Source organism: Dama dama, chromosome 20, assembly GCF_033118175.1.
Source record: "Dama dama isolate Ldn47 chromosome 20, ASM3311817v1, whole genome shotgun sequence".
Classification (NCBI taxonomy): Eukaryota; Metazoa; Chordata; class Mammalia; order Artiodactyla; family Cervidae; genus Dama; species Dama dama.
In genome coordinates, this window is record NC_083700.1 from 116,875,378 (window position 1) to 116,942,545 (window position 67,168).

Genomic DNA, 67,168 nt, shown 5'->3' on the forward strand with positions numbered 1-67,168 from the left:
GAGCTGCAGGGAGGTTGGGAGAACCCCTGCCCACAGCCCAGAGAAGTGGGGGGCGGCTCGTGCAGAAACTGGGTAGACAGTCTGCTGCTGAAGCCTCCTGAGTGCAGAGGTCCTGGGGCTGGGTGTTTGAGGAACAGGAGGAAGTGGAATGGCTGGAGGGTAGGGGTGGAGCTGGGGCCTGGGGACCGGCTGGAAAGACTTGCACTCTCCTGAAGGGTTTAGCACAGGAGGCTCTTCAATTATGGGATTTAATCAAGGGTTTGGGCTTGTTGAAAGAAAATGGAAGCGTTAGTCACCCAGTTGTGTCCAACTCTTTGAGACCCAATGGACTGTAGCCCGCCAGGCTCCTCTGTCCATGGGATTCTCCAGGGAAGAACACTGGAGTGGGTTGCCATGCCCTCCTCCAGGGGATCTTCCTGAGCCCAGGACCGAAACTGCATTGCAGGCCGATTCTTTACCGTCTGAGCCACCACAGAAACTTTGAGCACTTCGGATGTTTTAATAAAAGGGTCTTTTGGACTGCTGAGGGGGAATGAACCACGGGGCAGGGACACAGGAGGGGGTAGCCAGGCCACTAGGGTTCGGGAATAGCGTGGATCAGGACAGAAGGTGGCGGGGGGGCGGGAGGGGGCGCAAATGGACCAGAGCAGGTGAAGGAGCTGCTCTCCCTGGGGGTAGGCTGGGTTTGGAGGGCAGAGTTGGAGCCAGTCTGGACCTTGGAGGCTGCGATGCCTCTGCACACCCCAGTGGGGGTTCAGGGCGAGCACAGGCTGGGGTGTAAGTCTGGGGAGGCCTGCAGATGGTGAGCAGAGCTGAGACTGGCTGGGCCTCCCCCTTCTCAGTACAAAGTGGCCCTCCGGGTGGTGCGGCGCAAGGAGCCCCTCACGGCTGAGCCACTGCAGCTTCTTCATCCCGCCAGGAGATGGTAGGACAGGGAGTCCCTGCCTGTCTCTCCTCATCTGCTCACTGCCTCTCCCTGTGAGTTCTGGCCCAGGACCCCTGCCTACACCACCTTCAGCTCCTGCACCCAGGCAGGCCCCCCCTGCCCTCACGGGCCCTAGGCTGGAACTCAGGGCTCTCAGTCAGGCCCGTCTCTCAGGGTGCCCTGCTCAGGGTTGAGGGTCCCCAGACCTGTTTTCACCTCTGACTGCCCCCGCCCCCCCCAGGGAGTAGGTCCCCCTCTTGGCTTCTCCCAGCTTCTGAGCAGTGGACAGTGCAGGGAGTGAAGTGGGGGTGGTGTCTGATGACTCAGGCCCATCCTGGGCTTCGCCCCCACCCCAGGGCCCCCACGGGCCAGCGCACAGTAGGTGCTGGACACAAGCTATTACACGGGCGCTGGGGAGGTGGAGCGGGTAGGGAAGGGGGTAGGCAGCAGAGGCTCCTTCCGGGCCCTGTACTCAGTGCTAAGGGGTCCTCTGCCCACAGGTGCTTCTGGGCCGTGCTCCTCCTCCTGGCCCTGGCTGTGCTCTTGCTCGCCGGTGTCATGCATGTGGACGTCAGGCTGCTGATGCCGTGAGTCCTCCACTGGGTGGCCTGAGATCTGGGCACTGCCCGCTCCCCGAGCAGTACTGGGATGGGACCCCAGCATGCCCCACTCCAAGTGGCACCCAGCCCTGCCTGTGACTGTGGCAGGCCACGCCTCCCTTCCAGGCCTCAGCCTCCCCTCTGCAATGGAGGAGGGGCTCTTCCTGTGGTCACCCAGCCTGGGGGCCTCCTAGTATCTCCCATGGGCTGTAAGCTGCCCAGAACTCCGGGGAGGGATATGGGAGGGTTGAATCTGGGCCAGGTTGGGGGTGCCCTGGGCAGAGCTGCTGTGTGCAGAGGGTAACCGGGAGGCAGGGCTGGGGTGGTTAGAACCCCCTAGTGGTCGGGGAGTCAGGACCCCTGCCCCCCTGCTGGTTGGTGGTATGGCCTCTGTGAAGCCCAGGGTCCTCCCGATGGCTACCCAGCCCCAGTGCCGTAGCCTGGCTGCTGGGATGGCCCTCCAGCCCTGGGCCTGGCTGATCTCCACAGAAGAGGGGAAGTGCTAAAGTTCCTGGGTATCCTTGCCTACCCCCTAGGCCTGGCACTAGCCTCGGGACCCTGTCTCCACCATCCTGGGTCACTCTCACCAGCCCTGTTTTGGGGTCCTATGTTGGGGCAGGGTGGGCACCTGTAGCTCCAGGCTGGTGTCCACAACTGGGTGGGTGCCACCCTGAGATCACGGGAGTGGGCATCAGCGTCCAGTCTTGCCCGGCGGTGAGTCAGCCCGCTCAGCATGAGGGGCCAGCCAAGCACCGCTGGTCATATGGCCTGGGTCACAGGGCAGAGCCATGCTGGGCGCCCTCAGAGCCAGGCAGGAGGTTGGGAAGCAGAGGGCTGCAGGGCCTGGGAGAGCAGCCTGCAGTATGTGGGAGCGGGTGGTGCAACCACTGGAAGGGCACAGCTAGGGCGGGGTCTCAGGTGAGGGGGCACAGTGGCGGGGCTGGGCTGGGGTGTTTCCAGCTCAGGGAGTGTGGGTCAGGGAAGCGTGGATGGTGGAGCAGCTTTGCGGGCCTCCAGGTTCAGGGGTCTCGGGGCTGGGATCTCTCCGGCTGGGCAAGCGCGAGGATCCCCGGCCCACGGCGCTGCACTCTTCCCCCAGCCAACTCGGGGACCAAGTTGACGGGCCCCCCGTCACCAACGTCATGTTTCTTAAGACGCACAAGACGGCCAGCAGCACGGTGCTCAACATCCTTTTCCGCTTCGCCGAGACGCACAACCTGTCGGCGGCGCTGCCTGCTGGCGGCCGCTTCCACCTCGGTTACCCCTGGCTCTTCCTGGCGCGCTACGTGGAGGGCGCGGAGCAGGGCGGCCCCAGGCGGCGCTTCAACATCATGTGCAACCACCTGAGGTTCAACCCGCCAGAGGTGCGCGGGGGCGGGGCTTTCCGGGGCGGGTCTCCCGGGGCTGGGCTCCATGGGGGCGGGGCTAATGGGGGCGGGGCTTAATAAGGGCGGGGCTTCCCAGAGGGCAGAGCTTCCAGGGGCGGTGCTCCTGGAGGGCGGGGCTCCGGGGGCGGGGCTCCTGGAGGGCGTGGCTCCCGGGCGGGGTCCCGGGGCTCCCGGGGGCGTTGCTCTCTGAGTCAGCAGCGGGAACCGGCGTCTGCCGCCTTCTCCCCTCTTCTCCCCCTCCTCCTGGGTCCAGACTCACCAGCTCGTCCCTCCGCAGGCCCTTTTCACGTGTTCACGGCTCCTTCTCTGGGTCATTCGGGTCTTAGCTTAGAGGGCATCTCCTCCTGGGGGCTTCTCTGACCTCCTCCTCAAAGGCTTAGCAGGGGTGACGAGGAAGGTAGTGGGGGCCGGGGCGTAGCCAGACTCAGGGGTTTTCAGGTCGTTCTGGATGCTGGTGAAGGGTGGCAGGCAGAGGAGCCAGGTGGCCTGGACTGGATGCAGGGGACTGGGTGGGGGGCCGGGGGCAGGCTCAGGTGTGCTGCAGGGTGGGGTCAAGGGAGGAGGCACCACCTGCCCCCGGGACCACCCCCGAAGGAGCCCAGAGGGTCACCAGCCCTTTCCCCTTCTGTCTCCCAACAGGTGCAGAAAGTCATGCCCAACGACACCTTCTACTTTTCCATCCTCAGAAACCCCGTCTTCCAGCTGGAGTCCTCCTTCGTCTACTACAAGAGCCACGTCCCCGCTTTTAGGAACGTCACCAGCCTGGACGCCTTCTTGGCCTCGCCGTGGACCTACTATAACCAGAGCCTGGGCCTGAGCAACGCCTACGCCCGGAACAGCATGTGGTTCGACCTGGGTTTCGACAACGACGCGCCGCCCGAGGAGGACTACGTGCGCGCGCGCCTGCTGGACGTGGAGAGGCGCTTCCAGCTGCTGCTCATCGCGGAGCACTTCGATGAGTCCATGGTGTTGCTCCGGCGCCTGCTGCGCTGGCGGCTGGACGACGTGGTGGCCTTCAAGCTCAACTCGCGCAGCCGGCACAGCGTCACCAGCTTGTCGCCCGCAGGCCAGGAGCGCGCCAAGCACTGGTGCGCCCTGGACTGGCGCCTCTACCAGCACTTCAACCGCACCTTCTGGGCCCGGCTGCGCGCAGAGCTGAGTCCGCGGCGTCTGCGCTCCGAGGTGGCGCGGCTGCGCGAGCGGCGGCGCGAGCTGGCCGCCCTGTGTCTGCAGGACAGCGAGCCCAAGAACAAGTCGCAGATCACCGATTTCCGACTGCGCCCCTACCAGTCAGGCAGGGCGGACATCCTGGGCTACAACCTCAAGCCGGGCCTGGACAACCAGACGCTGCAGACGTGTCAGCGGATGGTCATGCCCGAGCTCCAGTACATGGCCCACCTGTACACCCTGCAGTTCCCCGACAAGCCCCCCAAGAACATCGCCTTCCTGGAGGCCTAGAGGGACGGCACAGTGGACTCTGGCTGGGCCCTCTCCTATTGTCCCTGGAAGGCCCTGGGCGCTGCCTCAGGCTCCGAGGGGTCTCCTGGGGGCACCTGGGGTGCCCAGGCCCTGCCAGACCACCAGTCCTCAGGACGAAGACCACCCATGATCCATCCTCTCGGAGGTGATCTCTCCACTGAGGACCCGAAATATAGGACACCATCGCACCTGAACTGAGGATGTGAGCCTGCTCATCAGATTCACCAGATAGAAACATCTTACCAGGTGGGAAAGTGAGAGATCTTCCATCAGAAGAAAGGAATCTGGAGCTCAGAGCGGCTCCCCCTACTTTGCCAGCCATGGGGACATGACCCTGGGCACTGAGACACTGTCAGCACCCCACACTCTGGAGGCGGGCCTGGGGACCTGGGTCTGGAAGGGTCTGGAATGCTCGGTTTTCCTTCTTTGGCTGTATGAGGCTTATTTCCAACTGAAGAACGGTTTTGGATTGAGAAATGTTAGAACTGCTTACAAGGCAAATGGTTTAGCTGGAGCACAGGTTGAAGCATGTGCTGCAACTCTGAGCTGTGACAACCTCCCCAAAAGATGAATGGAGGAGGAGACCTGCCGGAGAGCTGGGAGGGGAGTGCTGTACCCTTGGTTGCCGTGGAGACAGCACTGGATGAAACCCCAGAGGAGGGTGGCTTCCAGGTCCCCTTTCTTGTGGTTTGTGTGGAGGGAGTGAAGATGCCTGCTTGGCAGAATGCAATCCCTGGCTGCTTGGGGGCCCAGTGGTTAGTGGGGTGCACACACCCAGAACCATGTGCCCTATGCCTGAGAAAAGTGGGCTACCTGGTAGCCCTTGGGCTACCCAAGAAACAGAGCTGCTCTTTCACACTCAGCTGAGAGGCTCAGCCTTGCCTGTCTGTCTGGCTCTGGGGTCCCCTTCCTTCCACGTGGGGACCTCAGCCCTGAGGACCCTGGCACCTGCTCAGGTGCTCCTGGGTTCAGACATGTCCACACTTTTCAAGAGAATCAGCACTTCAAAGAGAAGGGGAACTCTCACCCACAGAACAGGCAGCAGCTAACTTGGACACAATTGAGTGGAGGGACTTATGAAGAATAAATTTTCAGTAAGAATATGGGATATACTGCAGCAAATTTGAGAATAAGTGACAATATTTAGAAACAGAATAAAATGAACAGAGTCCATGCAGGATGGGCCAGAGATCCAGGTCAGCAGGAGATGCCCCCCTCCCTCCCCTCTTCTGCCCCCTCCCCTCCCCCGCCCCCAGGAGGTTCCTCCATCCTCCACCCAGAGGAAAATGCAAAGAGGGAAATTGCAAGGGAGAGAGGAGACAGGGACTCAGATCCCAGATGAGCCAACCTGACAGGAATCCGGGAAGGGGTGTACGGGCCATGGGTGAGAGCTGATAGCCAAACAAAAATGGGAAAAATGACCCTGATTTAAAGAAAGCCTCCAGCTTTCCTGGTGGTCCAGTGGTAAAACCTGCCAATTCAGTAGACACAGATATGATCCCTGACCCAGGAGGATCCCACATGCCACAGGACAACTAAACCCGGGCACTACAACTACTGAGCCTGTGCTCTAGAGCCTGGAGGCTGCAACTACTGACCTTGTGAGCTGCGGCTACTGAAGCTCGCCGGTCCCCGCACCTGTGCTCTGCAACAAGCAGAGCCACTGCGATGCGAAACCCGTGCACTGCAATTAGAGAGGAGCTCGTGCAGCAGTGAAGACCCAGCACAAACATAAATAAATAATAAAAATAAACATTAAAAAAGACTCAGTGCAGCCAAAAATAAATAAACTAAAATAAAAATAAAGACTCAAATCCCATCAATGCCCTGAGCCTCAGGCACATCTGCCAACCGCCAGAGAAAACAATCCCTGCTCAGCTGATGTGAACAAGCGAGTGAATCTAGGATAAGCAGGAAGTATGGAGGCCTCTTACTACCAAGCGAGCGGGCTGTCTCCGGCGAGCCGGTGTCAGACCGTCACTGCTGCCCACAGAGCCGGCACCGTGGAAGTGGGCTGTTCTCAGCTGCACGGTAACCAAGAGCATGAAACTGCCATGGAGATTCAGTGACAGTTACTTTTGTCTTTGAGGTTGGCAGGAGCATCAACCAGCACTGTCTTTTTGGAGGGAAAATTGGGGGTATTTATCACAATGTAAAGTGCATGTAGTTTGTAACAGACAACTTTGGAAACAGTCCGTCTGCTTGTCTGTCCAGAAGACTGTTTAACGTGCAGAGTCTGACGCTGCCAGTAAAGCTGGCAGCCTGGACTCTATGGTCTCCTTTCCAGAGGGGCTCTGGCTGTGTGTTGTTGGAGGCGGGGTTGGTGGGCGGGGCTGCCCACCCAGCTGCCCACCCAGCTGCCCACCCGGGGTGGGTGTGCAGGGGAAGCTGGGGAGAGAGGCTGGTTTTTCAAGGGAAGCAGGTTCTTATGCGACATCTCCATGTTTTAAAAAGCTGGCATCTAACTAAAACATTAAAATGCTTGAGAGAGTGACCAGGGCATGTGTGTGTGTGTGAGTGTGTATGTGGAGGGGGGGGCGGCCTCCTTCCATGGCCCCCAGGCGCCCTGTCCCGTGCCGCTGAACAGGCAATGCAGGGGCTTGGATGCCCGTGTCCCTGGGCCTGGGTTCTCCGAGGGAACTGGTGAACCGTGGCTGGTGGCTGGGGGCCAGGGACAGAGCTGGGCCCTCCCTTCCAGTTCGGATGGGCTCTAGAGACTCCAGGCCGTGCTAACGCTTCCTTCACACCTGTCTTCCCCTTTCTGCTCACCGCAGACCCTTGGGCTTTTATGTGGGTGCCGGCTGCCCGCTGGGGACATCCCGGGGCCCCTGGGGTGGGGAGAGTGATGTGCGCCAGGTCTCAGCCCGCTCTGCAGAGGGGGTGCCACAGTGCCGCCCCACCCCCTCAGGCCGCGGGGGCCCGGCTCTGGTTACCCGCTGTGGCCATGGTGAGGAGAAGGCAGCCCAGACTCGGGGCAGGACTGGGGCTGCAGCCCGGTGGGGGCACCCTGGGGGCCGGGGGCGGGGGGTGTGAAGGACCACAGAGCACTCACTTGCCTCTTCATGGGAGGCATCTCTGGGCCGCCACACCGAGCCCCCCAGGGAGGTCAGCCGTGGCCCTGCACGGCCTTGTTGGAGGATGAGCACCCAGGGGGAGGCCGGTCGGTCAGCAGAGGGGGACCCTGGGCGGCCCCATCCTGATGCGGCCCCTCCCGTGGGCCCTTTCACCCCCCACCCGCTCTCTGCCGCGCCAAAGCCACACAGCTGGCGGGACGGTCCTGGGCCCTGACGCAGCCCTGGGCCGTGGCCAGCGTCCGGCTCCTGGCCACACAGTGGGGTCTGTCTCTGCCCGGGAGCGGGTCAGAGAGGCAGGCTCTCCTGCGGCCACCCTGCAGCTGGTCTTCCAGCCCGGTGAGTCCCTCTCCGCTCACCCATACCCTGGCCCTGGGGCTCGGGACCTGCCCCTCTTTGGGGTGGGGGCGATGGGCTTGTGGACCCTCTTCCATGGGACGATTTCCTGAAGGGACCCAGGGTAGGTTTAGATGATGGGATAGTTGTCGACTGGGTGTCAGGGCCCAGTGGGCATTGCTGTTCACATGGCCTGGAGGTGACGCTTCAGCAGGCAGGAGTGTCTGTAATTGAGGCCTCGCCCTGGACAGGGCCCCGGACACCTGGGTTAGACTGGAGACCCATCCTGAGGGGACAGCCAGGTCTGCCTGTCTTGAGTGCAAAGGACCTGTGACCTTCTCCTGTGAGTGTGCCGTTGCCGGCCTAGAGGGTGTGGGCAGGGGGCTGGGCTGGCTCAAGCTCCAGGGTGGGGCCCAGACAGGACTGGCTGTGGGACTGCAGGGCAGGCCCTGCCTGGACACAGTGACCCCCAGGGGCTCCCAGCCCCCGGGGTCCAGGGCCAGGGGACCAGACTATCGTGGAGGTCCCTTCTCCTCCCCAGGCCTTGTCTCCCCCTCTGTGATGCATCGCCCCTGGGGAGGTCCACGCTGGGGAGGGAGGATGGGCGCTGTCTCCCCTGAACGCCGGGGCACAGCCATCCTGGTGGTGCCAGACACCTGGAGCCTGCCGCACTGGCCCAACCCGGCAGGCCTGTGAGCTGGAGGGCCTGCTCCTCAGCCTAGATTGAGCCCCCCCCCCCCCACCCCCAGACTCGCTCTGCAGGGACCCAGGGCCTGGCCCGGGTCCCCTGGCCTGCAGCACCGCCCGCTCTGTGCAGGGGGCGCACTGGCCAGCGGGCCTTTGGACCCTCCATTCCCGCTGCCTGGGCCCGCAGCGGGGGCAGGGCCTGCGCCGCCTGCTTCTGCTGGCACCGGCTCCGCGGGGACCCCAGGGGAGAGAATGTCCCCTTGTGTCCCTGCAGCCTGCGGGGCACGCGGCACCGGCACCTGCTTCCTGCTGCAGCACAATCGCCCTTTGCATGCAGAGCGGGGTGGCCCGGGGCTTCCAGGACGCAGGGAGCCCCTCCTCTGGCACCGACCCCAGGCGGAGGGTGGGCGGGCCTGGAGTGAGGCGGGGTCTTCCGGGCTCAGTGGGGCGGGGTCTGCAGGGCTCAGTGGGGGCGGGGCCGGCTGCCCGTGAGCCTCCCATGGGCAGGCGGTCCTGGGCAGAGGCGGACCCGGCTGGACGTGTATGTCTGCCTGGGGGAAGTCAGGCATGGAAGTGTGTGCGTTCGTCCTGGTCGCCCCACTCTCCATCCCGACTGTGTCCTTGGGTGCTCTGGCCTCGCTGTGCCGGGACTACCTCGCCTCAGCACCCGATCCGGTCACCACTGCGTGTCTGGCCCTCAGGCCTCCACTGCTCAGACCCCCCGCTCACGTTGCAGCCCCGGGATCCCTCTGTGCTGTGGGGAAGGGAGCGGACTCCATCCAGTCCCTGGGTGCGGCCCGAGCCCCCCAGCTCTGTGCAGGTAGCCAGATCCTGTGTGGCCCAGGGAAGCCCATCCGAGGCCCCGCCCTCGCAAGCCTCCTTCAGGTGCATCCTCCTGGGAGGGGGGGCAGCCCCCGCAAAGGCTGCCCAGGCCACTCTGTCATCCCTGCAGGAGTCTGGCCTGTGGGCGAGCAGGGCTGGGAGACCAGCCAAGGTTTAGGGATTCAGGCTTTGTGGGGCTGGGGGCCCAGAGCAGGGGCCGTTGGGGCCTGCGCTGTGGTCAGACGGCCTTGCGGAAGGGGCCCCTCTGCATGGTGGCTGAACCCAGAGGTGCTCCCTCCTGTCGGGGGCAGCCAGTGCCCCGGGTGGCAGTCTCCCCTGCGCCTCCCCTCTGGGTTTCGGCTCTGGTTTCTGGGAGAGGCCCCCCTTTCTTCACTGCACTCCCAGCCTGGCTTCTCCCCTAAGTGTGCTCCTGCTTCTGGGGGCCCGTCATGGCGGACATGGATCTTCCTCCACCCCTGTGTGGGAGCCTCTGCTTTTCAAGTTCAAAGCCCTGCCCCTGAGAGCAGACCATCGACCCCACTTCGACTCCTTTCTGCCTGGAGCGGGCAGGGCAGGGCCGCAGAGTGGTGACCTCTCTGGCCTCTTTGGGGTCCCTCTCACTACCCCCACTAGCCTGTACCACCCCTAGTTCTCTTGCGGGTACACGTGTGAGCTATTTGGGGTGCCTATTGGTAGGGGCATCTCTACTGGGCCTCCAGCATCCCCAGCCTTGCTCAGGAGCCTAAGGGGGCCCCCCGCTGGGGCCTGGAGTGTGGGACCTTTATGTGCAGGAGACCAGCTGGGGCCCCCTCTTGGGTCTGCAGGCAGCCCCTACTTCTCTTGGCCACTCTCCCGAGTCCTCTGGCCCCGCGGACCCCAGTCTGAGAACAGCAGCATGGCTGTCTTCCTCCAAAAAGCCTCGGGCCAGCGTGTGGGGCAGGTGAGCAAGCTTGGTGTCCCTTCGTGGCCTCGTCTGCATGTGGTGTCTGCACGGCTCCTGTGGTCGAGGGGCCTCTGTCTGGGGATGCTGAGCCCATCCTTATTCAAAACCCTGGGGTCTGACTGTCCCCTTAGCAGCCTCCTGCTGGGCCGGCGCTGTGATGGAGTCAAGCACATGGGTGGGCAGGGTCCAGGGGCTCTGATGCCAACCAACTCCCTCTCCCTGGGAGATGCTGAGGAGAGGAAGACATTTGAGCTGCAGTGTCCTTGGGGAGGGGCTGTCCTGGACTGGAGGGAGGGGCGGTGAGGGGGCCTGGGACAGGGCGGTCTCTGGGGTTGGCACAGGGAAGGTGGGTGGGACACCGGCACCCGCAGAGAACCAGTCTGGAGGGACCAGCGGGGAGCCTGGAGGACTCCCCCGCTGCTGACCCGCTGACCCTGGGTCCTCGCCCCTGCCCGCAGAGCATGGGGACCCCGCGCGTCCCCGCGCGGACCGTCCTCTTCCAGCGCGAGCGGACGGGCCTGACCTACCGCGTGCCCGCGCTGCTGTCTGTGCCCCCCGGGCCCACCCTGCTGGCTTTCGCGGAGCAGAGGCTCAGCCCCGACGACGCCCATGCCCACCGTCTGGTGCAGAGGACCGGCACGCTGGCCGGGGGCTCCGTGCGGGTGAGCGCGCTGGGGGGCGAGTTCAGGGGCCGCGCGGACGGACGGACGTGGGACTGAGGCTCGGCCCCACTCTGCAGTGGGGCGCCCCGCGCGTGCTGGGGACGGCGGCCCTGGACGAGCACCGCTCCATGAACCCCTGCCCCGTGCACGACGCGCGCACGGCCACCGTCTTCCTCTTCTTCATCGCCGTGCGTGGCCGCACCCCCGAGGCCGCGCAGATCGCCGCGGGCAGGAACGCCGCACGCCTCTGCTGCGTGACCAGCCGGGACGCGGGGCGCAGTTGGGGCGGCGCGCGGGACCTCACGGCGGAGGCGGTGGGCAGCGCCGAGCAGGGTAGGTGGGCGCGGCCGGGCCTCCGAAGGGGCGAGGGGCGGGGTGTCTGAGCCGGGAGGGGGCGGCGTGTGCACCCGGGGCTGGTGGGGGGTGTTGGGCTGGAGGACCCGCCTAGCCCCGCTCCCAGCCTCAGTGCCGCCCACACCGCCTGCTCCGCCGTCTGGCCCTTGTGCCTGGGACCCTCAGCCCCGTGCCCTGCGGGCTCCTGGGACCCTCAGCCCGGCGCCCCGAGGGCTCGTCGCCTTCCTGAGCCTCTGTCCCGGCGCTGAGCCTGCTGGCCCGAAGCCCCGGACGGTCACTCTCTTACTCCTTTCTCCTTGGCCTCCCCGCCCTAGGCCCCGCCCTAAGCCCCGCCCCCGCCCCTCCTTGCCAGGGCTGCAGCCGGGTAGGTTGGCTTGACCCCAGAGCTTTCCTGTGTTCTTGCTGTCGGTTCCCTGAGGGCTGACCACCCATTGCCCTCTGGAGCCACCCTGCCCCTGGCTTGTGGGTGCTGACTCAGAGGTCACTCACTCTAGCAGGTGGGAGCTCTCTGCTGGTGTGGACCCCACCCCAGAGGACTCGATCCCGTTGCTAGGAGGGGCTGCCCAGACCTTTCAGCCCTCAGCTGCCCCTCTGCCTAGACACGCTGGGTCACCTGGCACCACCAGTAGCCATACATCTGTGCTCAGGGACTGGCCACCTGCTGACCCGCTGAGAGCTCAGCCTGGGGCCGCCTAGGCTCGTAGTCCAGCCTGGGTGTGGGGGGCGGAGGAGCGGAGGGTGGGGGCTTCCTCCTGAGCAGTCCCCTAATCAGAGGCCCTGGCCCCCACCCTCCCCGTCCCCCAGGGTGGTGCTGCTGCCTGCCTGCGGCCACAGCCGTCCCCTCCTGGGGTGACCCCTGGCCCCTCCTTCCTGCAGACTGGGCCACGTTTGCCGTGGGGCCAGGCCACGGCGTCCAGCTGCGCTCTGGCCGCCTGCTGGTGCCGGCCTACACCTACCATGTGGTCCGGCGGGAGTGCTTCGGCCGGATCTGCAGGACCCGTCCCCAGTCCTTCGCCTTCTACAGCGACGACCACGGCCGCACCTGGCAGCACGGGGGCCTCGTGCCCAGCCTGCGCTCAGGCGAGTGCCAGCTGGCTGCAGTGGATGGCGGGCAGGCTGGCGGCGTTCTCTACTGCAACGCTCGGAGCCCGCTGGGCAGCCGCGTGCAGGCCCTCAGCGTGGACGAGGGCACCTCCTTCCTCCCTGGGGAGCTGGTGCCCGCCCTGGCCGAGACCGCCCGGGGCTGCCAGGGTAGCATCGTGGGCTTCCCAGCCCCGCCTGCCAGCGGGCGGGAGGATGAGGGGTGGTCGATGGGCACCAGCAACCCCCTCCGCTTTCCACACCTCTGTCCTGGGGCCCAGGATGCCCCAGAGGAGGGCACTGGAGACACCCGCGGGGGCGGGGGGCTGGGTGCTACGGAGGGCTGTGGCGACGGCCCCGGGGAGCCTGGCCCCTGGGAATCTGGTGAGAACAGGGGCTCCCGGGCCTCGGCGCTCCTGGGACCCCCTGCAGCTTTGTCGCAGAGCCCCACGTGGTTGCTGTATTCCCACCCCGTGGGGCGCAGGGCTCGGCTCCACATGGGCGTCCGCCTGAGCCGGTCCCCGCTGGACCCCCACAGCTGGACGGAGCCCTGGGTCATCCACGAGGGCCCCAGTGGCTACTCGGACCTGGCATCCATCGGGCCTGCCCCCGGGGGGATCCTCACCTTTGCCTGTCTGTTCGAGAGTGGGGCCAGGGTCTCCTACGAGGAGATCTCCTTCTGCATGTTTTCCCTGAGGGAGGTCCTGGAGAACGTGAGGTTGGGCAGGGGGCACACCGGCCCTGGAGACAAGCCTGCGGGGCACTGCCAGCCCTCCTGATGGGCCCCTGGTGCCCAGGAGGGGCAGGGAGGAGGACGGGGCGGCGGCCGCTGGGAGGCGGGGGCAGAGGTCCCATTGGCAGGGGGCTGTCCCCAGGTGACCCGCGCAGGCCTCTTCCCAAGGCTGACCGCGGGCTGGGGGCCTGGGGTGGGAGGGGGCACCGGGACCCTTAGTGGAGCACACGGGGCTCGGTTGTCGGTACGGTCTTCCTCTTTAATCTTGCTCGGCTCACGACGTTCTGGCTTATGAACGAGAAATAAAGGGATCCTGCGTATCTGTCCAGGGGCGTCTCTCCTCAGTTCTTTCTACTTCGAAGCCTGGGGAGGGTCCGCAGGGCTCTAGACACCCCCGATCCCATTTCGGGGTCTGCCTGCCTTAGCCAAACTCCCCCGGGCCGGCCAGCTGCCTGGAGGGGCGGGGAAGGGGCGGGGCGGGGGCGGGACAGCTGCCTGGAGGGGCGGGGCAGGGGCGGGGCGGGGCGGGGCAGCTGCCTGGAGGGGCGGGGCTGGGCGGGGCGGGGCAGCCGCCTGGAGAGGCGGGGCAGGGGCGGGGCAGCCGCCTGGAGGGGCGGGGCGGGGCAGCTGCCCGCCCTGGCTGGGTCCCCGCCCAGCATCTTTCGGTTTCCTCTTCTTTGCAATACTTTACTTTCTGGTTATAAAAATAAAATACACTCGTAGAAAATTTGGAAAACAAAAAAGTGATGCACACAGATTCCCTTGCTACCCCCACAACTATGATTATCTTTTTGGCATTTCTTTCTTGAAGAAATTCTTTTTGCAAAGCGTGACTTCGTTTAGCTTGCCATTCACTACCCTCCCCGTCGGCCCCGTTTCGGGCCCTGCAGGGACCTTCTGGGCTGGTCGGTTTCCCTGGTGGCCAGTCGCGCGCGGTGAGCACCTCTGGGGCGTCCTTTGCTTCCTTAGCCTGGCTTCTGGGCCAGCATGACCGTCTTGCACTCTATTCCCAACGCTGGGGGTGTCCAGGAGGCCTCGGAGCAGCGGAGGGCCCAGGGGTCCCCAGGGAACTCAGGACAGCCAGTCTCTTGGGAGCCAGAAGGGCCCCCATTGCTGCCTTCACTGTCAGCCCCCTGCAGGGGCCACCCCCTTTCTGGGGTCACCCCCGGGCTCCAGGCAGTGGTTGGATGGAGGTCTGGGGCCCCCTAGAGCCTTGAGCATGTACACCAGGTGACCCCCACCCCTGAGCAGCCTCAGTGCCCCTGGAAGGACACCCCTTCTACCTGCTGCTTTGGGGCAGTGGCTTGAGGCCACTTTTCTGTTTTCAGGTTTAAGCCCCAGAAACCAGCACAGAGGGCAGGTGGGGCTCTCTGGAGGCACACAGGTGCATGTGGCTGGTGTCCTGCACTCCCCTCTGCACTGATTCATGCCCCCAGAGCCACCCTGAACCTCAGCTTGTGACTTGTATGGCAGCAGGAGGGTGTGTGCAGACACAGCTGAAATCAGGACTGAGAGGGGGTCGGCAGGAGCGAGCATCCTCACGGGGGGGAGGGGACGGTTGGGGGAGTACCCTCACGGGGGGATAGGACGGTCGGGGGAGCACCCTTACAGGGGGAGAGGACGGTCCGGGGAGCACTCTTACAGGGGGAGAGGATGGTTGGGGGAGCACCCTCACGGGGGGAGAGGACGGTCGGGGGAGCACCCTTACAGGAGGAGAGGATGGTCAGGGGAGCACTCTTACAGGGGGAGAGGATGGTCGGGGGAGCACCCTCACGGGGGGAGAGGACGGTTGGGGGAGCACCCTTACAGGGGGAGAGGACGGTCCGGGGAGCCCTGTGGGGATGAGGCCAGGACTGCAGCAGCCTGGCACAGGTGCTCGGATGCCCGGAGCCACCAGCAGTGGAGGGGCAGGGGGACCCTCCCTGGAGCCTCGAGAGGGAGCACAGCTCTGGGCCACCTGATGGGGGGCTTCTGGCTCCAGAACTGGGGCAACTGACACCCATTGCTCATGTGAAACCGCTGCTGTCCTGCCTGGGTGCCCTGGGCCGGCCCTGACCATCACGCCTCTGAGTCCCGGTCCAGCGTCCCAGCTGGCCCCACAGGCACACGGCCACCCTCCTGCTCCTGCTTCTGGGTGAGCCCTCCACCTACTCAGGCCAGCCAGGGTGAGAGGCCTCCCAAGTGAGCAGAGCTGGCCCTTGTGACCTGGCTGTCCCGGAGCTGCGGCTCCCTTGGCTGGCCCCGTCCTGGCTCCCTGATGTCCAAGCTGTTGCTGCGGGCCTGGGTTAGGGTGTGATGCCCTTGGGTAGGGAGACAGGCCATGGGGAGAGTCCCTGGGCTCAGGATGGCTGGGCCCCCCCAAAGCTCCCTCAGCACTGAGGCCTGCCGCTGCCTGAGCCTGGTCTGTCTGGGGCCCGAGGCTCGAGGCCCTGGTCTTGGGTGGCTCATCTGGGCCAGCTCGCCCTACTCTCTGGGCCTGGGTCCCACTGTCGGCTTGCGGGGGGTCGTGCGGGTCCTCGGCCATGCTCGCAGAGCCGGGAGACTGTCCCGGGGGGAGTGCCCGCTCCCTGTTCCCCGGGGCCCCCAGTCCTCAGGAGCTGCCCCTCTGCTACCTGCCCGCTGCCCTGCACCCCAGGCTGCTCCGACCCGGGCCCTCCGGGATGGCCCTGTGCTCTGCCAGCTGCCTCCTTCCTCCCCGGACTCGATGGACCGGCCCCTGGGCCATCCCTGGCTCTGTCATGGCTGCGGCGTGGTCCCCAGGTGGGTCGGGCCTTGCTGGGCTTCTGGTTGAGACTGTCCGTTTTGTCATTTTCTCCCCGGTGTTTTTCCTTCTGTTTCCCTTTCTGGTCTCACTGGACCGGCAGGACCTCCAACCTGAAATAGGCGTAAGATCCGGCAGACAGGATCCAGGCTCCCTCAGCTGTCAGTGTCCTCAGCCTGGAACCTGTGAGCTTTGTGACAAAGGGCCCCCATGACCGAGACTAAGGGCCTTGAGATGGGGATTACCCTCGGTTGACGGGCAGGCCGGCTGTTACCCCAGGGGCTCTGAGAAGGAGGGCAGCAGGTCTGTGGTGCTGGGTTTGCAGACGGAGGCTGGCGGTGGACCCGGGGGCTGCAGTGGCCCCTGGGACCTGGGAAACACTGCGAGCAGATTTCCTCCTGGGGCCTCAAGAAGGACAGACGGAGGACGCTCTGTCTCTGCACAGCAGGACCCAGAGCTGTGTCATTGTGGGTTCATCCCAGCGGCTGCAGGAAACCCGGACAGGTGCTGGCTGGGTGCCTGGCTCCGTTGCAGCGCTTCTGGGGCCCAAGGGCCTGAACGCTGCCCTGCTTGCGGATGTGTCTGACTCTCTCCTGTGTGTTTTCCATCCTTCTCTGTCTCTGTGCTTCATTCTGGTTAGTTTCTCTTGACTTTTCTTCCAGCTCACTAGTCCTGTCTCTGCTGGGATTAACTGGCTAGAAGTTACTGCTTCCTGCCCCTTCGGTCAGGCTTCCCTGGTGGCTCAGATGATAATGAATCCGCCTGCCATGCAGGAGACCCGGGTTCGATTGCTGGCTTGGGAAGTTTCTCTGGAGAAGGGAAAGGCCACCCACTCCTGTATTCTTGCCACAGACAGAGGAGCCTGGCGGGTTGCAGAGTCGGGCCCAGCAGAACGATAACACCCTGTCTGTCCGTCTTCTCTCTGCGTCTCTGTCTCCTCCCTCCCCTCCCCTCCCCGTCTCTGTCTCTGTCTCTCTCCTTTTCTCTCTCCCTCTGTCTCTTTCTGGACTCCAGCGCTGTGCTCCTTTTTCATCTGTGCACAGAGGCGAAAGGAGAAAAGATCTGCAAGGTTTCCCGTGTGTTACATGCTTTGTATGTTCCACTCCATTTAATAAAATCAAAGCCCCTCTGAAGTGGGTATTATTTCCATTTTCCAGATATGGAAATTGAGGCTCAGCGGCTTGTGATGACCTCACAGGTTGGGGTAGAAACCAGCATGCCATCCATTTGGTGGTTCCCACATGGTTCTTTTTTGAATGTTTTCCACTGCGTGTGATTAAAACAATTTCAATGGCCACAAGTGCTTGTTTTAATCAGTCCACTCAGAGTCTCTCCCCACCCCTTTCTGCCCTTAAGATTTCGGCAGCCTGCTCCCCTCCTGAGGCTCACACAGAAGGGGGTAAACTGGAAGATCACAGAGGTGTATGTCTTTGCAGCCAACTGGAGCGGTTGCGTGCCTGTGGTCCAGTAGCTGACGGCCCTCGTGCAGTGGTGCTGGGCTGGGCTGGGCTGTGTGCCTGCGCATGGGGCCCGTCCCTGCAGCCTGGTGCTGGCATGGGGCCGCTTCCCTTGCCCCCAGACCTCCGTCCTGCGCCCGTTTCCTGTGGAGCCCAGACAGCAGCACAGACTCACATCCTGGCTGTGCGTTCTCAGTGCTGGTTCTACAGGCGCAAGAGCAGGGCCGTGCCCTGGGCCAGGCTGTTTCCTGCTGGGGGCACGCAGAGGGCTTCTGTTGTGATTATTATTGCTGCTGCAGACACAGCTGCAGTGTGCCACTTTGAACGTCTGTCTTTACAGACTCTCATTTCTGCAGGATGGCTTCTCAACTGTGGGGGTGACTGAGCAAAAATCTCCATAGTTTTTTATTTTAATAGATAATAGCAGACTATTTTCTTATAAGGAGTGGTAGTTCACATGCTGTTCCTACAAATGAGAAGGCTGTTGTCTGGCACACTCTTTTCCTTATTCCCATTTGGTGGGTACACAGTGGCCCATCCTGCCCTTCCCAGGTGACCGTGACCTTGTGCTTGCCCTTGTCCCTGCGTGGATCCGTGGGGGAGGGGAGTGTGCGCCTCTGAGTGTCTCCTCTGCAGGCCCCCCTCCACCACGCCAGGGGGAAGGCTGGGAAACAGTCTCTGGCCGGAGCCCTAGACTTTTCATCTTTCTAAACCAAGACCGTCCCCGCCGGACACCAACTCCCCCCATCTCGTCCCCACCTGTTGGCACTCCCAGTCTGCTTTCGGTCTTTACGGTTTGGCTGCTCTGAGCACTGCAGGTAAGCGGGTTGCAGGTGTCCATCCCCTTCCGTCTGGCCTATGTCACTGAGCATTGTGTTCTCAAGGTCCATCCACAGTTAGCACGTCTCAGAACTTCGTTCCTGTTTTGGCTGAATAATAGTCCGTCGTGTGGACAGGCCACACTCTGTTTATCCTTCGTCAGTTGGGACACCTGGGTTGCTTCCATCTTGTCACTACTGCAAACAACGCTGCTGTGAATGAGGGTGGACAGAATTTTAAAAATTAATTAATGTTTTAAATGACTAATTAATAGAATTTGATAGTTTGTTTTTGGAATTCAGAGTGATATAAAAACATAAAAAGAGAAGACAATTGTGGATTTTGCCACCGTGGGTTGGGGGACAGTGGGCCAGCTGTACCTAAGGCAGGGACCCCAAACGGGACCCCCTCCCACACCCAGACCACGTCCTCAGGTCAGCCACGATTTGCCCGAAGGACCAGTGGGAGCTGAGTCTAGGAGAGCTGGGACCCTGGCTGGGTTGAGTTAAGGGACCTGGGGAGGCTGGTGTGTGGCTCCCGTGGCCACCGGACAGGCCACCAGGGGCTTGCGTCTCTAGGGTGGTCGAGAGGCTGGAGGCCACATGCCTGGACGTGTGGTGAATGCCACCAGGGCCTCTTCCTGCCCGAGGAGCGGGCGGCTGAGTGCCTCCTGATGCTCAGACCACCGGGCCTGAGATGTGGGGCTGGGGGGTGACACATCAGAGGCGGCCTTGACCTGCGGTGGGTGCAGGGTGCCCCAGACCACAGTGGGGGGCTCAGGGATCACGAACACGGGCCCCCCGTCCGTGATGGGGCAGCCCATCTGGGTCGAGGTACAGGGCCACAGGAAGGGTCCCCCACACTGCTGTGTCTGCCTTCAGGAGGGTCCCACATTCTGAAGCCTCCAAACATGTAGGAACCTCACCCAGACCGCAGGGGCCTCGCTCCATCCACACCGGACCACAGACCGCAGACACCTCGGTCCACACCAAACCGCGGACCACCGGGGCCTCCGACCACACCAGACTGCCCACCCACTACGGCTGAAGTCCCAGGCCCTGCCCCCAGGGCAGTCCCGCCTCAGCGGCCAAGGCTGGGTTCCCTTGGAGACCCTCGGCCACAGCCCTACCCTCCCCCAGCAGACCCAGCAGACCCCGGACCTGGGGCTCCTCTGCTGGCTGCCCCCGCCCCCCCAGCCCGGCAGACTGGACCAGGAGGGCGCAGGCAGCGAGGCGGGGGGAGTGTCCTGCCGGGAGGTCTCCAGCGGGGGTCGAGGGGGAGGGTGTCCTGCTGGGCAGAGGGGCTCCAGGGTGGGCTCGGCTGGCCGCGCAGGGAGGTCTCGAGCGGGGGGGGGGTGGGGAGCCCCGCGAGGCCCGCCCCGCCGCCCCCCCCCCCCACCCTCCGCAGCTCTGGAGCGTCGCAGACGCCGCTGCAGGGACAGGCCCGCTGGGCCGCGTGGGTGGGGGTGGGCGCGGTGCCGGGCGCCGGGGCGAGCGGGGACGGAAAAAGTGAGTGGGGCGCGGGGCCGCGTTACGGGAAGGCGGATGCGCAGCGCTGAGCGCCGCTCTCGGTCTCGCTGAGCTGGGCTAGGCTGCCAGGCGCCGGCTCTGCCCGCCCGCGGTCGGGCCGCTTCCGGCCCCCCGCTGCCCGCTCTTTTGTCTTTGAAATCTTTCTAGTATCAGTATGAACGCGTGGTCTTTAATCCTGCTCAGAGTGTGAACCAGGGAGATGTTCAGTGTTCACTGTGGCGTCTCTGACGCTCAGGTGGCCCCGCGGCTCCTGACCGGGCTCCAGCCTGCTCTGTACCCTGGGCTGGGTCCCCCCTGCTCACGGTGGCCCAGAGCCAGTTCGCCCAGAGTCCAGGCCTGGCCTCCCCTCCCTCCCCACCGTCTGCCCTCAGCATGTGAACCCCTGGGGCTTCCGTTCCTGCCAGCCCACCCCACCCCCCCGCCCGCCCAGGGCACACTCCACTAACTGCTGAATAGCAGCCCTTCTCCACCCTCAACACAATGGCCTCTTCCCGGCAGAGTCGCCTGGGGTGTGAGCAAGCTCTCCGCGTTGGCTGGTTCACACGTGTGCTTGTGACCTGCAGTTTTCTTATTTTGAGTGAAAATCAGCATCCTTTCCCTGTGTGCACATGTGTACATGTGACGCAGGGCTGGCGTGTGCATGTCATTTGCTCCCCTACTTTCCCCTGTATCTTTGACCTTGCTGTCTCCTGTAACTGGAGTATTAGCCTCCTGCGTGATATTCAAATACTGTCCCCAGTGTGCTGGTGAGGATGTTTCTCCCACGCGGCAGGGTTTCCCCCAGTTTACACTTGAATTTCCCCATCTTCTCTCTCCAGCACCTTGGGAAGCCATCTCCGCCCTCCCTATGAAGTTCTGGCATGCTTTCCTCCTGTGTCCAACGGGGCTGGGACTGATGGAAGCCCAGGGCGAGAGAGACCGGTCCACCTTAAAACTTCCCAGACCACCTGGAAGAGCCCGCAGTTCCCTGTGGGCCCTATTCCTGGCTTTTCACGTGCTAATACCACTGCTTTAAGGACCTGGAGTTTCAGATCTGAGAACCCTGCTCTTCTTTCACTTTCCTTTCCTGGATTTCTCGGCTGTTACTCGCCTGTTTGTTTTTCCAAGTGAACCTTACAGTTGCAGAAATGTGGGTTTTACTGGGATCGTGTTAAATTTGGAGGAACTGACGTCTCAGACAGGGCCACGCCTGTGCTCCGCGCTGCCCTTGCGGCTTTGTGCTTTTCTCGTGAAAGCTACGCCTGGGTGCTGTCGTCGACGGAATATTCTCTATCACTTTTTCTTCAGAGTGGTTCTTGCTGGGTGTATGAAAGCCCTTTATTTCTGGATGTTAAGGTCACAGCTGCCACGGACTAGGTTCTCCTGTTGCTGGAGCAGTTTTCCCACAGAACCTGCCGGGTTTTCCAGACAAAGCTTCCCAGGCAGTGTTCCCGCTGGGGTCCCAGCCGGATTTCCTTCCCCCGACCAGGAGCAGTCCGGGGGCGGCAGGCACAGGGTGTGGGCTTGAGGGGCCTCTGTGCTCTGGGCACAGGGTTGGGGGTGTCCGTCCTGTTGGTCAGGGGCATCCCCCGCCATACAGAAATGGACTGGAGCTGCCCTCTGGCTTCACGTGGGGCCTGTGAGGCTGCAGCAGGACATTCAGGCCCAGCTGCTCAGCTGGGGGCCTGCTGGGGGGCAGGCTGACGACATGGGGTTGGGGGCAAGGCCCTGGAGGCTGGAGGGGGTCCTAGGGGAGGGCTTTCAGCTCACGGGCCGCAGTGTGAGTGTGGGGGTCGGGCCCTCCAGGCCTGGTGTTTTCCTGGGTAGTGAGGTGGGGGGCACTGTGTCCTCCACCTTCCCTCCAGTCTGCAGCCCTGCCCAGCCCCTCCCCGCTCCTCCCCCAACAGCGAGCAGGGAAACTCCGGGCCTTTCCTGAGTGTTCTTACTCTTTAATTACAGTGTAACAGAGTAGGGCACCGTGTGTGGACCCCTGCATGGGACACACGCCCCCCACCCAGGCCGAGTTGACCCTGGCCACACGGGAGGGGCCCTGCCCCAGCACCCTGGGGGAAGCCTGGCTGAGACCCCTCTGAGTAGCACCGTGAATGGACATTCAGGAGACGTGGGGATGTATGGAGACCCCGCGCCCCCAGGAGGGTTTCAGCGGCTGACAGCAGCTCTGCCAACTCCCTTCATTGCCTGTTTCCTGGGCTGCGTCAAGGCCTGGCGTGTGTGTGGGCAGAGGGCCCACTGCCGCCCTGGCTCTTTCCCGGCCTGGGGGAGCCAGAGGGCCTGGGGAACCCTGACCTCGTGCACATCCCCATGCGCCCCTCGAACGACCCAAGTGCTGGGTCTACCGGCCTGCGCCACGGCAGTCTCCAGGCCCCAGGCTCCCCTGGGACAGGCAGTGGGCCTATGTAAGTGGGGCTCCAGTCAGCTCAGTCCAGGGCTGGGCCTGGGTCCTGGGCAAGGCTCCCTTCCTTGCCCTTAGTGATGCTTCCTGTCCCCGGGTCGCTGCAAGCATTGAAAGGGGAGCCAGGCAGGGCTGGTGGGCACAGGCAGGTGCTGGGAGGTCCCCTGTGGGCCGGGCTCAAGCCCTCGGTGGCCTGTCGCTCTCCTCTCCACCGCACGCTTCTCCAGGGAAGGCGGCCAGCCGTGGCTCTGGGCGGAGGGTCTGAAGGACTCTGCCCAGCCGGTGAAGCCAGTCAGAGGGGCCAAGAGCAGTGTCCATCCTCGGTCCTCAGAGGCCAGGGCCCCTGCGGGCTGTCGGCAGACGCCCTGCGGCCTGGGAAGACGATGGTGGCGTACTCCGTCTGCTCGGGGACGCAGGGAGCCGCGGGCTCCGGGGTCTTCTCCCGCCACTGGAAGTCCAGCTCCCCGTAGTCCACTGTGACGGCCGGCACAGAAGGGGAGCCCTCCTTCTAGGGGAGAGAGGGGAGAATGGTCATCGGTCTCCGAGGGCGGACACACACACACCCCTTCTGGGACTGGCACTGGTGTTGGGCGAGGGGCGTGGCTAGTCTGAGGCCGCCCCGCCCCGCCCCGAGTGCAGCTCCGCCCAGTTGACCGTGATGCAAAGGGAAGGACACTCACCGGAGGTTGGTCTTGGCTCCTGCGGGCGCAGCCCCCTGCAGAGAAGTACCCTAGTCAGGGAGCCCCAAGGCCCTGCAGTAGTGAGCTGGGGCTTCGGGGGGTCCCTGGGCCCCAAGAAAGGCACCGGGTCCTCCGGCCTCCCCCCTAGACCCTCAGGGCCCCCTTGGGACCTGAGCTGTCTGAGCCCCAGGGCCCAGCGGGCTCCCAGGCATCCCACGCGGCCCAGCCCAGAGGCCCTCCGCCAGCCCCGCGGGGCACACCGTGGGCGCGTCGTCAGTGGTCCCCGCAGGTCCCCACACACATCTGAGGGAGGGAGGTGCAGTCCCCTGACGAGACGACACCCACGCGGGCGCGTCACTGTGGCTGTCACCTTGGGTGCCCGGCGGTTAGAAGAGCTCAGTGCCCTGGCTGAGGTCCAGCCCAGGTGATGGCCGTGGTGGGGGCTGCCTTCCCTCCCCCCCTCCCCGAGAGCAGGCCCAGGGGAGGGCAGCACCGGGGCTTCCGAGGGGACCCCCGACCCTGGAAGCCCAGTCCAGCCCCTCCCTGAGGGGGGACACAGAGGGGACAGGAACGGGGCAGGAGGTGAGGGAGGGGGCAGGGGGCAGAGCCTTCGGGGACTCATCACCTCGAGTAGCCCCGAGGAAGACTGCAGCCAGGACCCAGATCAGCAGCAGCAGCAGCAGGACCCCCAGAAGGACACTAGTGACGCCGATGACCAGGCTCTGCATCTGGCCTTCAGGCTTGGGCTGGGGGCTGGGGGGCTCCGTGGGCGGCTCCAGGACCCCCTCTGCAGGAGGACAGGGGTCAGAGCCGGGCACCCAGCGCCCCGCTCCTCCAAGTCCTACACCCGCACACGCGGTCTCCAAGCCTGCCCCTGGGCAGGGCTTCCGAGCACAAGGCCACCCTCAGAGGCCCTGCCGCCAGCCCCCTTCCTCAAGGACAGTGGGCCTGGGGGTGCTTACAGCCATGGAGGGCAAGGGCGGGGGTCACCACGGTCCTGGGTGTGGGGCCGAGGTCCGGCACGGAGCCTGGCGACCCCGAGGCTACCCTGCCGTGGCGGCTCCCACCCCAGCCCGGGGGCCTGCCCCGCGCTCGGGTCTCCAGCGCCCACACCTGTCACTGTGAGCTCCGCGCGGTGGCTCTCGTTGATCTGCGTCCGGGGGGGCAGGTAGATGGCCCCGCAGAAGTAGACGCCGCTGTCGTTCCGCTGGGCGGCCACGATGCTCATGAGGAAGTGCTGCCCGTCGGGCAGCGGCGTGACGCGGAAGCGCTGGTCACGGCCGGGCTGGCTGCGGTCCTCGGGGAAGGCGGCCAGCTTGTCTGTCTGGTTGCTGGGGCTCATGCGGTACCAGTTGAGGACGAAGTGCTCTGGCTTACTGGAGAAGCTGCAGGTGAAGGTGGCGTTTGCCCCCTCGGGCACGACCAGTCGGGCAGGGGAGAAGGTGAGGGCGCTCCAGGGCCTGCTGGAGGCCTCTGTGGGGAGAGCAGGCGTGAGGTGGGAAGGGACAGCCCCTGGCCCAGGCCCCTCACCTTCCCTCAGCCCTGGGAACGAGGAGGCTCTGCCGCGTGCTTCTGCCCCCACGCCCTGCTTGCCCCCAGGGACAGAACGCACGCCCCTGGGATGGGATGCTTGCTCCTGGGACAGAACGCTCTTCCCCAGGGACAGCGCGCTCGCCCCCGGGACAGGACGCTTTTCCCCGGGGACAGGATGCTCACATCTCATGGACAGCTCCATGGTGGGACCCTGTCCTCTGACTGTACTGATCTGGGGCTGGCTCTGACCTCCAGGCCCTCATTTCTGCCCCCCCTCTCCCTTGGTGGTGGTAAGGGCCCCCACCCTCTCTCTTGCTGAAGCCCAGTTGCCAGTCCCTGCAGGTCCGACCTGCACGGTTGCAGCTCCAGTGCCCTGGGTCCTCCCTGCTCTGAGCAGGGGAGGGGTGGGTAACCGCTGGGGGCATCCCGTGGAGGGGAGCAAGCTCCATCTCAGGACAAGCTCATTGTTGGAACCCTGCTACCCCACGGCGGGCGCTGCTGACCAGGCAGTGAGTGAGAGACCCTCTGTATCTTCTGCCACAACTCGGGGGCTGGTGCTCAGAGGCCAGCAGGGCTGTCGCTCACCTGAGGATAGGTCTGAGCTCTGCCCGCACGCCCCAAAACAGGCCCGCCATGGCCTGCCAGGGCCCACTGAGGGACACCCCCAAACCACGCCAGCCACCTCCTGCCAGGACCCACCGGGGGACGACCCCAAACCACGCCAGCCACCTCCTGCCAGGACCCACCGGGGGACGACCCCAAACCACGCCAGCCACCACCTGCCAGGGCCCACCGGGGGACGACCCCAAACCACGCCAGCCACCACCTGCCAGGGCCCACCGGGGGACGCCTCACCACGTTCAGGGACTGGCTCACCAACACACGCACACACGCATGTTCCCACGCACACGCTCACAGGCTCACACCCACTCGCTGGCTCGGCGGGGGATGACGCCCCTCCTAGGAGATGTCCACCGCACCCCCCTCGGGGTCAAGGCTGACGTGGTGCCCCCTTCTCAGGGGGGCGCCCTGTGGCTGGACGGTGCAGGGTGGCTCCTGATTTGCATGTGGGACCCTGAGAACCACGGCGGGGAGCGGCGGGCCTGCGCTGCCCGCTCTGGACCCAGCTCTCCGTCTGCGGACAGCCTCCCCAGCACCGCCCTGCCCCTCCAGGCCCGGGGTCTCCCAGGCCCTGTGGAGGGCGGCTTCTTGTTTCTGTGGAGGACCCCCCACCCCACCCCGCTGCTTTAGGTACAAGTGAGCACAGATTCGGCCAAAGCTGTGTGGTGGTGCTGGTGTGCCGAGCCGAGAACACTGGTCCTCCTTCCGCTGGCCCAGCTCATCCCTGCTCTGCACGTGGCCCTTGGTTGCTGCCTCCTGACTCCCACCCGCCGCCAGCCTGAGTCTGGGGCCACACGGACACCCCAGGAGCCCCGTTCTGGGTGGCGGTCCCAGACTGTGCCCCCACCCGCCGCACCCACACCACCTCTGGTCCCACCTGCCGAGGCCTTGAGTGAGCCCGCTCCTGCATGCACCCCCAGCAGGCACCCCTGCTCTGAGCCCCTGTGTGGACATTTGCTGGCAGGCCCTGTGTCTGGGGGGACCTGGCTGCCTTCAGGTCAGGTCCTCAGTGGCACCCCCATCCTGAATCGGTGACCAGCTGTTTGCCCTTTGTGGGGCCTCATGGAGTCGGAACTGGATGAGCTGGACCCTGGGCTGCCCGGCCTTTCCTCTATACAGCTGCTCTCGTCCTGCTCGGGCCCTGGGATGGCCGGTCCCTGCTGGTGGTTGACAGGGCCCTGCTCTGTCTGGACCATGTGGACCCCCACTGCCTCTCAGCCTGTCCCCCAGCCCAGCCCTGCCTCCGCCGGGATGCCCACCCCGCCCTCACCGGGCCTCACCCTGCGGCTGGAGGCTGGGGCTGGAGGCCGCTGGGCCTGAGGCCCGGTCAAGGGTGGAGCCCGTGGGGCAGTGAGGGGGGCGGCCCGTCCCCTCTGGGTGCTCAGGACCCAGCTCCGAGGGGTTGCTCGCCTCCCAGGGCCTTGGCCGTCAGGGGCCCTGGGGGCCGGGCCAGGATGTGGGGTCACAGAGCGGACCCTCACGGGGTACCTGGCGGCCCCCAGAGGGAGAAAGATGGGCTGCTCCGAGCAGGAGTCCAGAAAAGGCCCAGAGCAGATGGAGGCCTGGGCAGGAGCCCTGGGTGGCGGACAGCCCGGCGGGCCTGGGGCCTGGGGCCTGCGGTGCGCGCGTCCCTGTTCAGCCTTGGCCTGTGAGGCGGTACCGAGCTTCCTCTCGAGTCCAGGGGGGTCTCACTTTATCCCTGAGGTAGGAACGCCTGTGAAGTCTGCTCTTATATTGTTTATGAATTGAAAATTTAAATGTTGCCTATTTCTGTAACAATGAAATGTCAATGAGGGGCCCCCAGGTCTTTTTTTTCTCTTTGAGAAGAGGGTTGAGGAGAAGGCTGAGCCCCAGCAGGGTCAGCGGGGCGGGAACCTGGGGGGGTGCGGGATGGGCTGTGAGCCTCGAGGTGGGCTCAGAGTGCCCTCAGAGACTGCATTTCACAGCTGCCCACTGATACTTGATTTGGGCAGCACCCACCAGTGGTGCTGAAAGCACTGCTTATGGGCTGCGGGGTCTCTGCCTCGGGTCTCCAGTTCATCCCAAAGGGAAAGATGCGCCTTCCTCTCCTTGGCAGTGGACCCGGAGGGAGTGACCTCATCGTGGGGTCCCCCAAAGGTGCCCCAAGAAGGGCCAGCATGTCTGTGACCTCCTACAAGTGAATGACAGTCATGCCCTACCTGGGTCCTTCAGAAATGCCAGCACAACAAATGCTACCCCTAACCTGCAGCACAACCCAAAATAGACACGCGGGGCTGCATCAGACTAAAGAGCTTCTGCTCAGCAAAGGACACCATCGAAAACTGAAGAGAGCCTAGCGAACAGGAGAAAATGCTTGCAAATCATACATCTGATAAGGGGTTAACACCCAGAGCATATAAAAAATTCTTAAAACAATAGCAAACCCCCAAACAATCTGATTAAAAAATGGGCGGAAGACCTGAGGAGACATTTTCCCCAAGAAGACGTGCAGGTGGGCCACAGGGACACGGAAAGGTGCTCAGTGTCACTGATCATTGGGAATCGGGAATACACACAGAAACCACAGTGAGCTGGCCCCTCGCACCTGCTGGAACGGCCGTCATCGAAAAGACTAGAGATAGCAAGTGGTGAAGAGGATGTGGAGAAGACTGGAAACTGGTGTGAGGTGTGAAGGCTCCTTAAAAACTAAAAATAGAACTGCCACATGATCCACCAATTTCACTTGGTTTTTATCTGAAGGAAACTGAAACACTCATTTAGGAGATACGTACACCTCGGTGTTCATAGCAGCGTCGTTTACAGTAGCCAAGACATGGAAACAAGCTAAGTGCCATCGACAGAGGAGCGGAAAGAAGATGTGGTGCATTTCTACAGTGGAATACTGCTCAGCCACAAACAAGAATGAAATCCTGTCCCTTGGGACAACATGGATGGACTTGGAGAATATTATACTCAGTGAAGTAAGTCGCACAGAGAAAGACAAATACTGTATGATTTTACTCATATGTGGAATCTGAAAAACAAAGAAACAAACAAAAAAACCCAAAACAAAGCAAGATAAAAACCGAGCTCACGGGTATAAAGAACAGACCTGCATTTGCCAGAGGTGCATGCTCAGTCACTCAGTCGTGTCTGACTCTGTGTGGCCCACGGACTGTAGCCCGCCAGGCTCCTCTGTCCATGGGATTTCCCAGGCGGAATACTGGAGCGGGTAGCCATTTCCTCCTCCAGAGGATCTTCCCCACCCAGGGATGGGACCAGCGTCTCCTGTGTTGGTAGGCGGGTCCTTTACCACTGAGCCACCGGGACAACCATTGCCAGAGGTTGAGGTGGGGGGAATGGGTGAAGGCAGTCAAAATGTAGAAACTTCCAGGTACAAATAAGTCCTTGGGATGTGATCTGCAGCTTGGGGACTAGGGTTAATAATACTGTACTGCGTATTTGAAAGTAGCTAGGAGAGTAGGTCTTGAAAATTCTCCTTACAAGAAAAAGCTGGTATCTGTATATGGTGATGATATTGGCCAGACCCACTCTGATGATCGTTTTGGAATATTTACAAGTGTCAAATCATTACATGGTATACCTGAAATGAATATGATGAGGCATGCCAATTATACCTCAAAACTTCCTAATTCTAAGGATTTCCATATCGAAAATAAAATAGAGATTTGATTAAAAAAAGAAAAGAAGAAAGCCGGGCCCGACAAAGGCAGAGAGAGGGAGTCTGCGGAGGTCGGAGGAGGCGGGGTCCTTGACTCAGCTCATCAGGGAAGGGGCCAGGCAGAGGGCAGGCTCGGGACGCAGGGCGTCTGGACGGTGGGCCTGCAGCAGGGCCACCGCCCTGGGCCTTGGGGGAGTCTGTGACCGCTGTGTGGACCGGAGGGCTGTGGGCTGTGCCGGCCCCAGATCCAGGCATTCAGCAGCCCCCCAGAATGCGGCCTCATGGGAAGCGGGGTCTTTTCTGGCAGGATCGGTCGAGATGAGGTGTTGGTCTGTGGCCCCTAACCCGCCGTGACGGTGTCCTTACTGGGGAAGAGACATGGACAGGCCTGCACACGGAGCACGCTGCGGGACACGGAGCAGAGCTGGGGTGGTGTGTCCACAGGCCGAGGGACACCCAGCACCCCTACCGCTGCCCGGGGCCGGGAGGGGCCTCGGGAGGAGGGGACCCTGCGACCCCGAGGACCCCCCGACTTCCCGCCTCCAGAGCCGCCGGCCCACAGGCTTCTGAGGTCCCCGTGGCCAGCCTGGGGCGGGGGTCACCGCAGCAGCCCCAGCACACCGACCCAGGAAGCCGAGGGGCCAGGGTCGCCGGTTGGCCACTCTGGGTGCAGGGTGTTCACTGCTGTGTTTTTGTACCTTTTCTGTATCTTTCAAATACTTTTCAAGATTGTAAGTTGAAAAAGATAAAGAATCTGACTTAGAAAAAGTATGTCATAGGCAGTGCCAGACAGTTCTTACAAGATGAAGTTCTCATGACACTATACAGTAGGCATTTTATCCCCAAACTGCAGGTGGGAAAATTTCTGCTCAGTGAGGTCAAGGAAGCTGTGCCAAACTCCCCAGCACCGACCCCTTTAATGTTTTGATCCTTCCCTTCTTTGGGAGGGGACCCTGGAGGGGAGCAGGTCACCGGCGGCAAGTCACCCCCACCCCAGCCTTGGCCCTTCTTCCCGGACGACACGCACCCCGTCCCCACCCCTCCCCGCGCCACGCCTGGACCCCCAGGGCTCCCCACGGGGCGCCTTGTGACCACAGGCTCCTGGACCACTGACCACAGCCTTGAGTTTTGCTCTGTCCACCTTGAGCAAGGCCGGGGAGGAAGGAGAGCAGGGAGGCCCGGCTGCCCCGTGCTGCTGGCCAGGCCCGGGCCAGGCACAGACGCCTGAGGGGCTCCGGGCACTGGAGTCCAGGACAAGCAGCCAGGGGGTCAGGGCCACTCCCCCTCACCGTGGCCCTTCCAAGGCCCTGGCCCCCCGAGCCCAGTGAGGTCTAGAGGACCGGCCCTAGGGCTGGCTGGGAGCCCCCTTCGCTGGTGTTCCCCTCTGGCAGGACCTGGCACTGCGGCTGAGGGCGAGGGGAGCCAGGAGGGGCGCCTCCCTGACCATGAGGCTCTGGCCATGGGCCTGCAGGGCCTCCCGGGGAACGGCCCACAGCACGCTGGGGGCAGGCCCCTTCTGGAAGCCCTGCGGACGCTCCCGGCCCCGTGCCCTGGGGCGCCTTCTCACAGACCCAGAGGGGCATGGCCCAGGCCCACGAGGCGGTGGGGACTGAATGGGCGTTACTGGAGCCCAGACCCCGCTGACATAATTGGAGAAACATCGTCAGGCCGTCCAGCCTGTGCCCTCACGGAAATGCCAGTCTGTTTTCCCACAGGAAAACACGAGTGGGCCTTGGGCCTGGGGCTCTGGCAGCCCAGCGCTGTCATCCTACAGGGAGGGCACAAGCCCCCCCCCCCCCCACCCCCCGCCGTCCCTCAGGCTTCCCAGCGAGAGCGGGGCCCTTCTGCCTGCTCCCCAGCGGGGATGGGCTCACCCCTCAGCAAGGATGGGGCCCATCCCGGGCGAGGACAGGCTCACCCCGGGCAAGGACGGCAGGTGAGCAGTTGGAGCCCAGAGAGGGCCCTTCACTGGTCCGAGGCCACACAGCGCCCTGCCAGGGGCCATGCTGGGCCTCAGGGGCCCGGTCCCACTGGCTGGAGACTGTGAAGGGGAGGCCCGGCCCTGACCCGCGCCACCCAGCCCCGGCCCACCTACCTAGAAGCCATCCTGGCCAGCAGCCCAGCTGTAGCACGGCCCAGAGGAGCGGCCACGGTGCCTGCGGGGTCCCCATGCCCAGGGCGCCCGCCCGCCCGCATGCCGCTCACAGCCTCCACTGCCGCAGGAGAGGAGAGGAAGCTGTCCCGGGCTGTCGGAGGGCCCCGCCCCCAGCCCACCCCCTCTTCCTGGTGGGAGAGACACACTCAGCACAGACGCTGAGAGAGGGGGAGAGGAACGGAGACACGGGCAGGAAGAGGAGGAGGTGGGTCGGCCCCCCAGCCCGGGGAGGCTCTCGGCTCTTTCTGGGTGGCTGCCCCTTCCTGAGGCCGGGAGCCCCCTGGGCTGGGGGAGGGTCTTCTGCCTTCCTCCCCCGGCCAGCCCTGCCCTCTCTGGGCCCAGGTCCCAGTGTCCCTGTGCCCACCGCCTGCCAGAGCCGCTCTGCTGGGGGCAGTGAGCGCGGGGGCGGCCCCGCCATGCCAGACCCCCCCCCCCCCCACCGCCCCCGGTGGCGGTGGGCAGCCTCCCCAGTGGTGGTGGGCGGCGAGGCTCCGGGGTCTTTCTTCCAGGCCCGCCTGCGACCCGTGCCTCCCACCCTACCCAGGGCGCTGGGCCCCTCCCCACCCCCTCGGTGGTCCCGCTGGCCTCGTGTGGATGGGGGGCTCCTGGGGCCGGCTCTCAGGAGGCCCCAGGTGGGGGACGGCTTCACTTCCACCTCTTTCCACCCACAGAAGCTTTCTGAGCCCCCAGTGCTGGGGGTGGTCCTGGGGTTTTCAGGAGCCAAGCCTGGCCGCCCAGCCCCGATGTTTGTTAAGTCACTGGGTCATTCACTGCATTTCGCTCTAAGCATTTTGTTCTAATGAATGGAAAACAGGAAAAACGAAACTGCTGATATTAGCGGTGCGGTGTGTAGGTCTTGTCAGCTAAGATGACAGAGACAGAAACTGCCTGACAGCTGGTGCTCAGCCCCGGCTCTGACACCCGGGGTTTGCTGTGAAGGGAAAACATTAAAGAAAACTGAAACAGTGGAAAAAGAGCATCAAAGACACTATCTCCGGCGAAGTGAGGTGCTGGGCGGAGGAGGCTCAGCGATGAAGAGAGGGCCACTCCCAGGCACCAGCCCCGGAGGAGGCCGCGGGGACAGAGTGGAGGACGGGAGTGGTCCCTGCTGACCCCGGCCCCGGGAGGCACGTGGGCGCTCACAGCGGGCCCGGGGCTGTGTGTGTGGGGCATTGTGTCCCCTGAGGACCAGGCTGCAGTGGGCTGTGTGGGGAGCACTCTGTCCTCTGAGGACCAGGCTGCAGTGGGGGTGTGAGGAGGGGGGGTGCTCTCAGACCCTGGGGCCTCCTCACCACCCCTCGCCTCCGCTCCACCTGTGAGAGCCCGGCCGGTGCCTCCATGTCCCTCTTGCCCCACTTCCCTTCCTCCCCCACTCCTGGTGGTCCCTCCCTCCCAGCCTCTTGCCCCCCACTCTCACTGACACCCCAGGGCGGTGGGCTGGGCGGGTGGCCCAGACTTGGCAGGCTGAAAAGGGCTCTTGAACTGCAGGAGGGTCGGGGAGGGAGGGGACCGAAGGATGAAGGGGGAACAGACACTGGAGGCAGGGAGGGGGTACCCAGAGCCTGGGGAGGGCAAGACCAGCAGGACAACTGGGCCAGAGCCTGGGGAGGGGCCCCGGCAAGTAAGGGAAGGGGCAGGGATCCCAGGGCCTCTGGGTGCCGTCCCCACAAGCCAGCTCCCGCTGCCTATCAACACGTTGTCCCCCCACACACCCCATCCCCCACCGTTTCCCCCACAGTGTCCACCGGTTCGGTTCCCCACACTGTCCCCACCACACACACACACAAACACATTCTCCCCACACCATCCCCACACACTGTCCCCACACACTATCCCCATACACTATCCCCACACACCGTCCACATACACTGTTCTCACACCCCATCTCCACACTGCATCCCCACACACCGTCCCCACACACTATCCCCACACACTGTCCCTACACACCGTCCCCACACCCCATCCCCACACACTGTCCCCACACACCATCCCCACACCCCATCCCCACACACCATCCCCACACACCATCCCCACACACCGTCCCCACACACTGTCCCCACACACCATCCCCACACACCATCCCCACACACCGTCCCCACACACTGTCCCCACACACTATCCCCACACACCATCCCCACACACCGTCCCCACACACTGTCCCTACACACTATCCCCACACACTGTCCCCACACACCATCCCCCCACACCGTCCCCACACACTATCCCCAGACACACTGTCCCCATACACTGTCCTCACACCCCATCCCCACACTGCATCCCCACACTGCATCCCCACACACCATCCCCACACACCGTCCCCATACACTGTCCCCACACCCCATCTCCACACACTATCCCCACACATGCTGTCCCCACACACTATCCCCACACACCGTCCACATACACTGTCCTCACACACCATCCCCCCACACCGTCCCCACACACTATCCCCACACACTGTCCCACACACCGTCCCCACACACCATCCCCCCATACAGTCCCCACACACACTGTCCCCACACACTATCCCCACACACCATCCCCCCACACCGTCCCCACACACGCTGTTCCCACACACTATCCCCACACACTGTCCCACACACCGTCCCCACACACCATCCGCCCACACCGTCCCCACACACTATCCCCACACATGCTGTTCCCACACACTATCCCCACACACTGTCCCACACACCGTCCCCACACACCATCCCCCCATACAGTCCCCACATACACCGTCCCCACACACTATCCCCTCACACTATCCCCACACACGCTGTTCCCACACACTATCCCCACACACTGTCCCTACACACCGTCCCCACACCCCATCCCCACACCCTATCCCCACACACTGTCCCCACACACCATCCCCACACCCCATCCCCACACACCATCCCCACACCTCATCCCCACACCCCATCCCCACACACCATCCCCACACACCATCCCCACACACCATCCACACACACTATCCCCACACACTATCCCCACACACCGTCCCCATACACTGTCCTCACACCCCATCCCCACACTGCATCCCCACACACCATCCCCACACACCGTCCCCACACACTGTCCCTACACACTATCCCCACACACCATCCCCACACCCCATCCCCACACCATCCCCACACACTGTCCCCATACACCGTCCCCACACACCATCCCCCCACACTGTCCCCACACACTATCCCCAGACACACTGTCCCCATACACTGTCCTCACACCCCATCCCCACACTGCATCCCCACACCCCATCCCCACACACTACCCCCACACATGTGGTCCCCACACACTATCCCCACACACCGTCCACATACACTGTCCTCACACACCATCCCCCCACACCGTCCCCACACACTATCCCCACACACCATCCCCCCATACAGTCCCCACACACCATCCCCCCATACAGTCCCCACACACTATCCCCCCATACAGTCCCCACACACTATCCCCACACACCGTCCACATACACTGTCCTCACACACCATCCCCCCATACAGTCCCCACACACCATCCCCCCATACAGTCCCCACACACTATCCCCCCATACAGTCCCCACACACTATCCCCACACACCGTCCACATACACTGTCCTCACACACCATCCCCCCATACAGTCCCCACACACTATCCCCACACACTATCCCCACACACGCTGTTCCCACACACTATCCCCACACACTGTCCCACACACCGTCCCCACACACAGCCTCCCCCCACCGTCCCCACACACTATCCCCACACACGCTGTTCCCACACACTATCCCCACACACTGTCCCACACACCGTCCCCACACACAGCCTCCCCCCACCATCCCCACTACACAGTGTGTCTGGCCTGTGCCCCCCGCCCCACCCTTCACTGGGACAGGTCAGGCTCTCCAGGTGGTGGGAGGAGAGATGGTCAGGCTCCATCTGCCTCTCCCTGAATCCTGCTGGCTGGCCTGTCCTTGTGTCCTGGTCTACCCCTTCAGGTTTGAGACATTTCAGTCACGGTCACAGCGGGGCTGACCATCCCTGACCCCACATGTGACCCTCTCACACGCCCAGGTGTGGGTGCAGTGGGGCCTCTGGGGAGGCGGTCACTGCAGGAGTGCTCCAGGCGTGACAGTAGCAGGGCTGGTCCTGCACAGGGGCCAGACCTTCTCAGGGACAGCATCTCACACGGCCGCCCGCTGGTACAACCAGGACTGCCATGGCTGCGGCCCACCGAGGGGGTGCGGAGAGTCCTGGTTTAGTTCCTGGGCCGGCGTGTGTGTTGGGTGATGTACAGTGTACCCATGACGGCCTGCCTCCCTCCCCCTGAGGTGACACCGGCTGTCATCACGGGACCCCCGTGCCTCTCAGAGCCACTCCCAGCTCTCTGCCCTCTCACCCTGCACCCACGCGTCCATCCTCTAGCATCTGCTTTGTCTCCACAAAGTACACAGTGGGGTGGCCCGTGCGGCAGGACCCTATGGACAGTGGTCCGCGCGTCCGTGTGTCCCTGCTGGGCTCCTCACTGTGCCCCGTGGCGGGTGGGCACGCTTGGCTCTTCTCTGCTGAGGCCCACCTGGGTGGATCCAGCCAGGGGTCCGGCAGGGAGGAGCCGGCGGGCAGGGCCTGGTGAGCAGCCCTGGTCCCCGAAGTCCCTGGTGCTGTGGGGTGTGTGCTGTGTTGGCAGGTCTGTCTGGCTGCCGGCTGCTTCCTGTTGGACGGACCGCAGGAGCCCACGGGCCAGCAGTGAAGGAAGCGAAAGGGCCCACAGGGTTCTCAGCGAGGCAGGCACTGGGCTCCATCTTTCAGCCTTGACAAGAGGGGACCTAGGGTTTCCAAGGTGCACCTGGCCTGGCTGAGGTGACACCAGGGGAGGAGAGGGGTGGAGAGAAAGTGGGGAAGAGGGGCTCCCTGAGCTTCTGAGAGGCCGCTGGAGCTGGAGGGACGTTTCCATCACGGGAGAAACACAGGAAGCAGGGGGGCCACCCAAAACTGCTTCTGAGGGGCCAGAGGATGGTGATGTCAGTGACCCCTGACCCACACTTGGAGGGGGAAATGATGCCCCAAACCGGGAGGGTGGTGAGTTCACAGCCAGTCTGAGGTTGGAACAGGAAATGGTTAATAGTGTTTGCAAATAAAAACCTTCTGCTCTACCCTGTTTTTGAAGCATTTCCCAGAAGTTAAAAAAGAATACTGAATTTATCCACCCAATGTAAGCATTAAATTAAAAAATGAAGATGAAATATTTTCATCATTTACTATACCCAAGACTAAAGACAGCGGGGGTATTTGCTAATGTGGTGGGGTCCCCCTCATTTCTGAATTTGCCAGAATGCTGTTAGGAGCTTAAATGAGAATTTACATTTAAAATTTCCCAAAATGTGTGTTTATGTGTACGTATTCATGTTTTTGTATGTGTGTGGGCATGCAGGTACTCACAGGCAGGTATGTGCGTGGTGTGTGTGTTTGCATGTGTACAGGTGTTCACAAGAACGCATTTTGTGTGTAGGCTTGTGCTCATACGTGGGTCAGGCTGTGTTGGTGTGTGTGGTGTGTTTGCTAGTACGTGTGCAGAGTGCAGGTATGTGTGTGCAGTGCTCACATGCGTGTGTGTGCCTGTGCCCGCACCTCTGGCCTCTCTCACTGGCCAGTCGCCCAGGCGGCTGAGGGGCAGCCCGCCAGGTTCTTGGAGGCAGACCGACCGGGGCGGACGAGGAGGCGCCACCGCCTGGACGGGCCGTCCTTGCCTCGGAGCGCTGAGGTGCTCTCACCCGGAGGTGCCTCGCCCGCCGCCCTGGGTCCCTGTCCTTCTCCTGTGTTGCTTGATGTCCTGGCTCCTGTGGGGTCTGGGGGAGGTGCCAGCCCCTCGCTTGGCAGCAGCTGGGCTGAGTGCTGAGGCTTGGCCATTGGGAAACACCGCTGGGACGGGACAGCTGGTGGGGCTGCGGTGCCTGCTGCCGGCCCAGACCCCGCCCGCTGCCTGCGGCCCCCATGTACGCACCTTGACCGTGTGCTGGGGCTTGGGCCCTCGGGCGGGCCGAAGGACCCAGGATGCAGGGAGTGCACCCCTCTGCGGAGGTCTGGGGGCAGGGGGAGCCTGGCACGCACTCGCACTGAGAGAGGCTCTGCCCCCGGCTCTCTTCTTGGTTGTCTGTCTGTCTGTCTGGCTATCCTAACCCGTCTGCTGCCCACGCCCAGGGTTGGTGGAGCAAAGTGTCAGCTGGCGGGCCTCGGGTGGACCCTGTAACCCCTGACCCTGAGCTGGCGGCCAGGCCTGTCGCCTCCCTGCTGGGCTGTCTTGCCTCCTCCGCTCCCACCCCTGCCCAAAGCGGGCTATTGTCTGGCCCAGGGTCGTGGTGGAGGCTCCAGGGAGCCAGCCAGGTCCAGGTCGGGGCAGATGGGGGCTCACCTGGACTGTGGGAGGTCTGTGTTCTCACGCTCCACCGGAGGCCCCTGTGTGGGGGCTGCCCCCGCGCCCTGGCTGGGGGGCGAGTGTAGCTGAGGAGGAGGCCAGAGCGCGTCCGCCAGGAGAGTGGCCCTCGCTGTTTCCCTTGGGGGGTGATCGTGTGGAAACGGTACCTGGTTTCCTGACGCTTCTCTCCACCCCCCCATCTGAGCTGGTCTGGAGTCGTCGGTGCCTCGAGGAGGCTGGTCCTAGGGCAGCAGGTGGAGGGCAGAAGGCAGGGGGAGTGGCCGCTGACCCTGCTGTGGGAGCCCGTCCTTCAGCAGAAGGGCCTCTCCAACCCCTCCTCCAGGGGGACTCACACAGACCCCGGCTCCAGAACATGCCTCCCATGCGGGGTGGTGCTGCGTTCTGCCTCGCCCCTTGTTTCTCTGCCAAGAGGAGGAGATGTTTATGGCTGATGGATCTGTTAGCGGACCCTGTAAGCATCTCGTGGAGGGCTGGGCTCGTGGGTTTTGGGGGCAGATAAACGGGCAGCCAGATAAAGGCATGTGAAGGCTGACCTCCCCGCCGTCTACACCTCTGGGATAGGCTGAGGGGGTCCTGAGTGATAGGTCAGAGGTGACTGGCTCCTCGCATCAGCACCCAAAGGTTATTTTTCTGGATGGGGTGGTGAGTCATGATTGCTAGACTCTCTCCCAGACTCAGAGACAGCTGGTGGTCTCTGGAGACGAGGGGCCTGTTGGTGGCCTGGGATGGTGCAGTCTTGGCAGCGTGAGGGGGCCCACACCCAGCACAGGGCAGGCACAGCCGGGGCCACTGTGCCTGGAGGGTCTACCGGGAGGGGGACAGCTCGTACACAGCACAGCCCAGACTGACCAGCAAAACTCAGGATCTTAGAATTGCAATGATGGGCTGGGTGATAACCAAAAATTTCCCGGGAAAAGCTGCCTTAAGGTAACATATACAGATGACACCACCCTAATGGCAGAGAGCAAAGAGGAACTAAAGAGCCTCTTGATGAAAGTGAAAGAAGAGTGAAGAAGCTGGCTTAAGACTCAATATTCAAAAAACTAAGATCATGGCATCCATTCCCATCACTTCATGGCAAATAGATGGGGAAAAAGTGGAAACAGTGATAGATTTTATTTTCTTAGGCTCCAAAATCACTGTGGACGGTGACTGCAGCCACGAAATTAAAAGACGTTTTCTCCTTGGAAGAAAAGCTACGACAAACCTATACCCCGTATTAAAAAGCAGACATATCACTTTGCAGACAAACGTCTGTATAATCAAAGCTTTGGTTTTTTCCAGTAGTCATGTATGGATGTGAGAGTTGGACTATGAAGAAACCTGAGTGCCAAAGAATTGATGCTTTCAAATTGTGATGTTGGAGAAGACTCTTGAGAGTCCCTTGAACTGCAAGGAGATCCGATCAGTCCTTCCTAAAGGAAATCAGTCTTGAGTGTTCATTGGAAGGACTAATGCTGAAGCTGAAACTCCAATACTTTGGTCACCTGATGCAAAGAACCAACTCACTAGAAAAGACTCTGAAGTTGGGAAAGATTGAAGGCAGGAGAAGGGGACGGCAGAGGATGAGATGGTTGGATGGCATCACCAACTTGATGGACATGAGTTTGAGCAAACTCTGGGAGATCGTGAAGGACAGGGAAGCCTGGCATGCTGCAGTCCATGGGGTCACAAAGAATTGGACATGACTTAGTGACTGAACAACAACAAAGATAACAGTGACTGCTAGAAGTTTATTTCTGTCTTAAAGAAGAAATCCGGGGGTAGGTGACCCTAAAGTGGTATCAGGACTCCAACTGCCCTCAAGGATCCAGGGTCTCTCCTTGCTGCTTCCTCAGCAGTGGCTTCTGTCTGCAAGGTCAGCTTGTCTGCAGGAGTGCCAAACATCACGTCATCATCTCTGCATTGGTGAGCAGAGAAGGTGAAAGTGGAATGGGAAACGTAGGACTTTCGCCGGTTACCTGGTCCAATATGGAACCTTCCCTCAGGCACATCCCAAGACTCTCCTGCTCTATCTCACTCTCACACTTAGCTGCTTGCCTGCAGATGAGGCTGCCCCCTTGGCTTCTGGGCGCAAGCCCCTCCCCACCCTGCCCGACCAGTGGTGGTTCCGTCCTTGAGCCCGGCCACCTGTCCCACGGTCACCAAGCCCTGACCTGCCGTGGTGAGGTCTGCACACAGCACAGGGCACAGCTACGGGCCGCGGGCCCCTCTTCCAGGAGGCTCCCGGGTGTCCCTGATGGGCTGCCCCGGCAGGAAAGGGCGGGCTCTGGTGGCTGGGGGCACACGGACACTTATCGGGGCCTGGCTCCTTCTGGTGCTGAGCTAAGAACTTAGAGGCATTTGTGAAGCTGTGCATTGACTGTGTTTAAGGTATTTTAACATAAAGGTGACTTTCTAGCCAATAAAAAGTTTGGAGAAAAGTAATGGGAAAATTTAGAGTGATATATGTCCAGTAAAGTTCCTCACGGCTTTGCTCATGATGGCAGACTTGGCACCGGGTTCAAGGATGGAGGCCGGGTAGGCGGACTGCACCCCAGCTGCAGACTGGGCGACATCAGACATTCAGAAGCACAGGTACTGCTGTGCGCTGGGTGAGAGGAGCAGGCCCGCAGGCGAGGTGCTCGGTGGGATTCCCTGCAGGCACCAGAGACGTGCGGACGTCAGCCCCACGGTGGGGACGGAGGGCGACTTTTATCATCGTCTGTGTCGTCCTTCTTATTACCTGTTTCCAATTTTTCCTAAAATGAAAACCCACTGCTTGTGTAATAAAAAATACTCAAAGGGATCAGAAAAAGAGGCCCATTTCTCATTTCTCTGAGACAAACCCGGTTGCCATGGAGACCGGGTGGTTGTCAAGGCGGCGATTGGCTAGTGCTGGAGGCGGGTGGGTGCTCGCCTGGAGCCTGAGCCAGCGCAGCCCTCAGACCGCACTGCGGACCCAGCAACAGCATGGACGGGGCGGACGTGTGGGCCAAGACCTTGGCCCAGCTGATGGCCCAGAAGAAGCCCCAGGACACCTGGGAACTGGTCCCCCAGGAGAACCTGGCCTCGGGGCACCTGGACAGCAGTGGTTTCCAGTACCGGCTTCGGGGGCTCTCGAGGTGCGGCGGGGGGCCCCTGTGGGGTCCCAGGAGGCAGGGGGTGGGGGATGGGGTGGGGTGGCAAGGTTACCTCACCTCCAGCCAGGGCCGGGTGTGGCCTGGCCCTTGAGGGAGGCAGGAGTGGGCGTGTGTCTGCCTGGCCTTGGCACCCAACAGGTGGGTGGGCGGGCCAGGAGCTCCCTGTCCCTTCCGGGTAGCGGGGGTGTTGGGGGAGCAGTGTGTCTGTTACCTGCAGTGCAGGCAGCTGAGTCCCTGCCTGCTGGGCACCTTCAGGCCAGTCGGGGGCCCTGCCCAGGGGCGGTTGGCACGGGGTGGATGGCCTTCCGCCTGTGGCAGACTTTGTTCACCGCAGCATCTCCTCGTTTCCTTGGCCGCGCTGACAGCGGGAGCAGGGTGGGTCTCTGCCCTGCCCTGCAGATGGCCTGAGCGGATGGACTGGGAGGGCTTGGGCCCAAGAGGGAGGAGGGGGTCCCGGCCGGGGCTGTGGCTGAGCGGGGGCCACGTCGGGAGCCCCGGGGACCGTGGGTCACCACGCGAACCGTGCCCTCCCTCATGAGGACAGCCAGCATCAGACAAGTAGCCACAACCCAGACCAGCCGCGGGGTCTCCCAGGGGCCAGCTGGGAGGGGGCCGGAGGGAGAGGGGGCCGTGTGGACCCCCGCGGGCAGCTGTCCTTTGACACAGATGCCCCTGCTCCCTAGCGTCTGAAGCGCCGGGGGTCAGGAGTGTGGTGAGAGGCTGGCTTTCCCAGGTGTCAGCAAGTGACGGCATCGGGGGCTCCTTGCCACCCATAACTGTCCCCCGGAGGAGCCGTCGCACACGGGCTGCACGAGCACCCTAGCATTGGTTGGATTTTGGTTTTCACAGACACAGACGCGCCAGCTGGTGGGACGGTCACTAGTGCAGACCCACGTCTCCACGTCCAGCCATGACGCGCTGCTTAATTAACAAAGGAGGAAGCTCCGTCCCAAGGACACCATGCGTGTCCAGGTGCTCCCCAGCCATGCGTAGCTGGAGGCTGCAGGTGGGGGTGTGGGGGGCGGGAAGCCCACCATCAGGGGACGTTCTGGTGGATTGGCCTGGGGGTCACTCAATTGGAGAGAGGGGGATACAGGGCCTTGGCCTCTGGAGCAGCACCCTTGCGGGTGAGGGTTGGACGCGCAGTCCCGGGAGTGCACTGGCCCAGGGCCACAGGGCCACCCAGCCTCCCGGCCGCCCCCCACACCCAGTTCTCCCTGCACCCCCCATGGCCCCTCTCCTGGGGCACAGGCTCCCCCTTTCTGCAGCCCCCCCTGCCCTGCCCCCTGGGCACCACAGACGGCCCTCACTCCCACCGGGTCCCGGTGGTGTCTCCTAGGGGCGCTGAGACCCTGGGTCGCCAGGACAGAGCAGCAGCAGACGTAGCGCTGAGCCCAGAAGGGCCCAGGCAGCATGCTTGGCCACCCGGGGCGTGTTGGGGCCAAAGGATGGAGGGCCTCTGCTTGGGCGCCTCAGGCTGGGGGGCCGCGGGGGCGTGCAAGGACAGGCTGGGGGGCCTCGGGGGCGCACACGGACAGGCTGTGGGGCCGCGGGGGCGCGCAGGGCAGGCGGGCCGAGCCCTCGCCTACCTGCCTCTCTCCTCCACAGGCTCCAGTGCGGCCGCTGCCAGTGGGGCTGGGCCTCGGCCCACGTGCACGTGCTCTTCCACCTGTGGTGGGACGAGGCCGGCCGGCGCGGGCTGGTCAAGATGCGGGTCTGGGGCCAGCGGTGCCGGTGGTGCCCGCCCGGAGGGGCCCAGTGCCGCGTCAGCCTGCTGAACGTGCGGCTCTTCCTGGGCAAGCTGGTGCGGTTCATCGCGCAAAAGTGCTACGCGGAGGGTCCCGGCTCCGACCAGGGCCCCGAGGTCTGCTTCGGTGAGCGCTGTGAGGCCTGCGACCTGGGGGTCTGCTTTTTCCAGCAGCCGCCTGACCCCGCCTGGGGGCCCGAGGGCAGGAGCGCTGGCAGCATCAAGGGCAGGTTCACCTTGTACTCCAGTGGTGACGAGGCTGCCCCCGCTGCCAGTAGGCAGCTGCGCACGCTGGGCCGCGGGCTGCTAGTCGACCACCCCGGGGGCTGCACCCCCGACGCCATCGCCGTTCCCCTGTACGTGGCCGACTTCATCAGGAGCCCCATCGCCGAGGGCAGGGACTTCTGCGGCCAGGCCGAGGAGGTCATCACCATCCCCTTCTCCCTCGGGCGCAGGGCCCGGGGGCTGGCAGGTGAGCCCGCTGGCGGGCGGCACATCATCGGCAGGGGCTCCCTCTACCTGCCCGCCAGCTCCAAGGCCACGTCCAGGGGCAGACGCTTCCCGGTGAATATCAAAGCCCCCGTCTTTCACGGCAAGGGGCTCCTGCTCAGCGGCGCGAAGGCAACCACGGGCTTCATCTACAAAGGGCTCGGCTGCGTGTCTGAACCCGACGAGGGCGAGGACGGGGATGAGGACGAGGACGAGGACGCCGACTGGGGCGCCCCGTCCAGCAGCACCAGGCTTGTCCCGGTTGGAGGCAGCCCGCGGCCCATGACCTACATCGTCGGCCTCATGGACAACGGGGAGGGCTCGGTCACCTTTCCCTCCTCCTTGACTGACGTGCTCCTGGAAGACGCCGACCCGTTCGACCTGGTCCACGGCTCCCTCACCTTCCCATTCATGTTCGCCTATGAGGGCCGGGCGGCGGCCTCCTCTGCCAGTGGCCCTGAAGGCAGAGGGCAGGTGGCTGGCGGCTGCAGCCTCCCTGCCGCGGGCTGTGAGCGCCTCCCGGGGACCGATGAGGGCAGCTGGGTGCCCCTGGGCGAGGGCTCCATCACCGTCCCCTTCTCTGTCTTCAGTGTTATCCAAAGCAAGAGCTCCGGGAGCAAGGCCAGGGGCCCTCAAGGCGATGGCCTGGTGCCCTGGGGCTCGTCCAAGAAGCCGAAGCAACCAGGGCCCCGGGAGGCCAGGTTCCGCCTCCCGCCCCCCGGGGACCAGGGCTTCTGCTGGGCTGAGGGCTTCTGCTTTGACCCCTACGAAGAGGTCTGGATCTGGGTCTCGCTGGCCGTTTGTGTCCTCTGGATAATGTACCTGTGCAAGTTCAGCCCTGACCGCTCCCCGTGGGTATGAAGGGTGGCGCCTCCTGTCAGTCCCCTGGGGGACCCCCTCCAGGGGTGCTGCCTGGGTGCCTGGCAAGCAGCGATCCCCGGCCCCGGCTGCCCCGCCCGCCTCGCTTCCGTGTTCCATCTCCGCGGTGAGTCCTGGTGTTGTGGGCGCTCACGCCGTGACCACTCCCCGAGCTGATCGTGTGTGTCCCAGGCGCTCTGAATGTGTGTTACACGCCAATAAATAAGAGTTAACAGGCAGCAGCCACATGGTCTCCCGCTGAGCTGAGGGTGTGCAGGGGAGGGCAGTGGGGCACAGGGCAGCCGACCCCCGGGACCCCGGTCCCACGGTGACCCTCTCCTGCGGTGCCACTGGATCTCTGGAGGTGATGCTTGGGCCGCTTCAGCACAAGCTGCGGGTGGGGAGACCACCACCACCTCCTCAGGAAGATGAAAGCCCCTCCAGGTGTGGTTGATGAGCCCCCCCCGCCCCCCCGCCACCCCAGGGCCCAGGAGCTGAGGAGGTACCTTCCCTGAGTGAGGGGCAGGGGCCCACTCACCACCTTACCAGATTTTGTTCATGGTTCCCGGGAACATTTTCATCCACAGCGCTTTTCAAGAAGCGCCATCCGCTTGAGGTTCCTTGTGTCTACACCCTGGATTCCCATCTTAACGGCCCAGGATCCAGTTCTAAGGGGCAGGGCTGTTGGGCCATGTGGGTCCCAGGCAGCAGGGCATGACTGCGGGCAGCTGGGCGGGGTCACCCTGTCCCTCCCCTCACACAGACTGGCCCCAGGGCCCTGGGGGGCTGCGGAATGTCTGGAGGGCCTTGGGGTCCGAGACTTGGGTCCCCGGTCGGATGGGAGGTTTGGGAAGGCCTGCCTTGTGGGGAGGGGTAGGTGGCCAGACTCTTTGCTGCAGGGCCCTCTGTCCACATGGGCCAGGGTGGATCTGGGAGATTCTGCCTTTGGGCCGATCTCCAGGTGAGGGGGAAGGTAGGGGAGGGCTTCCCACAGAGGGGCTGCCTGGACGGAGGGGAGGGGGTGGGCTTTGATGTCAGCATCCTGCCCAACGGGACCCCACATGGCACCAGAGCGCAGAAGGCTCCAGGCCACGTGGATGGCCACAAGGCACCGGACCTGAGGCTTGACACACAGCTGAGCCGAGCCTGCCAGAACACCGCGGCTAGGCCCCCGTCATCTCTGATACACTAACCACTGCAACAGGACACGACAGGTGAGACCTCACTCTTAGGGCAGGATCCACTCTCCCACACTCAGTGTTCTGTCTACACTGGGTGAGACCCCTCTCACAGGGCAGGATCCACCCTCCCACCCTGGGTGTCCTGTCTGCACTGGGTGAGACCCCTCTCACAGGGCAGGATCCACCCTCCCACCCTGGGTGTCCTGTCTGCACTGGGTGAGACCCCTCTCCCAGGGCAGGATCCACCCTCCCACCCTGGGTGTCCTGTCTGCACTGGGTGAGACCCCTCTCCCAGGGCAGGATCCACCCTCCCACCCTGGGTGTCCTGTCTGCACTGGGTGAGACCCCTCTCCCAGGGCAGGATCCACCCTCCCACCCTGGGTGTTCTGTCTGCACTGGTGAGATCTCCCCTAGGACAGGATGCACACACCCCCTCCCATCTGGAGGCTTGCGGGGGGCTGTGGTGCCCACAGCGGTGTGTCCTGTCTTCAGACCTGTGACCTCCCCGGGGGCAGCCCCCGCTGCAGTGCTGGTCACCGCATGGTTTCCAGCTTCTAGATAAATTGAAATTGTTCCTGAGATGCAAAGCTGTCCCTGGATGGCTCAGACCGGAGAGGGCAGCAGCAGACAACTTCAGGGCTGGCCACCCTCCCTGAAGATGGAAGGAGCTTCCCTCCAGGTGCCTGACTGTAGGGGCTCGAGGCCGAGTCACCCTTGGTCCTGGGGTCTGTGGCCACTGCCTCTGGACAACCCCCTCCAGGGCAGGGGGCTCACACCAGTGCCCGGCTTCCGGGGTCTCCCAATGGTCATCCAGGCCCCCCGGCCCGCAGTGACCTGCCCGCCCCCGACACCGCTGGCCCCCGCTGTCGCCGCGGTCCTGGGCCCGCTGGACCCACAGCGACGCGTGTGTCCCCTGCCCTGCGGCCGCACCGGGACCTCAGCTCTGCCCTTCCCGCGGCCGCCGCCCCGGGAATGCAGAGAGGGGGTGTGGGCCCCTTATAATCCCTGGGCCTCCAGCGCCCCTCGCCCGGGGAACCGGCCAAGAGAGGTGTCCCCTCGGGTGTGACCGCACAGGAGGACGGGAGCCGAGAGCGCGGGGACCGCAGGGCCCTCCAGCGCGGGGGGAGGGGTGGGGTGGAGGGTAGGGAGACCCAGCATCACGGGGGGCGGGGACCCAGACTGAGTCGAGCTCCTTCGCGTCCGCGGGCTCTCGGCAGCCGTCACGGGCGCCTCCGCAGCCCGGCCGCCTCTCAAGCCCCCAGCCCGGTCCGTCCCCCAGCGCCAGCCCGGCCCCTCCTCCAGCGCCAGCCCAGCCGCCGCGCGGTTCTGGGTGCCCTCGTGTGGCCGCTGGTGGGAAGTGTAGCCCTGGGAAGGTACTTCAGTCGCTCAGTCGTGTCCGACTCTGCGACCCCATGGACTGCAGCAGGCCAGGCCTCCCTGTCCATCGCCAACTCCCGGAGTTTACTCAAACTCATGTCCATTGAGTCGGTGATGCCATCCAACCATCTCATCCTCTGTCGTCCCCTTCTTCTCCTGCCCTCAATCTTTCCCAGCATCAGGGTCTTTTCAAATGAGTCAACTCTTCGCATCATGTGGCCAAAGGATTGGAGTTTCAGCTTCAGCATGAGTCCTTCCAATGCATAGTCAGGACTGATCTCCTTTAGGGTGGACTGGTTAGATCTCCTTGCAGTCCAAGGGACTCTCAAGAGTCTTCAACACCACAGTTCAAAAGCATTAATTCTTTGTGCTCAGCTTTCTTTATGGTCTAACTCACATCCATACATGACTACTGGAAAAACCATAGACTTGACTAGACACACCTTTTTTTGGCAAAGTAATGTCTCTGCTTTTTAATATGCTGTCTAGGTTGGTCATAGCTTTTCTTCTAAGGAGCAAGGGTCTTTTAATTTCATGGCTGCAGTCACCATTTGTAGTGATTTAGGAGCCCAAGAAAATAAAATCTGTCAACTGTTACCATTTCCCCCCTTCTATTTGCCATGAAGTGATGGGACCGGATGCCATGATCTTAGTTTTTTGAATGTTGAGTTTTAAGCCAGCTTTTTCATTCTCTTCTTTCAACCTCATCAAGGTGAGTTCCTTTAATCCTCTTCACTTTCTTCCATTGGAGTGGTGTCATCTGCTTATCTGAGGTTATTGATATTTCTCCTGGCAATCTTGATTCCAACTTGTGCTTCATCCAGCCTGGCATTTTGCATGATGTACTCTGCATATAAGTTAAATTAGCAGGGTGAAAATATACAGCCTTAACGTACTCTTTTCCCTATTTGGAACCAGTCTGTTGTTCCAAGTCCAGTTCTATAGATTTCTCAGGAGACTAGTAATGTGGTCTGGGATTCCCATCTCTTTAAGAATATTCCACAGTTTGTTGTGATGCACACAGTCAAAGGCTTTAGTGTAGTCAATGAAGCAGAAATAGATGTTTTTCTGGAACTCTCTTGCTTTCTCTATGATCCAACAGATGTTGGCAATTTGATCTCGGGTTCCTCTACCTTTTCTAAACCCAGTTTGTACATCTAGAAGTTCTCAGTTCACATACTGCTGAAGCCTAGATTGAAGGGTTTTGAGCATAACCATACTAGCATGTGAAATGAGTGCAATTGTACGGTAGTTTGAATATTGTTTGGCATTGCCCTTCTTTGGGAATGTGATGAAAACTGACCTTTTCCAGTCCTGTGGTCACTGCTGAATTTTCCCAATTTGCTCTTTAACAGTATCAACTTTTAGGATTTGAAGTAGCTCAGCTGGAGTTCCAGAAGGCACTGCTGTTACTTAACTGTACTGTTCAATTAGCAGGTTCCTTAAAACCCAACAAACAACTCCATTCATTGTCAGTATCACCAGCATTAATTTTCATGAATAATGTTGTTGTTGTTTAGTAACATTTGACTCTTTTGTGACCCTATGGGCTGCAGCCTGCCAGGCTCCTCTGTTCTTGGGGTTCTCCCGGCAAGAATACTGGAGTGGGTCGCCATTTCCTCCTCCAAGGGATCTTCCTGACCTGCATCTCCTGCCTGGCAGGGGGATTTTTTACCATTCAACAAGGAGGTAAGCCCTCATGAATAATTAAATTTCACTTAATTACTTAATTATTCATTCATAATTGATTCAGGAACAGGAGGAGAGCTAGTGCACTATGCCCCCCAGTACTGAGGCATGAAGGCTCTCTAGTGTGAGGTCAGGGCAGCCTCAGGCCACGGACCCCAGTTAAAGCCCTGGGGAGTCTGGGACTCGAATCCAGGACAGCCTGCACCCGCCGCTGTGCAGAGTGAGCCACCAGCTTGGGCCCAATCAAATATCGCAGAGCAATCAATAGCTGCTTTTGTCTAGAAAGCCTCAGAGAGGACTAGAGGCAGACACGTTTTAAATGTAATTACTGTTAATTCATCCGAAGTTGGGGGACTCAAGCTGTGAACAGTTCCCTGATTTCTTGCCATCTAGGGAGAGGCCACAGGACACAGCAAGGGGGACACAAAGCCTTCCTCTCCTCAGGCGGTGTGGGCAGGTTCGGGGGGGCGCCACACACAGACAGGGGGCACGAGCCGGCCGACCCTGGTTAGCTGGTGGCCAGGAGTGTCTGTGCACCTCCGGAGGACGGGGTGGGGTGGAGAGTGTGGGTGACCCTCCCGCAGATGAGCGCTGGGGGGGGTGATCTGGGAGATCTCCTGTCTCAGGACCTGCCTTGCAGGCGCCCGGTGGGTGGCTGGGCCCCGCCGGCCGCTGGAAGACTAGAGGACAGACTTTCTGTTTGCCCCCCGCCCCCTTAGTGTGTGCAGAGTGGCTGCATCAGCTCGCCCTCCTCAGGAGAGCCTTCCTTCCTGGGCCGGTGGGCCACGAGGGCCCTGACTCACTCTAGGTGTGTAAACCCACCAACATGTGACAGGATGCGCAGCTCTGTCTCAAAAACGTATGTACGTGAGCTTTGACTTCTAACATGGGAACCGTCCTCACAGCTTCCAGAAGGTCTGTCTCTGGGGTTATAATCCTGAGCTTGGCTAGAATGACATTTTCTCTTTCTTTCTTGGGTTAACTATGAATTAATTTTCATCGACAATTAGGAACACGTCTGTTTCACAGTCCACATGTTCTCGTCAGCCAGGCAGCCTGGCATTGCCTTCTAGAAAGTCTGACAGCTCTGGTCAGAACCGGGCTGGTGAGTGTGGGGTCCCCCTGCCACGTGACCTTGAATGGACTGGGCAGGACAGATGGCCTTTCCCAGGAAATCAAACACGTTTTCTGGTCTCTGGGGGCTGGGCTTGCTCCTGGGGCCCTCATAAGAACCACATGCTCTGTACATGCGATTTGAGCCCCTTTGTCCCTTTTCATTTTGAAAGTAACACAAACAACCCCGACTCTCGGCAACAAGGGCTCAGAACTGCTTCCACCGTCCGCTCCCGGGTGCCGCTGGGGCATCTGTTGTTTTTCTCAAGTCTCTTCTCTGGGTTATCATGCAGTATGCTTACCTCTAGATAGAACAAAATGGGATTTGGGGTGTAGCCTTGGAGATATTGGGGGTTCAGTTCCAGACACTGCGATAAAGTGAGTCACATGAATTTTGTGGTTTCCTAGTGCAAATAAAAAGTATGTGTACACCATAGTATAGTCTATTATGTCTGCAATAACATTGTGTACATACCTTAGTTAAAAACCACTTTTTTTTGCTAAAAAAATGCTAACCAGCATCTGAGCCTGCTCTGCGGGTGGAGGGTCTGGCCTTGATGTTGCTGGCTGCCAACTGATCAGGGTGGTGCTTGCTGAAGACTGGGATTTTAGAACCGGATGGCAGTCAGTGTTGCCTCCCTGACTTCTCCTTTCACCAATGCTTTCTCTGTAGCAGCGATCCTCCTTGTAACCATTGACCCGCAGGAGAACTTCTTCCAAAATTGGAGTCCATCTTCTCAAATCCCTGTTGTTCTGTCTGTGGCACACGGGCAGAGTAGATTTAGTGTAATTCTTGAGCTCCCTAGGATTTTCAGGTGGTAAATAGCACTGGCTTCAACTTCACGTCACGAGCTGTATTAGCCCCTAACAAGAGTCCACCTGTCCTTTGAAGCGTGAAGCCAGGCCTTGACTTCTCCTCACTGTGAGAATCTTAGATGGAGTCTTCCTCCAGTGGAAGGCTGTTTCAGCCACATTAAAAATCTGTCGTTCTTGTGCGGCCCTCCTGAGATCTCAGCTGGAGCTTCCAGAGAACCCACTGCAGTCCCCACGGCTGCGCTTGCTGCCTTTCCCTTCTCTGTCATGGAGACGCTTCTTTCCTTCCACCTCGTGAACCAGTTTCTGCTGCTTCACACTTCCCTCCTGCAGTTTCCTTGCCTCAGCTCTCACAGACTGGAGGAGAGCTGGGGCCTTCTCTCGATTAGGCTTTGGTCAAGGGTGCTGCCGTCCATGAGGGTGCAAAGACTTGGCAACTGAACAGCAAGAGGGAGTGTTGCAGCTGGTCTGACCTTCGGCCCAGACCGCTGCGCCTTCCTCCAGATCAGCGCGGAGGCTGCTCCACCTTCCGTCCCTCGTCTGCTCACAGAGCAGCCCTGCAGCTGCTCCTGTGCTCACAGCCCGGCTGCTCCTCTGATGCAGGACGCCCCACTCTCCCCGTCTCTCGGTTTTCCATGTGCCTTCCTCACTGAGCCTCTCCGTTTCTAAGTTCTAATTTAAGTGGAGAATCGTGACTCTTCCTTTCACTCAAGCACTTGGAGGTTTTTCAGGCTGGTTGATTGGCCTGGTTTCAAGATTTGTTTAGTCTCAGGGAAAAGGGAAGCCCAGGGAGCGGGAGAAATGGGGGAATGGCTGGTTGGTGGAGTCAGGGCATGCGCAGCATTTGTGGACCGAAGTCGCCTCTGATATGGATGCAGTTTGTAACAGAATTATGTTACTATTGTAAACAATTAAAATAGTGATAGCAAAGATCATGATCCCAGGCCACCATGACCAATATAACAAGGATGAAACAGGTACGCATTGCAAGAATTACCGAAATGTGACATACAGACACAAAGTGAGCAGACGCTGTTGGAAAATGGCCCCGAAAGACTTGCTCGGTTCAGGGTCCCCACAAACCGTCACTCTGTAAAAACTGCAACGTCTGTGAAGCACAGAAGGTGAAGTCTGCCAGTTACTCTTGAGAGGACACGCCTCTTCAGCAGGTAGCCAAGTCTGCCTGCCTGGTCTCCTGGGGTTTTTCACTCCCATCCCAGCATGAGCCCCGCCTGGAGCTCCAGCTGGCTGCAGGGGACAGAGGAGGAGGGCCTGTGTGTCCTTCAAGCCCAAGTAAGCCACGGGCGAGACGCCCGAGATGCTTCCTCTAGGAGAGGAGGAGAGCGGGGAGCACACGGAGGGAAGTGGGAGCCCGGACCGCTGGTGCCGCCACAACCCCGCTACTCCCAGCGCCTCCTCCGTTTCTCCTCCCGTGCCCACCCTGGGTGACACTCCGGGGAGCACACCACCCTCCTGAGGGTCCCCGGGACTCAGGGACGTGTGAGCCCTGGGGGGACCGTGCACGTGGCAGGCGTGACCCGGGGGCCTCTCTGCTGGGCCAGATCCCTCTCCTTGCCGGGTGTGTGGGGTGGGAGCTCCCTCCAAACGGGACGTGGGGCCCTGACTTTCCTGGGGCTCTGCCTGCCCTCAGGCCCCCTGTGGGGGGGTCTCCGGGGGGTTTGGGGCCTGGCTGGAAGCCACACAGCGCACACCTGGCTGCTGGAGCTCCCTCCCGTGACCTCAGTGGAGGGTCCGGTGGCGCTGCCCCCACCCCCCACCCCAGGGTCCAGGTGGGCAGACTGCCAACCCAGCCTGAGTCCACAGCCGCGCTCTTCTGCCCTGGAGGGGCCTTGGGGGCCCGGGGCAGGAGCTGGAGCTGGAGAGGGGGGCAGGTGGCAGGCGGGGAGACCCTGCGATCTCTGCGCTCTGGCCGCCGTCCCCAGAGGCGCCCCTCGTCCCCCCGACTTCCAGGGCGCTGCCTGCAGGGGCCCCCGCACCCCTGGCTCCGCCCATGCTGGCCGCAGGCCCCTGCTTGGCGAAGGAGGGCGGGGTCCGGGGAGAGCCGCGGCGGAGCCCCTGGGGGTCAGGAGCAGACACAGCTGCTGCCCGCCGTGGGGTGGACTCGGGGAGGGCCCTGCGCCCCGCGCCGCGGGGCCACCAGGGGGCGGCCTCGGCCTGTGTAGCGCGTCTTCCGGCGCGTGGAGCCGCCGGCGGACTTGGCGACGCCCCTCCCCTCACTGTGTCCCTGGGCCTGGGGTCGGGGCGTGGGCCGCCCCCACCGGGGCTCCGTCCCCCACTCCTGAGAGGCTGCAGTCTCTGACTGCCGGGCCCTCGGCCGTCCCGGGCACGCCTGACGGGGGTCGGGGTCGGCGGAGGCGGAGAGGCTGGGCAGCGACTGGGGGCCGCAGGCTTTGCCCACCCCGCCCGGCTTCCAGCTCCTTGCTTCGGACCCCAGCTCCCGCCCCCCAGCCCCGCGGGAATCACGCACAGCGGCCGCCAGAACTTCCCCGGTTAGGGCAGTGCCAGGCTCTTTATTTCTGCAATTTTTCTTTAGTTTTTGAAAGAAGTCTTGAGGGAGGAAACAGACAGGACAGACTCCATCTTGAAAGCAGGACTCCATCTTGGGCCCGCCTCTGGACCGTGAGCTCTGTGCCCGGCGTCTATGGAAAGGACAAACCAGCTGGAAAATCAGACCCCACCCATGGAGGAGCCCAGGGTGCAAACCTAGACTCTCCATCACCTAAAAGAATAGCCTAATTATCTGTGTAACTGGATACAATCATATATTCTATTATGCTTATTGGGGTATGACCACAGGCCTATTGATTACTGTCCACTGTTAACTACTTAGGCTTAAGGCCTACGAATCACAGGTTAACTTTGATTGTATCTTTCTTTTCCTTTGTTCAGACTAGCTTCAGAGAATTTGGGGAGGTGGGTCTGACACGTACACTTAGGGTATATAAGGTGCTCACAATAACTGGTGGGGCCCTTGGCTGAGAGGAGACTCTGCCTCGGGCCGCCGGTGTGATAAGCTGCACTCCACTGTCTGCTTTGTCCTTCTGAGTCAGTGTCTTTCCTGGAACAAGCGGCTACAACAGTCTCGTCCAACCAAAACACAGCGCCGCTTAACCACTGGAAGCAGTTTCATTGTCTTTATTGTGTGGCCTCTGAAACAGCTCCCAGCAAAGACGCAGAGAGGAAGGCCGTCCCTCAGCCAGCCTCCGCCCACGGGGGGGCACTGGCCCCCGCACCTTCTCATTTATCCCTGTTGGCCTTCTGGCTATACCTTGCAGGGTGATTCTGTTGGCAGTTATTCACAACATGTCTTAAGCCTCTGTCTGTTGCCATCTCACAAAAGTTAAGAGCCTCACGGCAGTGTGGCTCCAAGTCTCACATCTATAAACTCCACAAGGCAGCTCCCAGACCGGGTTCCCTGGAAGCAGATGCTGGGAAGGGGTTTGGGGGTTTGGGGGCTCAGGATTTGTTGGAGACACACCGGGAGAGGGCACGGAGACAGCAGAGTTGGGCAGGATGGGGGTCCCTGCGGCTGTCTCGGAATGGCACCCCCTCTCTCCAGAGCCATGGGCTCTTCTCTGCCTGCGTGCTCACTCCCCTTCCCCTCCGAGGTGCCTTGTTGGACAAGACCCTCAGTATTTTTTTCCAAGTGGTACCCGGGGGGTTAGGCGTTGCTCTTCTGTTCCATGGTGGGATGATTCCTCTGCCTTCTGGCTCTCTTGCCTTTATCTGCAGTCAAGCCCATCAGTGAAATGTTCATTTCACATGTTGTGCTGTTTCCGTGGCGACCATCGCTTGTGTCTGGCTCTGCTGGGGCCATCCAAGGCTGCCTCCATCCACCGTCTCCTGGGAGGTGTAGAAGTGTAAGACCCTCCCGTGAGGACGAGGCTCTGCTAACAGAACCCGGTGAGGCATGAGACACCCTTGGTGGGCACCCTCTGCCAGCGCCTGCGGCCTCAGGATGACCTGGGTGCGCTCAGGCAGCCCCTCCAGCAATGCCCTGCTGTTTTAGGCATCATTCTGCGAGTGTCTTTCAAAGCTGCACCCGTGAGAAGCCCAGCCTGCACACAAGGGCTAGGAGGGATTGAAGAAGACACGGCTGCAGGTGGGGGCACTCGGGGGAGCCGGGCTGCGGCCGTAGGGCAGGGGGCCCTAAGTGCGGGGGGGGGGGCCCTCAGTGCAGGGGGGCCTCAGTGCAGGGTGGGGCTCAGTGCAGGGGGTCCTCAGTGCAGGGGGGGGCCTCAGTGCAGGGGGGGCCTAAGTGCAGGGGAGGCCTGAGTGCGGGGGGGGGGCTCAGTGCAGGGGGGGCTCAGTGCAGGGGGCCCTCAATGCAGGGGGGGGCTCAGTGCAGGGGGCCCTCAATGCAGGGGGGGGCTCAGTGCAGGGGGCGGCTCAGTGCAGGGGGCCTTAGTGCAGGGGGGCCTTAGTGCGGGGGGGGGGGCTCAGTGCAGTGGGACCTCAGTGCAGGGGGGCCTTAGTGCAGGGGGGGGCTCGGTGCAGGGGGGCCTCAGTGCAGGGGGCCTTAGTGCGGGGGGGCTCAGTGCAGGGGGGGCGCTCAGTGCAGGGGGCGGCTCAGTGCAGGGGGCCTCAGTGCAGGGGGGCCTTAGTGCAGGGGAGGGCTCGGTGCAGGGGGGGCGCTCAGTGCAGGGGGCGGCTCAGTGCAGGGGGCCTTAGTGCAGGGGGGCCTTAGTGCGGGAGGGGGCTCAGTGCAGGGGGGCCTTAGTGTGGGGGGGGCTCGGTGCAGGAGGGGCTCAGTGTAGGGGGGGCCTCAGTGCGGGGGGACCACAGTGCAGGGGGGCCTTAGTGCGGGGGGGTGGCTCAGTGCAGGGGGACCTCAGTGCAGGGGGGCCTTAGTGCGGGGGGGCCTCAGTGCAGGGGGGGCTCAGTGCAGGGGGGGCTCAGTGCAGGGGGGCCTCAGTGCGGGGGGGGGGCTCAGTGCAGGGGGGCCTTAGTGCAGGGGGGTGGCTCAGTGCAGGGGGGTGGCTCTGTGCAGGGGGACCTCAGTGCAGGGGGGCCTAAGTGCAGGGGGGCCTCAGTGCAGGGGGGGCCTCAGTGCGGGGGAGGCTCAGTGCAGGGGGATCTCAGTACAGGGAGCCCTCAGTGCAGGGGGGCCTCAGTGCAGGGGGGCTCAGTTCAGGGGGTGCCTCAGTGCAGGGGGCCTCAGTGCAGGGGGGCCTCAGTGCAGGGGGGGTCTCAGTGTAGGAGGGGGACTCAGTGCGCGGGGGGCTCAGTGCAGGGGGGGGGGCTCAGTGCAGGCGGGGAGCTCAGTGCAGGGGGGGCTCAGTGCAGGGGGGCCTCAGTGCAGGGGGGCCTCAGTGCAGGAGGGGGACTCACTGCAGGGGGGAGCTCAGTGCAGGGGGGCCTCAGTGCAGGGGGTCCTCAGTGCAGGGGGGAGCTCAGTGCAGGGGGGGCCTCAGTGCAAGGGGGCCTCAGTGCGGGGGGGCGTTAGTGCGTGGGGGTCTCAGTGCAGGGCGGGCCTCTGCAGGGGGGCCTTAGTGCAGGGGGGTGGCTCAGTGCAGGGGGGCCTTAGTGTGTGGGGGGCCTCAGTGCAGGGGGGCCTTAGTGCAGTGGGGGGCTCAGTGCAGGGGAGCCTTACTGCAGGGCCGGGGCCTTAGAGCAGGGGGTACCTTTGTGCAGGGCCGGGGCCTTAGTGCAGGGGGGGGCCTTTGTGCAGGGATAGGGCTGAGGCAAATTGCACTGCTAGACTCACACGCACTGGCGTTGGCCGACTAGACCCTCTGAGGGTGATGAACCCACGTGGATGGAGAAGCAGAGTCAGCCTCTCCCAGGGGGATGGTGAAGGCCTGTTCATCCCGGAATGGCTGGGAGTCCTGACGCAGGCCGCAGGCCCTTGTCCTGGCCGCTCCGGGCTCTGCCTTCTCGTCCACAGATGGTGCTGCCCCGAGTGGGGCTCCTTTGCTAGAGGCCCCTGAGTCACCCCCCCCCCCCCGACATAGCACCCTGGTCCCCCCACCCTAGTCAAAAGTAACCTGAGAGGATCCTGGCGGGGAGGGCAGGGCTTTGTTCTGGGGTGTGTGAGCAGGAGGTGGGCGGTGTCGTTACACAGACACCCCCATGCCTGGCTTTTGGAGCCTCAGGCCTCACGTGGTCAAGTTCCAGCTTCTGTGCTCTTCCCTGTCACCCATCCTCGGGTCGGATCTCCTGGGGGGTGGGGGTGGGGAGGCCCTCGGGACAGGGGAGGAGGGGTCTGTGCAGGTGGAGAGGGGTCCCTGGGCTCATGCTGTGGGAGGGGACCAGGCTGAGTCTGAGGGGCGGGTTCGGGAGGCGTGCCTGCCTGCTGAGGGGCTCTGGCCCATTGTATCCTCTCCCGTTTGTGCATAAGAATAATCACTTGTTTATGGATTTTATGAAGTGAAGTGAAAGTCGCTCAGTCGTGTCTGACTTTACAATCCCATAGGCTAGTCCATGGAATTCTCCAGGCCAGAATACTGGAGTGGGTAGCCTTTCCCTTCTGCAGGGAATCTTCCTGACCCAGGGTTGGAACCCAGGTGTCCTGAATTGCAGGCGGATTCTTTACCGGCTGAACCACCAGGGAAGCCCAGGGGCTTTCTTTGTTTTTTTTTTTTAGCCCAGGGGTTTTCTGAGACATGCTTCTGACCGACTGCCCGTGAAGGGTGAAGTGTGTGTGACACAGGCCTTGCCACACCGGTGCGCCTGCAGCACTGCGGCCTCCGGGGAGGGCTGTCCAGGAGCTGAGTCAGGCCGGTGCTGCCTCCCCCATGTCCTTGGCAGGCATGTGGACCTGCGGGCGGCCCCAAGGCCCCACTCAGCCGCCCGCGGTGACCGTCCAGGTGGGCGACACCCACCCCGCCCCCACCCTCCCGGCTTCAAGCCTGGGCCTCCCCTGACCCTGGCGGCCTTGGCAGCCACATTCAGGAAGTTCCCTTCCAGCCATTTCCACCCTGGGTTCTAACCAGTTTCCCCACCTGAGGCTACAGAGGGTACGACTAGTTGGTACAGCTGTTTCTGTAACAATCATCACAAACTTAGACACTTTAAGCAGCTCAGATGAACTTCCTTCCAGCTCTGGAGCGGGTCTCCAGCTGAAATTGAGGTGCCTCAGGGCCGTGTCCAGATTCCAGGGGCTGCGAACCCCTTGCCATGGTCCCTCTGCTGTTTCCACCTCTCATCTTCTCTGACTCTGACCTTCCTGCCTCTGAGAGGGTTAATAGTCAGGTAGGAAGGCCAGAGGTCTCAAGCAGCAGGAGGAAATAAACTGCAAGTGGAAGACTTTTTTCTTTCCCTCCTCTATACAGAATTAAAGGAGGCTTCTTTTAATTCTGTGTTGCCATGACCACACTCGATTCTGCTTGAACTTAACTTTGCGCTGCTCATGCCTCAGTAAACCCATGCGTTTTTCTTGTGTGTGTGTTAGTTGCTCAGTTGTGTCCGACTCTGTGACCCCACGGACTGTACCCTGCCAGGTTCCTCTGTCTGTGGAATTTCCCAGGCAAGAATACTGGAGTGGGTTGCCATTTCCTTCTCCAGGGGATCTTCCTGACCCAGGGATTGAACCCAGGTCTCCTGCATTGCAGGTAGATGCTTTACCATCTGAGCCTAAGCTATGTTAATGAAACTATGTATTTGCTTTGGAATCTGCCTTTTTTCAAATCCGTTCTCCCTAAGACTAACCTTTTTCTCAAACCTTGAGTTGATAGTGGCTCAGCAAACCAGTGCGTCTTACACTCTTGGAAATGTTTTCTTAAACTATGTTAATGAAACTATGTATTTGTTGGAAATCTGCCTTTCTTCAAGATTCATGTCAATTGTTTTATGGCCGAAGATGACTCCCCTTGTGTCATTCTATCTCAAAATGCATGTTGTGGCAGAGGGACCCAGGGCAACTGTTTCAGTCTTGAGGTGTTTGATTTATCTGACTAGTAGCTTGCTAGCACGTATAAAATGCCTTGCTAAAAACTAGCAAGGGGGCACTCTTTCTGTCCCCTTCTGATGTCTATGTCTCAAAAGCTTTCTCTGTCTCTTTTATGCTTCAATAAAACTCTGCTACACAAAAGCTCCGAGTTATTAAGCCTTGTCTCTGGCTCCAGATCCAAACAGTCTCCTCCGGAGGTCACCAGTCCTAGCTCAGCTCACGGCTCATAGTTGCGACCTTTCACTTCCCACCTTTTCCCAGCTATGTTGAGATGTAATCAATATAACAGGTTGTGTAAAGGTACAGTGGTGATTTGATGCATGTACATGTCATGAAATGATTCCATGATAAGGTTAGCTACCATCTCCATCACCTCATATATGTACCTTTTGTGTGTGTGTGTGAGGGGGGGATAAAATTTAAGACCCACTTTCTCCACAGCTTCCAAGCACACGGTGCAGTCCTGTAACTAGAGTCCCCAGCCTGGGCATCAGTCCGAGAGGTTCTGAACTTAGAGCTGGAATTTGTGTCCTTGACCCACATGTCCCTGCTCCCCCCGCCCCTCCCAGCAGCTGGTAACACCATTGACTCTCTGTATCATTTCCCACTCTACTCCACACATCAGTGAGGTCCTAGGGCTTCCGTCTTTCTCTGTCTGGCTTTGTTGTAGTTGTTCAGTCGCTCAGTTGTGTCCGACTCTTTGTGACCACATGGACGGCAGCACTCCAGGCCTCCCTGTCCTTCACCATCTTCTGGAGTTTGCTCAAACTCATGTCCATTGAGTCAGTGTTGCCATCCAACCATCTCCTCCTCTGTCTGGCTTATTTCAGTTTAATGTTGTCCAGGTCCAGCCCTGTCATCACAAATGGCAGGATTTCCTTCTCATGGCTGAAGAGCTGTGTATGTATATACACCGCGTCTTCTCTGCCCATCCAGGCGTCTACAGACCCTTCACTGTTTTGTGAATGATGCTGTGGTGCACACGGGTGCAGGCGTCCTTCTGAGCCAGTCAGCTGTCCCCTCCTACGAGGACCCGTGTGCTGACACTGGTCCTTCCGGAATGATGCCCCGTTTCAAAACCCCTAACTTAACTCCCTCTGAGAAGTTGCTGGGTATGAAGGTCACATGCTCACAGGTTCTGGGATCAGGACGTGGACACTGAGGGGGGAATCGTCCCGCTGACCATGGTACGGCTCAGGTGGCCCTGAGCATTCTGCACAAAGTCTCTGTCTCCCCAGGAGGAGAAAAGTCTGCTTACAGTGCTGGGTGGTGTCCTAGACTGGGTTTAAATTCACCCTGCTCACATGGCCTTCTCTCGGCGGGGACCACTGCGCTGCAGCCCAGCCCTGTCACTCACTGCTCCCTGGGTGGGGCCAGGGCGGGGCTGCCCCCCCATCGTCCCTCTCAGACTCTCATCCTGGGCTGGGCCTGTCCTCTGCACAAGGGTGGGGCCTGGCCCCTTGCTCACCTGGCTGTGTCCACAGATGCCCCTAGGGGCCTGGCCGAGGCCCCACGTCTCCCCTGCCCAGTCCTGCTGACCACTTAGCTTCTTGGGCCCCCTGGCAAGCACCCTGCACCCCACTCTGATGGCCCCTCGTCTGCCCCTGGGGCCTGCTGCCAAGGCCCTGGGACCCATTCCCTCCCAGGAGTGGGGGCCCCACAAGGGCTCACCCTGGGCTGGGGTCCCAGAGGGAGTGTTGGCGGGGGGCGGGGCGGGGAACACATGGGTTGGCGGCTGCCCTGGTGGCTGGATGGAGCCCCGTCAGTCAGAGGCCGACCTCCCTCCTCTGGCCTGGGTGGGGGGGGGCCCACGGACCACTCAGCTGTCCCAGGCGTGGGTCAGGGTCCCCCAGGGAGGAGAGAGACAACAGATCCCAGTGGACAACACTCGAGACCTGGAAGCCCAGAACCCTGGGTGGGAGAAGTTCCTTGCCTCCACCAGGACCCAGCATGTGCCTCCTTGGGGGCAGCGTGCCCCGTCAGATGGGCCGTCTCCCTGCCCTAAGCCTTTTCTATCGGGATGAAATTCATGTTCAGTAAGGCGCGTGCCCCCAGAGCCCAGCTGAGGACTGTGTGTTATGTAACCTCCACCCAAAGAAGACCCGGGGCGTCCCCACCCCATCATGCCCCCAGGCTTCTTGGCGCTGGTTCCCTGCCCAGAGGGGAGCAGGGTCCCACTTCTGCAAGGAAGGGCTGTGCCCCTTCTGGGATGTCACCCATGTCACCTGCAGCAATGGGCACGTCTTCGTCACATCCCTGCCTCCTTTCACCACACCTGCTGTTTTCGAGGTTGACCCGCATTGGTACACATATGAACCGTTTACTCCTGTTTATTTCTATTATTTTACTATTGGATGTACCACGATTTGTTTATTCATTTTCTGTTCTGGGGCAGCTATGGTGAATACCAGTTTAGTACCTTTTGCTGTTCCAGAAAGCAAGGGACATTTCAAAGATTAATGGAGTTCCATCAAAAAGAAGCCAGTTTGAAAAGGATCTCACTGGTCAGATCTGTGAGAATTTGAGCATTGGGAAGAGTGATGCTCAGAGTTGATTGACTGCATCCAGTTTATTTAAATCCATGAATCCGTGGTGATACTCAAACAAGAGAAAGCATGAGAAGGGATACAGTGCAGAAATTAAGCCGACTCTTTCTTTTGATGATTGGTTTCAAAGGGACCATGAAACACTGCTTTCTGCTCCACTAGAGTCAGTCTAAGTAAATCACTCCAGTCATGAGGAAGACCCACTTGAAAAAGGGAAACTGTCTAATGAGCATGGAAGGGGTGACAGATTAGAGAGTCCCCAGTATTAGCTGCTGGAAGTGATGAGTGAGCAGCCCAGTGAGGGCGGTCGGGACGGGGACAGTCCCCAGGGCACTGGTTTTCCCGAGAGCCATGGGAGGGGACCTGTTTGATGTGAGTCTCGTTCACACAAACCTGCTGTCCCAGGAACTGGGGACAGTCGAAAAGGGACTTGGCATTACCTGGTTTTCAAGAGTCTTTATACTTTTCTGTTAAGTATAGTAACTTAATTTTGACTAGGCTGGGAAATGCTCTTATTGTTAAAGATGAATGCTGAGGAAAGAGACACGGGATGCAGCCGGCCACCTCTAGGAGGCCTTCCTCCTGTAATTGGCCCTGCTTTTGGTTTGCCAGGTCCCAGCATCACCACCCCATCCGGGGGACCCTCCTCCAGGAAGCCAGGAATCCCAGGGTGCCAGCCAGGGATCTAAAAGTCAAAGGCCAGCTCCGTGCAAGTGCTTTGCTTCCCAGGTCGACAGCCCCTCAAACCGTCTCCTGCATTCCTGGGCCCAAACAGCTCTGAAAAGCACGAATTTTCTTTGTAACTCACGTGGCAGCAAGACCCTCTCGTGTTCTACTGAGAGGGAGTGGTAGAAACATGACCACGGCGTCAGGGGGTTTCTGGGCTGAGGGTTGTGGTCCTGCCAGAACGGGGAATGCTCCGAGTCCCCCGAAGGCCGGGCAAGGAGCCCAGGGATGAGGACCAAACCCAGGGACAAGGACCAGCCCGGGGGAGGGAGGCCTGGCCCCCGGGGCTCTGCCTGGCAGTCCCTTACTCCCCGACCCGACTCGGCTCTGGAGGACCAGCAGCCGTGGACTCGGGGCCGCAGTGACTACTCAGACTGCGGTTGTGCTCACCATCGTTGAATCCGGCTAACCCGTCCGTGGATTAGCAGAGCAAAGCTCAGTTAGCTAGTGGGCGCCGTCCCGTTGTGTTCCCATAAGTCAGAGCCGAGCAGTGATGCCGCTTTCGGGAGAGCTGACGGCCCAGTGCAGGCGCCCGGCTCCCTGAGGGCGGCAGGAGCCGCACAGACCCCCCTGCAGCGGGCGTCGGCGCCCACACGACAGCAGACGAGCCCCGACTCTGGGCCGCCCCCGGGGTCCAGGCAGCCCGAGGGGATGCCCGAGCCCTTGGGCCGCATGGCCTTCCTCCATTGCCCCAGGGCCTGGGGGAGGGCGAGGCCTTGTGGACCGAAGAGACTCGCTCTCTGTGTCTCCTCCAGGCACTGCCCGACTTCTCTTGTGTCTCAAAGTTTCCTCCAGAAGAAAAAGAGTAGCTAATTGAAATCCAGCCCCTAAATATGCTCTGCACACAGGGAAAATTGGAAAAGGGCAGGGCGTGAGGAGGGCTCGGTCCTGAGGGCCCAGCTGGGGCCCCGCCCTGTTCCTCGGTCCCCGCCCCGTTCCTCGGTCCCGCCCTGCAAAAAGCACCCTCTGGTCTCCGGGCGTAGCTCAGCTTTGCCCAGACAAAGATCAGTGACGGAGAAGCTGTGGCTGTTGAAGAGCCCTGTCTCCACGCCACCCTGGCTTCTGTCACGAGGAGGAAGGTCAGCGGGTGACCGCAGCGTGGCGGGCCCTGAGGACGGGGTTCCGCACCAACACGCCGTCCCCTAGACGGTCCAAACAGACGTCTCTGTTTATCCGTGTTGACAGCATCGTCAGATGAAATTACCCTGCAGCAGCTTGGGGCTTTTCGAGTCTTAGTGATGGACTTCTATTCTCCAGCTATTTTTAGGGCTATTAATCACCACATTCCCTGCGTGTTCATCAGTGGAATGTCCTGAGTCAGGAGCTCTGATGGACAGCTAGCAGGGTGACCCAAGAACGTGTGTTTGCAGGTTGGTGTTGCACCGGACCTTCGCTGGGTCCTCTCCACTGGGCCATTTGGCAAGTCAAGGACCCAAGCTTTGTGTCAGGTTCTGGACCTTTTCTGCTGGATATTCGCTTGTGGTCCAGTCTACTGTGGACACCTCTGGAAATGCCCTGGATGTCACGTGGCCATTTGTATTGGCATTTTTTTCCTTTGGTTAAGTCTCTGGAGAAGCTGTGAGAACCCCTCCCTCTCCTTGCCAACTGGATCGGGGGTCAGAACAAAACAGAACCCAAACCCAACTGTTATGGAGTCCAAACCTGTGCTGCTTGCCGCACAACAGCCCAATAAAAGAGGAGATGAGTTGTGGCACAGAATAGTGACTTTATTCAGAAAGCCAGCAGATGGAGACAATGGCAGACCAGTGTCCCAAAGAGCCATCTCTGCCGACTTAGAATTCAGGCTCCTTTTATACTGAAAGGGGGGTGGGGTTTGGCTGTTTGTGGTGAACTTCTTGCTATGGGAATCTTTGTTCTCACAGCTGTCCATGTAGGTCAGGTCATGATGTTCCTGTAAATCTCCAGTGGGAAAATGTTATTCTCTGGTCTGCAACTCTTTATCTCTGTATGAATGAGAAAGTGTTACGCCTGTAAAGGTCTGAGCCTTGAGAACGTGCTGACCTGTGTATTTCAAGCCACAGCCAACATTACTAACTCATAGTGAAGGCGCCAGAATACAAAGGTTAAAGACCGAGGTGGAGTCCGATCCACCTCCACGTTACACGATCTGCAGAGACGACACAGCCGGGCCCCAGCCCCATCCCAGCAGTCCCGCCCTGCCAGCGAGGCACCGTGGTGGTTCCCACTGGGGGCCGTGTGGAGGGGGCACAGCCCCTGGCGGGCATCCGGCTCGCTCCAGGTCCTCTTGTCTCAGCCCGGCCTCTGCTGCGGGCTCAAGGCCCTGCTCATCTGGGGACCCGGGGAGGTCACAGCCCCCGCTGGGGGGACGGGGCAGGGGTGAGACCGAAACACTGAGTCCCAGCCCTATCGGCCTCTGCAGCCTCCGGAGACTGGTGCCTCCAAACCCAAGTGAGCATGAGGCTGCGTAGCTTCCTGAGATGATGTGGTGGTGAGTGAGGACTTTAAAGGGATTTGGGGAGCACACGGCTTTCAGGCACTGTCCTTAGGCTGAGCTTTTGCAGACGTTTTGATCAAAGGTGAGTTAAATTGTGTTTAAATTTGCCCAAGTCCCCACAGCCCCGCAGTTTCTAACTTGCTGTGTTACTGGCATCACGTTCACTTTTAGTGTGTGTACATTTTACAGATATGAAGAAAAATGCGCACAAAACATCCACTCATCTGAGATTTTATTGGGCTCTTATATCGCGCTAGAGACGCAAAACCACGCGGGGGCTGGGCTGCTGCAAGGGCGGCGCGGGGCAGCGGGGCGCTGCCGCTCTCAGGCCGCTGGATGGTCACCGGCGCCCAGGGTGGGCGTGCAGGGCGGGGCTGGCCGCGGGGGCGCCTCCCGGGAGCTCTGCAGCATCTGATTCCTCCTCTCCAGCTGCCGAGCCCACTCGTCGCGGAGCCTGGGGGCAGCCGTTTGGGCTTAGTGAGGACCCGGCACACCGGGCTGCCCGCGGCCCGCCTGTCTCCGAGAGCCCTGTCTGCCCGCCAGGAAGGGCCCCGTGGGCTCCTCCCAGAGGGGACGGTGGCTGGGGACAGGCCGGTCACTGCAGAACCAGAGGTCGGGACGCAGCGCTCTGGTCGGCCTGCCCCACCCAGCACCCCCACGCGGGCCCTCGGGCGCTCGCTTCCTGGGACAGGGGCCTGTGATGGGGACCACAGCACGACACCCAGTGGTGACCGGGGGGAGACAGGCCCGGCCTAGGGGGTCAGGCCCCCTAGGCTGGACATGCCCTTGGGCCCCATGTGAGCACGGGGTTTGGGCTGGAGGGAGCGGGTGGGATGGGAGCCTGGCCTGGACCGACCTCCGGGGCTGCAGGGCAAGTTGGTGGGAAGCGCCCACACAGGCGCTGTCCCGGCCGGGACCCAGGGAGGAGGGCGCCTCCCCCAGGCTGTCGGAGAGGCCAGGACAGCCCAGACGGCCTGGGGGCGAGGGCGGAGCTGCCACCGCCCAGGGGCGGGGCTGCGGGCGGGCTGAGGCCCCTTCACCAACATGTCTCCTCGGATAGGTGAGGCTGTCAGCCCCGCCCAGGGCCTCAGTGACCGGCAGGGCAGTGCTGACCAGCAGCCTGCTCCTGGGACCTTGCCCCGTGGGCTGAGACCCTGAATGTCCAGGGCCTGATGGTACCCGAAGGACAGGGAGGAGGCCACGGAGACCCAGCAGGGATCCTGGGCCAGGAGCCCTTCAGATGAGGGTTCTGTGCCAGGACCTCCGCCCCAGGAGGCCAGGTGAGCACAGTGACCAGCTCTGGGGGGCCACACGGTGTGGACAGGAGGTGCCACAGCCCCATACCTGTGCTGAGTAGCCAGAAGCACTGGATGAAGTGGGGGGCGGGGGGCAGCATGGCAACCAGACCTCTGGCCACTGGCAAGGTCAGCACCAAGGCTGAGCCCTCTGCAGTCGCCAAGAATCCGCCTTTCCAGCCCAGCTCCCAGGGCAGCAGCTGCTGGTGCTATTTGGGGACTAAGGTTGGGGCCACTTTGGAAGTTTCTGGCCATCTGAGTCTTTGTCTTGGTGCAAATTATGTGCTAACATTCCTTCTTAACTGTCCACTGCTCAGGGTCACCTAGGACACACCCCTCAGCACCCACAGGCCCCTGGCATCCACTCAGAAAGAAAGTGGATTTGGCTTTGAGTCTGTAAATCAAGCACATATGTGACAAGGAGCAGGATGGACTTGCTGATTGATCCTGCACCCAGTGGGAGCAACTGTCAGAAAAACAGATTAAATCAGATGAACCCTGCAGAGCAACTTCTCACAGGACCCTCAGGAGAGTGGGGATGAAGGGATGGGGTGATGGAGGGATGGGGTGATGGAGGGATGGGGAGATGGAGGGATGGGGCGATGGAGGGATGGGGAGATGGAGGGATGAGGTGACGGAGGGATGGGGAGATGGAGGGATGGGGTGGTCCTCTCTCCCACTGGGAACTCAGTGATGTATTTCTGAAGCTGAGTCAGCATGGCTGATGTTCAGTGCTTCGTGTGCACCCCTCAGCTGACACTGGTCCGGGGTAGGAAGCGGGTGGCAGGATCTGTGCACACCTGCATCCTGAAGGCTGGCGGCCCCGGCATAGCTGTGTTTCTCTGCCCTCAGGTTGCTGGCACCGAGCTCACCTGTCCAGGGCGCTCCTGCGGATCCTCATGTCCTCCTTCTGCAGTAGTTCCGTGTGAAGCTCGATTTTTTTCTCCCAAAACATCTTTAGCACGTCAGCATCGTAGGTTACCCTTCCATGGTACCTCATGGTGTAGCTTTTGCTCATGTTCTGGATAAAGGAGAATGTGCAGACCTGTCATGCTGTGCTTTGCTGGCTTGAGAGCTCATGAAAGCAGCCCCTTACTGATAAGAAGGCGGCTCCGCCCCAGACGTCTCCCTTGCCCCCTTACACCTTCCTGGGGGGTCAGACTGTCAGCCGCTCACAGTGCATTCATGACCAGTGGCCTTGACGCCTTCTGGACCGGTTTCCTGGATTAGGGGATGTAGCAGCAGGTGGTAAATCCCATTTGGGGCCCTTGGGCATTTGGAAACTTAAGTGACAGCGACTCTTCTCTGCTTCTTGTGTGGGTGATCCCAGGCAGAGCTGGCTGGCGGGTGTGTGGTGCTCACACAGTGGCCGCCCTGCCTGAGCCCCGAGCTCTGGGCTAAGCTGTGCGTCCGGCCCCAGGACGACGGAGTGCGACGGAAGTGACTGAGGCTAAATGAGGTCACCAGGGGCCTGACCCGTAGGACCAGTGTCCTGACAGGAGAGGTGGTCAGGACACAGACCACAACGGGATGCCCTGCGAGGACCCGGGACCTGCCAACGGGTGAGGCCTCAAGGGAAGCCGCCCTGCCCAGACCTGGGTCCCGAGTTCCGCCTCCAGGACGGCAAGCGTCACCTTCTGTTGCCAGCGTGTAGTGCCTCCCAGCTCGTCATTGTGCTCACTGTGTCTCCAGCGTCTGTGAACTTGAGGTCCTGGTGTCCGCCCTGCACACCCGCCCCCACATGCCTTGTTCTGACGCCCTAGTGCTGGGTCTGGGCCTCCTGGTGCAGATCCACTAAGCAATCCAGGACCTGCACCCCCCTCCGCGGGGGAACCCACTCTCTGGGCCAAGATCCACCTGCCCTCTGCACCCAGGGTGGGGTGCCAGACAGCCAGGGACGGCCCTGTACCTCGGGACCCCTGGAATCCCACAGGCCTGCGTATCCTCTGCTTTGCCTCCCCTGGGCCTTCCCACAGAAACCACGGTTCCCTCTGACCCTGCCACCCTCCCCTGGGGACCGTGAGGGACAGACTGTCCAACGAAGTCACAGCCTCATCTACTGGCCTTACTGCATCACCTGTTTTGTATTAAGACCCCTCATTTCAGGATGCACGGTGGACACTGGTCCAAGAGAAGACTCATAGGGGATTCCAGACCTCCCCGTGGACCCCTGAGACCAGCCGAGGTCATTCATTCCAAAGGCACCCCTGGCATATTTAGGAACTGAGATCAAGATAAGATTCCGGGGACAGAATGCAAGGTTTTTCATCTGGAATTGGCTGTTGTTAAAACCTCTGACCGTGGGAACTGCAGGACCAACCAGCTCCCTCCCAGCAGAGCAGGTAGGGGGCAGCAGTGGACAAAGCCACCCCCCCACCCCCGCCCCCAGTGGTGGCTTCTCTGCTACTCCATCCACACGGCTTCTAACCGCATTGTGAAGGGGCCTGCCTCTACAGCTCAACTCTTAGGCCACATTTGGGCTTTTAACCCCCTTAGCTGGTCAGACTCGACTTTGAGAATTCAGTCTCAGGCACAGGTGTTTGTCCTGAGCTGGCAACTGTGGTGTGGGTTGTGTGGTGCCCGTGGTTAGCGGGGCTGGGAGAATCTGCCCCCCAGCAGGACGCTGACCCTGCTGAACCTGCTGCCATTTGTCACGGGGTTTCTCAGAGGCCAGAAGGAAACCCTCACCCCGGGCTTAGACCCACAAGCCAGATGCTTTTGTCTGAAGGGATGGAGA

At 61.5% G+C, this 67,168-nt stretch overlaps 5 protein-coding genes across 7 annotated transcripts in view; 3 read left to right on the plus strand and 2 right to left on the minus strand.

The window, feature by feature from the left end:
• The window catches only part of GAL3ST2 (galactose-3-O-sulfotransferase 2), a 20,532-nt gene extending 13,690 nt beyond the window's left edge, over positions 1-6,842 (plus strand). The window contains exons 2-4 of the mRNA XM_061120156.1: positions 1,426-1,512; positions 2,624-2,888; positions 3,552-6,842. Coding sequence (XP_060976139.1) covers positions 1,426-1,512; positions 2,624-2,888; positions 3,552-4,370 — 1,171 coding nt within the window. The 3' untranslated portion in view covers positions 4,371-6,842. The remainder of the gene's footprint in view (positions 1-1,425; positions 1,513-2,623; positions 2,889-3,551) is intronic.
• A 3,869-nt stretch (positions 6,843-10,711) lies between these two features.
• Positions 10,712-13,125, plus strand: NEU4 (neuraminidase 4). Its single transcript, XM_061119773.1, has 3 exons — positions 10,712-10,912; positions 10,990-11,245; positions 12,143-13,125. Exons 1-3 carry the CDS (start codon positions 10,712-10,714, stop codon positions 13,123-13,125), a joined length of 1,440 nt encoding a protein of 479 aa, XP_060975756.1.
• Positions 13,126-21,539: 8,414 nt separating this feature from the next.
• On the minus strand, positions 21,540-30,749 carry PDCD1 (programmed cell death 1). 3 transcript variants are annotated; one of them, XM_061120158.1, is made up of 5 exons: positions 30,610-30,749; positions 23,831-24,190; positions 23,343-23,504; positions 22,718-22,752; positions 21,540-22,542 (listed from the first exon to the last, which is right to left on the minus strand). In XM_061120158.1, exons 1-5 carry the CDS (start codon positions 30,683-30,685, stop codon positions 22,330-22,332), a joined length of 846 nt encoding a protein of 281 aa, XP_060976141.1. In that variant the 5' UTR covers positions 30,686-30,749; the 3' UTR covers positions 21,540-22,329. The 3 variants fall into 3 exon arrangements, with proteins under 3 accessions (XP_060976141.1, XP_060976142.1, XP_060976140.1); XM_061120157.1 differs by having other exon boundaries at positions 21,541-22,545; XM_061120159.1 differs by lacking the exon at positions 23,343-23,504 and having other exon boundaries at positions 21,540-22,545.
• A 9,290-nt stretch (positions 30,750-40,039) lies between these two features.
• RTP5 (receptor transporter protein 5 (putative)) lies at positions 40,040-45,847 on the plus strand. The gene is made up of 5 exons (XM_061119774.1): positions 40,040-40,191; positions 41,818-43,300; positions 45,245-45,388; positions 45,502-45,613; positions 45,702-45,847. Exons 1-5 carry the CDS (start codon positions 40,040-40,042, stop codon positions 45,845-45,847), a joined length of 2,037 nt encoding a protein of 678 aa, XP_060975757.1.
• Positions 45,848-62,931: 17,084 nt separating this feature from the next.
• FAM240C (family with sequence similarity 240 member C) overlaps positions 62,932-67,168 on the minus strand; it is a 5,840-nt gene continuing 1,603 nt past the window's right edge. The window contains exons 2-4 of the mRNA XM_061119775.1: positions 65,304-65,452; positions 63,481-63,590; positions 62,932-62,999 (exon numbers count right to left, since the gene is read on the minus strand). Of these exons, the coding sequence (XP_060975758.1) occupies positions 62,932-62,999; positions 63,481-63,590; positions 65,304-65,449 (324 nt within the window). The 5' untranslated portion in view covers positions 65,450-65,452. The remainder of the gene's footprint in view (positions 63,000-63,480; positions 63,591-65,303; positions 65,453-67,168) is intronic.

Excerpts from the sequence above, each read along its gene's own strand:
- NEU4 (XM_061119773.1), top strand. The coding sequence starts at position 10,712 with ATGGGGACCCCGCGCGTCCCCGCGCGGACCGTCCTCTTCCAGCGCGAG. Across the intron at positions 10,913-10,989 it reads TGGCCGGGGGCTCCGTGCGG|TGGGGCGCCCCGCGCGTGCT; the intron begins GTGAGCGCGCTG and ends CCCACTCTGCAG. Across the intron at positions 11,246-12,142 it reads GGTGGGCAGCGCCGAGCAGG|ACTGGGCCACGTTTGCCGTG; the intron begins GTAGGTGGGCGC and ends TCCTTCCTGCAG.
- RTP5 (XM_061119774.1), top strand. The coding sequence starts at position 40,040 with ATGGACGGGGCGGACGTGTGGGCCAAGACCTTGGCCCAGCTGATGGCC. Across the intron at positions 45,389-45,501 it reads CGCTGGACCCACAGCGACGC|CGCCCCTCGCCCGGGGAACC; the intron begins GTGTGTCCCCTG and ends CTGGGCCTCCAG. Across the intron at positions 45,614-45,701 it reads CCTCCAGCGCGGGGGGAGGG|CCGTCACGGGCGCCTCCGCA; the intron begins GTGGGGTGGAGG and ends GGCTCTCGGCAG.
- PDCD1 (XM_061120157.1), bottom strand. The coding sequence starts at position 30,685 with ATGGGGACCCCGCAGGCACCGTGGCCGCTCCTCTGGGCCGTGCTACAG. Across the intron at positions 23,505-23,830 it reads CGCGGAGCTCACAGTGACAG|AGGGGGTCCTGGAGCCGCCC; the intron begins GTGTGGGCGCTG and ends GTCCTCCTGCAG. Across the intron at positions 22,753-23,342 it reads CTTCCTCGGGGCTACTCGAG|GGGGCTGCGCCCGCAGGAGC; the intron begins GTGATGAGTCCC and ends ACTTCTCTGCAG.